Genomic DNA, 72,089 nt, shown 5'->3' with positions numbered 1-72,089 from the left:
CATTTGAGAAGGTATCTGAGTAGCTCGATACTGAAGGATACAGGTGAGAAGGCATCTGAGCAAAAGTACCCAAGTATGGGGTAGTTCCTTTGATAAAAATCAGTTTTATGGTTATTCACTGGGCTTTATAGCTCATGCTTTCCAAATGTTTTTCTTTTTCTTTCCAGGTAGCGAAAGGTGAGGAGTTCCAGAGTGCTGCTAAGGTCAAGGTCTACCACGTGCCATAGTTACACTTCCGGAAGGTTTTACAGTTGTTATTGTAAACTCTGTAGTTAAGTCTTGGAGTTGTATAAGTGTTATATTGTTGTAATAAAATGGGCCTACTTAATGAGTTGTAAGTTGAATTTGTTCATTGGTATCAGAGTTATTTCTGCAAAAGTTATTAGACAGTAAGTGTCAACCAAAGGGTTGATAACTGTTGCAGTCACGTCCTTTCCTAGACTAAGAGGGTGGTTTGGGATGGGGTGTGACAACTTGGTATCAGAGCATAAGTTTCTGGGACAATTTAGGAATTAGTTTATACCAGTTTAGTATCGAAGCAAAAGTTTATGGGAAAGTTGAAGGGTTAGCTGATACTAGTTTGGTATTAAAGTATATGTTCTTGAAAACCCGAGGGTTGAGTTTAGTAAAACCAAAGGGAAGTATGGCAGAGTAAAGGTTTAAGGAGAAACCTAAGAATTAGTCAAAGTGAGACTAAGAGGAATGGCGGAAGTGGCATGACCTAGCAGGCAACCGGAGCTGGAACTCACAATGCTACATGAAGATCTACCGAGGAAGGTAAGCGTGAATTTAAGTTATTCTCAGTTATTATTTGAGATAGAAATGTTTATGTTATTGATAGTTTGGTTCAACATCTAGCTTAGAGATGGCTATGTAAGGTATCGTTGGACAAACTAAGAAAGTTGATATTAGAGTAGCGCAGTGGAAGCGTGGTAATAGACGAGGTTACAACAATGGTTGTTGTGGAACCTTAAACCGGAGTTAGTTTGAGTAAATTTCGAGGATGAAATTTTCTTAAGGGGGTGAAACCTGGATTTTCATCATTCCTATTTAAGCAGGTGGTTAAGAAAATTAACTAAGTAAAAGTTAAATCCTTGAGTAGTTTGAGTTAAGTTTTAATTGATGAAAATTTGACTAAGTGTTGGACTAGGAAGTGCTATGCATTGGCCATAAGATCTTGGAAAGATTACTTAGGCAAAGAGAGAATTTAAAGTGGGAGTGACGAATGCCTTAGAGGTTAGACCAACGCATTAGACTCAATAGATGCATTGGAAGAAAGTTGAAGGGATGCGTTGGTGGTGGTATGCGTTGGTGAAGGAAGATGGTTGTGTGGGATGCGTTAGAAGGGACCAATGCATTGGAAGGGTTATGTTGATGCGTTGGAAGGGTTTTTGGTGGATGGCATGCGGCTGAAGGAAGGAAAATGGAAGGATGCGTTGAAGGGTGGTGGGCGGTTGAAGGATGGCAGCCGAGGGTGAGGCATTGGGATGGAACGAGGGCTGGAGAGTGGCATGCGTCGAGCAACCTCGGTCAAATGCCCAGCTATGCTCGAACAGCCTCGGCCAGATGCCCAACCAAGCGTCGATGTACCCAGCCCATGCATCAAGCACTGCCGAGCCTGCCGAGCGCTCATGCGTGTGCCAAGCGCCATGCATCGAGCGCTACCGAGCCTACCGAACGGCCATGTCCATGCGTCGATGCCTATGCAGCGAGCGCCCTATCGAACGGCTATGCCCATGCGTCGGTGGCCAACACCTAAGCCACACGCCCATGCTTCGAACAGCTAGTGCCTATGCCAAGCACCATGCACCCATGCTGAGCAAGCCTTACGGTGGTACCTAGTGAGCCATGCGTCGAGGATGAGTGGCCACCCTATGCGTTGGTGATGGCTGGCTCTTGCGATGGCTAAGTTGGATTATGATGATAGTGGGTTGGCTTGCTATGCGTTAATTATAGGTTATGCATTGAATATGGACTATGCGTTGAACATCCAAGAGTTGGACACATATAAAGAATGAGATCACATAGAAAACGTCATCAAAATATCTGTCTTCTTGGGAGGAAGCCTTAAGCCTTAAGAATTTGAGGTGGTTGCATCAGATTGGAAGCTTATGCGTTGGTGAAAGGAGAAGATGACACTTTGGGTTGTGTTGATGCAAGATTGCGTTGATGGTGTAAGGAAGAGACACTTGGTCATGCAGCCAAGTAGGAGGTGTCGGCCATGGTGCAATCTTGGATGCCTATAAATAGAGCCAAGGAATTCAGATGAGAACTCAAATTCTCTTCAAAGGACATAAAGAAGAGTGTGTGAGGACTAAGTGGGAGAAGACCATGCGTTGGTAGCAAGACCATGCGTTGGTCAATAAGTTCCAAGAGGGGAGATGTTGTCGGGCAGAAAAGACAGGAAGTAACATCAACTTTGAACGAGGATTTCTCCCATAATACTTGTGCGTTTGGAGTGATTCTAAATCCATACGAAAGCTAAAAGAGTCTAGTTTTCATGGTGGGGTGCCAGAGAAGAAGCTCCAAGGAATCGGGCTGGAAGTTGAGAAAAAGACAGAAGGGTCAGGCTATCGGGTAAGCTGGGCCAGTATTGATGTTTTGATGATTCCGGCCAAACCAAGAGGATTTATGAGTTAATATTTTAGGGTAAGATTCTTGAGACATTTTAGAGCATATGTGTAGAAGGAAGTATCTCTATATAAAGCCTATAATTATGAGTAATCTGAGCTTTAATTTGAATCTAGATTTTAGGGTCCAAAAGGGAGCCCGAGGTGACAAAGGAACTTCTAGAGAGAAAGATTCCTAAACGATCAAGGTGAGTGACTAAAATTTTTAAAATGTTTTAAGAAACCATGTGCTAGAGAAAGATCTTTCAGATAAAGATGTGTTTTCTAAGTTTTATTAAAGAAAGTCATTGTATGACTAGTTTTACTTGAAACTCGATACCGAAGGATATTTGAGAAGGTATCTGAGTAGCTCGATACTGAAGGATACAGGTGAGAAGGCATCTGAGCAAAAGTACCCAAGTATGGGGTAGTTCCTTTGATAAAAATCAGTTTTATGGTTATTCACTGGGCTTTATAGCTTATGCTTTCCAAATGATTTTCTTTTTCTTTCCAGGTAGCGAAAGGTGAGGAGTTCCAGGGTGCTGCTAAGGTCAAGGTCTACCACGTGCCATAGTTACACTTTCGGAGGGTTTTACAGTTGTTGTAAACTTTGTAGTTAAGTCTTGGAGTTGTATAAACGTTATGTTGTTGTAATAAAATGGGCATACTTAATGAGTTGTAAGTTGAATTTGTTCATTGGTATCAGAGTTATTTCCGCAAGAGTTATTAGGCAGTAAGTGTCAACCAAAGGGTTGATAACTGCTGCAATCACGCCCTTTCCTAGGCTAAGAGGGTGGTCTAGGGCGGGGTGTGACACCGACAACTGAACTCTCCTCACTACAGATATATTATGTGTCCATCTTAACCAATCAGCAGTGCGATAACCCTTCACAGGTCACTCGTAAGTATAGCTGGGTCAATAACCGTTATGCCCCTATAGTTACATCTGTCTCCTTAAGTACCACTGATTGAACATAAGTCATAGTCCTACTATGACTGAGTCTTCTCTTCCAAAGAGAAGTTGTGGCCACTATGTTCAAGCCCCGAAATCAGTCCTTAAGGGAGTAATCTCTCTACTTGTCCCTGCTTCAGGAAAGGAGTGAATTCCATATTGTGGATTGAGTTCCCAACTCCCAGATCAGTTAAGTCCCAAAAAAGGTAGGCTTGTTGTGTTTGTAATATGGTCACTCTCACCCATACTAATCAAAGGACCGCCATCAAAGGCAACAGTTCACAAAACACTCAGAATTAAAGTCGTGTCACCTATGTCCGTTTATGTGAGATGCAAGTCTCTAGTATCAACGGCGTTATATACAGAGTCTAGTCATCTCATGGTCCAGGTCTTATACAAACTCTTTGTATATGAAATCCCCGCTCCACGTCTCCACACGAATGGTCAGGATTAACCATCTGTAGTAGTTTACAACACTTGCAAACTTCTACAAAGCGGGTCATATCCGTAGTGTCACCAGGATCAGGTATCCCACCTTAATCCTTATACTACAGACCGATTTAGTTTATCACTTAAGGCATGATCCACTTGTATATCACATATACATGCTTAAGTTCACATAAGATAACCAAGGAGCTTTGTTTATTGAATATGAGTAAATGCTATAATTAAATAATACTTATTTTATTCATTGAACAATGTGTATCTCTACAAAACAACGAGACTCCGGGAGAATTAGGACACCAATCCCAACAAGATGAAGAAGATAAAACAATTTTCTTTTATTCCTTTTGCCCTAAAAAACAATAACTACCCACTAAGGTGGTTGGAGAGAAAAGAGAGAAGTCATTATTCAAAATAATAAAATAATATAAATAAATATGATAACTAACTTATCATATTATATTTATTAAACTATATGTTATATCAAATATGACATATAGCCTATAGTTTTAGTATTGTATAATATACAATATAAACTATAGTTTTTTTTCTCTATTTTATATCATTTAATATAAATCATATTTATATTAACTTTAACAACTATGAATCACATTCATAGAAAATATATTTGAATCTTATTCAAATATTTATTTCCTCCAATTAAACTATAATGTAACAAATACATTATAACAATTATATCATATATAATTGAAACAATTTAATTATATCGTATATAATTAAATCTCTCTTATTAATTTGAACAATTCAAATTAACCCAAAAACTGATTTTCAACTAAATCCTTTTGATCTACCAAAGGAACCTTATGGACCTGTAGCTTGAAACTTCAACGGTATTGAATAATTAATTAAACTCTTTAATTACATTATCCACCATTTGTTAACTTTCGGGCACTCCACGAAAGATCGACAGTTGCACTCTTCGCACTACAGATATAATTTTTTGTCCATTGGATATAACCAATCAATAATATGACGACCCTTCACAAATTGCTCGTAAGTACAGCTATGCCAAATTACCATTTTGCCCCTGTCGTTACATCTAACTCCTTAAGTACCACTGATCCCTTTAATGAACAATAGATCATAGTCCCACTATGACCAAACCCCTCTCGAGCCAAGAGAGGGTGTGGCGCCACATTGTTCAATACTCGAAATCAGCCTGTAAGGGAGTAATTTATCTACTTAGCATTGCTTCGAGGATGGAGTGAATTCCATATCGGGTAGTTGTATTCTCAACTCCCCAATCAGGCAAATCCACAAAATGGTAGGCTTGTTAAGTCGGCGATCTGGCCACTCTCACCTATACAAATCAAAGGACCACCCTTATAGGCAGGAGTTCACAACTCACTCAGGATTCAGATCATGTTACCTATAGTCATCCTGATGAAATGAAAGTCTCTATTATGAACGGTGTTATATAATAAGACTAAACATTTCGTGGTCCGGTCTTATACAAACTCCTTTGTATAGAATATCCCCGCTCACATGTCTAATACATGAATGATCAGGATCAGATCATTTGTAGCACTTTACAACAATTGTAACACCTACAAAATGGGCCATACTCGTAGTGTCACCAGGATAAGGTACCCAGCCTTATCCATATACTACAGACCATTTAGGTTATCACTTAAACATGATCCACTTGTATGTCTTCACATACATGTTTAAGTTACAACGATAACCTTGGATGTTAGTTTATTGGTTTGTGGTTAATGCAACTAAGTATCATATATTTTATAGACAAAGTGAATAAAAATATCATATATTATTAATCACATAAGAGTTTGATCATACAATGTTTACAAACTATAGGACCCTACGAGATTTAGGGCACCAACCCTAACAATATGAGCATGTGATAATATGTTTGAAGCATGTTATATGTATGAGCATGATTTAGAATTTTTACGAGGTATATTAGCAGAACGCTTGAGCTTGGGCCTAAATTATGAGATAAGTAACACTACCACTGAAATTCCATAGCGCTAAATGGAAATTAGATATATGTTGTACATGTTTTCATGAGATTTGTTTTTGGATCTATGAATGTATGTTGTGCGATTTACTATGAAATTATAAATGATTCATTATGTGAATGTTTTAAGGAGTCTAGTGCATGAAAGAGATGTAACTAGGGCCAGTTTATTTTTACGAGATTACACATGCTTGTCTAGACTGATCCGCATGATATTATTTATAAGATTTTATAGGACTCATGAATAGGTAAATGTTACATGTATTATGATCTTGGATACGATCTTTTTTCCTTTCCAACATTTAATTTATTTGAGTGCATGAAAGTGATGCATGTCTAGGGGCACAGATGTACTAGAACCTGTATGTATGAAAATGATGCATACCTAGAGGGGGCTGAGGTGTACGAAAGAGGTGCACACTCAATGAGTTATGTGTATACGAAAGAGGTGTGTACATAACCATGTGTACGAAAGAGGTGCACTTCCCTGCATTCATAGAGAAGACCTGGGGTGTATGAAAGTGATGCATTCCCATAGGGTTCAATGTATATGAAAAAGATATACATCAGACCCGATGTGTGTGAAGTGACGCACGTCTAAGGGAAAGGTAAAAGGGTAAGCCAAGTAATATAAATCTTCTGGTTCTACTAGTATAGAGTTTCGTTTCTTGAAGCATTTATTAGACATAAATGCTTAGTCTAACCTCGGTGGTGGGATTACTTACTGAGTATTTTATACTTATCCTTTTCGTGTTTATTTTTTAGGTAAGGGTAAGGACGCGCCGACGAATGACAAGTGGAATCTGTGATCGAGCCACTGGGACCAGTCTTATGCTTCCATGCATGTTTTCAAGATTTCTTTTCATGCTTTTGATTTTAGTCTTGATGTTTAGAACTCTTCCTTTTGGTATTCATTTCTAGACTTGCAATTTTCTAGATTGGTTTTCATGGTTATGGGTACCCTGTTACTTGGATTTTTATTATCTAGTTTTAATGAAATATTTTAATTGACTTTATTCATTTGGTATTTATTTCACTATGAAAAGGTGTCGTTTTAAATTTCATGCACGCATGTGTATAGTAATGGCCTAGTTTGAGTCCTAAGGAGTCGGGTCGTTACAGAGATCTTCACTCGATTGTCCCCATCCTTATTGATGATATTTGTCCATGTTTAAATTCTGACACAAAAAGGAAAACAAATCAAAAGGGAAAGAATACTCTAACTAGAAATTTAACTAACGAAATGTCAATGGCTTCCCCGGCAACGACACCATTTTGACAAGCCTGAAACTTACATTGTTAATAAGCTTCAAACTTGATCAAAAGAAAATTTATAAATACCGAACTACTCTTATCACTACAAAGACGTAGCAACAATGGTAAATCTGAGTCGATCCGTAGGGAAGCGTGATTTGTTTCGTTAAGTTAATTTTCTAACTAGAGCGGTAAATGGGGGATTTTGTGTGAAAGATATATGCATGAAATTAAAAATAAAAAGATAAATGTAATCTAGAATAAGAGTTTATCTAATTTCTAGAGCAAGAGAGAGTTTCCTATGCAATTTCTTTCATTAGGCATCAATTAATTACACTGAATCTGTCAACCCCTCAACCTATTAGAAAATCTAATAGCCTAATTAGCCAAATTCGATATTAAACCAAATTAGCCTTAATTCAATTTACAACTCTTCCTTCTTAGCGACATACAAGTTAAAATTGAATTGCATTATGAAATGGTTCAATTTTTTAGACATGCTACAAGCCGAAAAAGCCATATCTTATAGCATGATTTATTTGGAAAAGATTATATTAGGGCATGCATGTATTTGATAAAAAAAAGTCTAGACCCTAAACATGCGATACTAATACGTGCAACTTAATCCATCAATATTGCATAGACTATAACGATTTTGCATACAAGAACTCCAATAAATTAATTTATCAGATCAATTCAAAGAAACTCTATTAAAATTAAAACAAATCCACCCAAAAAGTTCACAACAATTTAGTTAAATTAATTAGAAAGCCTTCAAAAGAATAAACATAGGACTCTTGCTAAAAAAAAAAAAAATTAGATAGGAGTTACCTCTTGATTCATAGACAATTCCGAGATACACGTCTGATCCATCGATTACAACCCAAAACAAAAAGAAAAACTAACCTAAAGATACTAAATTCTGAAGGGAAAGGAAGAAGAACGAATGTTTACTTCGGTCTCCATCAATTCAGCCCCCAAAATTTAGCATAATTTGACCTAAAGACGAAGGGAGGTATTTATAGAAATCTTTGCAGTGTTGCAAGCTCGACAAAAAAAAGGCCACGAGCGTCAAGGAAACGTTGCAACGCTGGCATTGCTGCCAACTCGGAGCATTGCAACACTAGGAGTAGCGTTGCCCTAGTGTTGCCACGCTCCCATGCACACCAGGCTACTGCCTTTCAGTGTCAGGAGAGCGTCGGGGCTTCATATAAGGTGAGCGTTACGCGTTGAAGCAGGGGTATTTTGGTCTTTTTGTCTTCTTTAAAGCTTGGATACTCAAATCAACTCCAAATTAACCCCGTTCTTCACCAAATCGCCAATTCTACCTCTTGATTGCTCGATACCTACAAAATAGGAAAATAAACTCATAAAATCCAACAATGAGCCCGAATTAAGCTAGGAATAATAGCTCTTTTTGAGAGCTATCACTAAGATAAAATGTGGCAATGTTTCCCAAAATTGGTGCATTCTACCTTTGAGCGTCGGGTGCAGCGTGTGGCATAGCACCGCTGCAGCAGCGCTAGGGGCAATTTGGTCACTTTTCTTCTTTCTCTTCATGGTTAATGTTCTAGAGCTTTGTTTGGATTCATTTTTGTCTTGTTTCAGCTCCAATTGTCGATTCTACCCCTTAGTTACTCAATACCTAAAAAAAATAGCATAATAAGCACGTAAAATTCATGGCAAGCCCGAATTAAGCTAGTGAAAATAGCACTTTTGTGGTGCTATCAAGGTGTTTTTGGTCCGTAAGATTTTAATTAGCCATTTTAATCTTCCAGTTTTGAAAAATAAGTTTAAAAGTGAAGGAATCGAATTCCCAAGCACATGAACGCATGTACCAATGAAATTCGTTTTAAAAACTTGAATAACAGAGAAAATACATAGAACATATGCAGGATAAACATTAATTATACAACATGCTATTAGGAAAGAGAAAAACTTACCCTTGAAGACTTTCTTCTTAGAAATCCTTTCCACATCACGAACACTTTGTATCGTGAAATTCTCCCTCGAACTCGAAGCTACTTCCAAGAACATGAACAACCACAAACAATGGACACCACCAGTTGGAAATTTTGCTATTTTTCGACAATAATCGAGATGATGGGATCTCAATTTTGGAATTAAAATAAGTTCTCTATAAAAACTTTCAGAGGGGATTCTTTGATGTGTGAGAGAGAAAAATGCAGAGAGCTTCTTCATCAAATCTCTGCCCACGTTTTCTTAATGTGAGAGTGTGAAAGAATTGGTTGGAGGAGTTACAACTCCCTTCCACCTATTAGGGAGTTATTCTCATTTAATATATATATATATATAATCAAATTTAATATATATAATTAAATAAATATTAATTAATTAATTAATTATCATATATTTAATTTAATTTGAATCAATATTCAAATAATATCCTTTCACTTAACATGTAGTTTAATATGAGTCCCATTCATATTAACTTTAACATATAGTTTTAATATGAATCCCATTCATATTAAATTTAACTTATAGTTATAATATGAATATCATTCATATTATTTAATATTTGAATCTTATTCAAATGCATTATTTTATAATATAATAAAGTATAATTTTGAATCTCATTCAAAATTAACTTTATATCATAATGCATCTATATACACTATATTTCTTATACAATTAATTTCTTATATAATTTGAACAATTCAAATTAATAAAAAAAAAATTAGATAATTCATGTTTTATCCTTAGTGAGCTAGCAATAGGACCTAATGGACCTATAGATTAGAAGCTCCAATTGAATGAACCCAAAGTCCACAGCGGAAGCAGGGATCGTTCCTAATTCCCAATTCCCAATTTTCACAGAAGTGCAAATTTTACAGAACAAAAAAAATATGCATCAACATTAAATAATTTTACAACATGTAAGATGAAAATAATTAGGGTTAGAAAGTGCTTACCCTTAAAGAACCGTTCTTCACGTAATCCCTCTTCTTAACGAACAATCACGAACAAGAAATCACAATGGCAACCACCACAAGAATTTTCTTTGTATTCTCTGTAAGGGATGAGAATTACAGGAGGTGTAAGCTCTGTGTTCTTTTGGAAAGGGGGAGAGAGTTTGAGAGAAGAATTTTCTTCTGTGTATTCTCTTTCAAAATCACAGAGAGAACACTTTTTTTTTCTTCAGATAACAGGGGAAGAAGATGAATGTTACGTTACACAAAAAAAAAAAAAAAAAAACTTTCCCTAACACGATTCATCACGAGCTAATCTTTTAATTTTGTAATTTAAATATAAATTAAAATAAATTTAATTCAAATAATATATATATAACTTATTATATGTATATACAATTCAAAATTAATCCAAAATCAATTCTCAATAATCTCTATTGAGCTACAAATGGGACCTTATGGACTTATAGATTGAAGCTTAAATGGTACTTAATAATTAATTAAAATTTTTTAATTTAATTATTCAATATCCATTAACTACCGGTCACTCCACTAAAGACCGACAATTGCACTTTTCATACTACAAATATATTTGTGTCCATTGGATATAACCAATCAATAGTACAATGACCCTTCACAAATTGCTCCTAAGTATAGTTGGGCCAAAATTACCGTTTTGCTCCTGTAGTCACATCTAACCCCTTAAGTACCACTGATCCCTTTAAAGAACAATAAGCTATAGTTCAACTATGACCAAACCCCTCTTAGTCAAGAGAGGGTGTGACGCCACATTATTCAAGCCATGGAATCAGCCTTTAAGCGAGCAATTTATCTACTTACCCCGACATTAGGGAAGGAGTGAATTTTGTCTTATGTAGTTGTGTTCTCAGCTCCTTAATCAGACGAATCCCTAAAATGGTAGGCTTATTGAGTTGGCGATCTGGCCATTATCACCCATACAAATCAAAGGACTACCTTCATAGGCATGAGTTCACAATTCACTTAGAATTCAAGTCATGTCACCTATGGTCATCCTAGTGAAATGTAGGTCTCTATTATTAATGGTGTTATATAATGAGACTATTCATTTCGTGGTTTGATCTATACAAACTCCTTTGTATAGAATACCCTCGCTCACATGTCTCTATATGACTTATCAAGATCATATCATTTGTAGCACTTTACAATAATTGTAACATCTACAAAGCGGGCCGTATTCGTGGTGTCATCAGGATAAGGTACCCACCCTTATCCATCTACTACAAACTATTTAGGTTATCACTTAAATATGATCCACTTGTATGTCTCTACATACATGTTTAAGCTATAAAAGATAACCTTGGATGTTAGTTTATTGGTTTGTGGGTTAATGCTACTAAATGTCGAATAAAATATCTCATATTTTATTAAATAAATAAAATATTTGTACATTATAAATACAAACTACAGGACCCACAAGATTTAGGACATCAATTCTAACACCAATGATACAAGATTAATTAATTAAACTCTTTAATTAAATTAAGTAACATTCATCAACTGCAGGTCACTCCACTGAAGACCCACAATTGTACTCTTCGCACTGTGAATATATTTATGTCCACGGATATAACCAATCAACATTAAGTCGACCCTTCATGAATCGCTCGTAATTACAGTTGGGTCAAATTATTGTTTTACCTCTATAATTACATCTAACTCCTTAAGACCCACCGATCCTTTAATGAACAACCTGTTTATGGTCTACCATAAACAAAACCCTCTTGGACCAGTGAGAGGGAGGGACCTCATAGTTTAAGACCTAAAGTCGGCACTTAAGAGAGCAATTCGTCTATTTACCCTAAAACTGGGAAGGACAAAATTCCATTTTGTGTGGCTATGTTCTAGCTCTCTACTCAAACAAATTCCCAAAGACTTATTGAGTCGAGGAGACTCTCACCCATACAAATCAAATGACTGCCCTTATAAACAGGAGTTTATAACTCACTCAGGATTGAGATCGAGTTACCCGATCGTGTACAAACTCTTTGTATAGGATACCCCCCACTTGCATGTCTCCACATGAATGATTAGAATCAAATTGTTTTTAACACTTTACAACTCTTGTAACAATTACAAAGTGAGTCGTATCTGTAGTGTCACCAGGATGAGACATCCAACCTTATTTATATACTATAGACTATTTGGGTTATTACTTGAACATGATCCACCTATATGTCCATCACATACTATTCAAGTTTCATAAAATAACCTTGAATTTTTCTTTAATAGATAATTGCATAGATAAAATAATCACTATGCAGCTTTAGGGCATACATCTCATTCCCAACAAAAAGGGTCTTTATTACCATTTTATAATTAATTATAACCTTTTATATTATTTTAAATATTTTTTGAGAAATATTATTTTAAATACTTATATGACATTTTAAAAATTAAAAAATTAAGTATATTTTCTCTATCCCTCTCTACTCTCCTCCTTTCTTCACCACTTCTTCTCTCTTCTTGGTTTCTCATTAGCGAATCCATGACCAAACCGTTGGGGTTGATGCCCTAAATCTCGTAGGATCCTATAGTTTGTAAACATTGTATGAACAAACTTTTTATGTGATTAATAATATATGATATTTTATTCACTTTGTCTATAAAATATGTGATATTTTAGTTACATTTACCACAAACCAATAAACTAACATCCAAGATTATCATTGTAACTTAAACATGTATGTGGAGACATACATGTGGATCATGTTTAAGTGATAACCTAAATAGTCTGCAGTATATGGATAAATTTGGGTACCTTATCCTGGTGACACTACGAGTATGGCCCCCTTTGTAGGTGTTACAATTGTTGTAAAGTGCTACAAATGATCTGATCCTAATCATTCATATATCAGACATGCAAGCGGGGATATTCTATACAAACTCCTTTGTATAAGATTGGACCACAAAATGTTTAGTCTCATTATATAACACCGTTCATAATAGAGACTTACATTTCACTAGGATGACCATAGGTAACATGACTTGAATCCTAAATGAGTTGTGAACTCCTGCCTATGAAGGTGGTCCTTTGATTTGTATGGGTGAGAGTGGCCAGATCGCCGACTTAATAAGTTTACCATTTTAGGGATTCGTCTGATTGGGGAATAGGGAACACAGCTACACAAGATGTAATTTATTCCTTCCCTGAAGCAGTGGTAAGTAGATAAATTGCTCCCTTAAGGGCTGATTCCTGGACTTGAACAATGTGGCGCCACGAGAGGGGTTTAGTCGTAGTATAACTATGATCTATTGTTCATTAGAGGGATTAGTGGTACTTAAGGGGTTAGATGTAACTATGGGGACAAAACGGTAATTTGACCTAGCTGTTAGCAATTTGTGAAGGGTCATCGTACTGTTGATTGGTTATATCCAATGGACACAGAAATATATCTGTAATTAAAGAGTTTAATTAATTATTCATGTATCGGTGGAGCTTCAAGCTACAGGTCCATAAGGTCTCCTTGGTAGCTCAAAAGAATTTAGTTGAAAATCAATTTTTTGGTTAATTTGAATGGTTCAAATTAATAAGAGGGATTTAATTATATATGATATAATTAAATTATTTCAATTATATATGATATAATTAAATTATTTCAATTATATGTGATATGATTGTCATAATGTATTTGATACATTATAGTTTAATGGGATGAAATAAATATTTGAATGAGATTCAAATATATTCTATGAATTTGATTCATAGTTGTTAAATTTAATATAAATGAGATTTATATTAAATGCCATAAAATAGAGAAAATAAACTATAGTTTATATTGTATGTGATGCAATATTAAAACTATAAATTATATGTTATATTTGATATAATATATAATTTATTATAAATATAATATAATAGGTTAGTTATCATATTTATTTATATTATTTTATTATTATTTGAATAATAACTTCCCCATATTTTTCTCCAACCACTTTAATGGATGGTTATTGATTTGATGGCAAGAAGAATAAAAGAAAAGTGGTTTTCTCTTCTTGATTCGCTTTTGCAATTTGTTGAAAGATTGAGAAGTGTTCTGTATTCTTGATTTATAGAGAACTTTCTCAATCCTCTTCTACCTCCACCTTAAACTTATCCATTTCAACCAAAATAGTCAGAGCTTACCACTCATAGGTTCTCACCTCGAGAATACCAAGGACTCTTTATGGTCGTGTCCGGTTTTTGGTTTGAGAAAATCTTGAAGAAGGTCTTCAGAAGTTTCTGGTTCGTGACTGTTCGAAGGAGGTTTCGTGAAGAAAAAAGTCTTCAAAGGTAATGCATCTTGAACTTTTTTTTTTTTTTGTAAAAGTATGTCGCAATTTATTTTGAATGCATATCTATTATATATTTACTGTAAATTTTATTTTCAATAATTAATGGAATTTGGACTATTTGCTGAAGGTTAAGGTTCTCTTACCATAAGAGTTTCTTCCCAAACTCGGTGTTGGCCTTCAGTCGAGAATTTCCCAATCAAAGTCGAGAGTAAACAATGTCCAAAATCCATAATATCCAGAAGTTAAAGTCGCCCGAAAGGGGGATATTTCCTACGAGGCATTAAAACAAACAATTGGTGGGCAAGCGAGACGATACTGCATAATCCAATCAGTTCTAGAGCCATGTGGCGACTATTCTCTATCGAATACCAGAGTTTTCCTCAACCCAACCACTTGATTTCCTTTAGAATCCACAATTGGCTTACTGATTTTCGGTGACTTTCCAATAACTCTAAGTTGTTGTTCTCTTTGATCTATTCCTATTAGAGTACTTAGCCTTCCTCGTGCTGAAGAAATATGCATTTGTGACCACTGAATTGAAGGGCGAGAACGTGCTCTTGGTGCAGCAATATGACGTTCAAGGATTTTCCGATGGAGTCGGCAAGAAGAAAACTAGGGAGAGAGGAGGGATGGTGAGGGAGAGGATGAGAGAGGTGGAAGAAAGAGGAGAGAGAAAATATATTTTATTTTTTAATTTTAAAATGTCATATATGTATTTAAAATAATATAAAAAAGTATAATTAATTATAAAATGGTAATAAAGACCTTTTAAACCTATTTCTCAAAACTAGGGACTAAAATAATTAAATTGAAACACTAGAGAACAAATGCACTAATTTGTAAAAATTCAGAGATAAAAAGGTAGTTTACCTAATGAGTTATTTAAAGGTAAAAAAAAAAAAAAATGTAGAGAAGGGAAAGTGATAACATTCAAACTAACGGTAGAATCAAGTAAGAAACATAGATGTTAATTAACTGGCAAGATTTATTACCATTTTAGGGAAAAATTCCTGCATTACTATGAAATTATAAATATGACGACAATACTAGAACTTTCCCTCCTGTTTTAGATGACCAGTAACAAATATATACTAATACTACCCACTGAAATGTTCGAGTGTTCAAAGTTTTTCAATAGTAATTAACTGTATATAAAAGTTTTATAGATATAGAAAATAAATATTATTGAAACTTAGTTTTTGTTATCATAAATTGTTTTAAGAAATTATGTGTCTCGTGTCTCTAATTTTCTCTCTACAAATTTTTCCTTCATTTTTCCTTTTCAAACTTCTTTCTTTAAAACTTTTTAGACCATTCTAACTCATTTTCCCGTCCTTTAATTTTATCTCACTAAAACCTTTTTCCATATGTGATTAGATGCAATAGTTCACTTTGTAACTATCTTCTCCTAAACAAACACACTCCATCAATATCAATTATACCTATTGGATTTAAAAACTATCCACATTCGGACATTCATGTCCTATCAAAAAATAACAAATAACTCGAAAGACACATACATTCAAATGGTCGTGCCTCATCAATAGAAGGGCAAAATAGACATTTAAGAAAATATAGAGATAAAATAAATATGTAAAAATTTTCCTTTATAGCCCATTTTATATATGGTATAAGTATAATATATAATATGTATGTATATATCTATGTATAGATATAGATGAGGATTTGGTAGGATCCTTACGAAAATGACCAAATAGAAGGATAGTTCAATTGATATTTGAGTGTATTAAAAATTACGAGGTTTGTGATTCGAATCCTAAATTACAAAAAGGGATGGGTGAGGGTGTACGATAAATCCAGTGGGACGCGAAGCATAGGGCAACCGCAGCAGCAATATGCGCGAGGCGTCGATCTACGCCCTTTGCCTCTGAGTCTCTGATTCTCTTCTCTTCCATTTTCGCCTCTCTCTCTCTCTCCTGTCTCCGTTTCTCTCTCAGGCAAGCTTTCTTTTCCTTTCATTGATTTCTTTCTTTTCTTTTCTTTTTCTTTTTTTCTTTCTGCTTGCTACTTTGAACATACCGTGACCATAAGAACAACGAAGTGTTTTTTGTTTTTTTCATCTACTTGTTTATTTTTTTTTTTGCTGGGATTTCTGAGTCGAGGAAGTAGTCTAGGGTTTCTTGACCTTTGGGTCTCCTCTTTTTGCTTCTTTTGGTTGGTCATTGGTTGAATTGCGAACTCTTTCTGGTACTCTGATTTGGGGTTTTCTTAAATTTTCTTGTTTTGGGCTTCTGGTTTGTGATTGGTCAATTTCTCTTTTATTTGGGTTTAAGCGTGCATTGTGGCTGGATATTCACTGTTCTTCTTGATTTAATTTAATCTCGGATAACTTTTTACCTTGGAAAACTGGATTTTTTCGTCTCTCATTGCAGTTCAAGCTCAAATTCTTTGCGTTTATTTAGAATGGACGAGTCGCTCTTGTAAACCTCTGGAAATGTTAACTTGGGTTTCGTTTTTTTTTTCCTTTCTTTTTTGCTTTTTGCTGAAAGCAGTTTAGGATGACTGAACCATCAAAAGTTATTCACGTCCGAAATGTTGGCCATGAAATATCGGAGGTCAATTCTCTCTCTCCCTCTCTCTCTCAAGTTCAAAATCAATTGATAACTTTGAAATTTAATATAATCTCTGCAAATGTATATTGGTGGATGTTGCCATGCCACATTCCATGTTTGATGTCTGACGGCTGTTTATTTGCATAGCTAGATAATGGCTGGTTCATGCTTCACTTAAGGCTAAGCTACCTTGTAAATATGATTAACTCAAGTCAAAGTTCTATGTTAAGAGCGTTTTTATTTATTGCAATATAATGGCTTGTAGAATTTAGGAGCACTGTATATTTTATTAGAAGCATTTAAGCTGCAAGTGCAATTTCATTTATGTTGTGGTGCAACCAAGCATCAAATGAGATAAATCTCCAAGAACTCTCAACCAGAGTCGTTACTAATGTTTCCAAAGTATAACCATGCAAGAGATTGACCCTCTATTTATAGATGATTCAAGCCTACTGAACCAAGTAAACTAACTAACACGATCAGCAATTTCAAAGAAAATTATCAAACTCCCCTTAGTGTTTTAAAAAGCCCCTCTCAGCGGGTGCCTCAGTGCTTATGGTGTGCACCTCAACATCTCAAGACTAACTTTCTACCCTCTTTTTTAGTTTTCCTAACGTTTAGGGAAGAAACACATGAATATTTTAAAAATATATTCATTTTCCCCCTAAATTCTTAAATAGAAGTTATATTTTCTTAAATTCCATTTTGCTTAGTATTTCGGTCTCTATTGAAGGGTGGCTTTCTATTGTGATATTGCAGTTCAACTTTTATCTGTACTATTAATGAATAATGAGTTAATATGTGTATATTTGCACATCTCCCATAATCTCCTGATTTTCTTTTTAAAAAAAAATCTCTGTACACTTTTTACCTTCTTGCAGAACGATTTGCTTCAGTTATTCCAGCCATTTGGTGTCATAACTAAGCTTGTGATGCTTCGTGCTAAAAATCAGGTTTGACTTCACTCTGATTCAGTGACATGTCTAAAGTTGTCTTATATTTGAGCTGAAGTGGAATATTCATTGTTTTGTCATTGTGTCATGAATTCAGGCACTTATGCAGATGCAAGATGTTCCATCAGCAGTTAATGCTTTGCAGTTCTTCGCAAATCTTCAACCAAGCATTAGGTATTATTATGCTGTTAAAATTTATCCTTGCAAATTTGATTAGTCTTCTCTTTTGTTAGTATTATCATAACTTGCAGTTGTATTAGTTAACACGAGCATAGCTCAATTGGTACAATGCTTGTACTATTAACTTGAAGACAGAGGTTTGATTTCCCCACCCACATGTTGTAAAAAAAAAAAAAAAAAAATCTTGTAGAGGTATTAGCATCAACAGTGGAGGGTGGATCAGTTTAATAGTTAGAATGCCAAAATATGTGGGTCTTAATGTAATTTTGTAATTGGGATTGTCCAAGTAAGTGTGCGATCTTAGCTAGTACTTAAGAAGGAGGACAATGGTAAAGAGAGGAGTTGCTTGGATCTCACCTTAGAGGAGAGTTTGGGATCTCTTGAATCTCTTTGATCACTCCCTTAACTCTATATTTTTGCCGCTCCAGTAAACGACTAAAATTCTAGGTAGTGTTTTCGTTATCTATTTATTTATTTTCAGATTAGTGTTCACTCAAGTTTATTGGGTTTCAGTGTAATTTTGCCCCTTTTTGGTTGTGTTATGATACATTGGTACTCTTTTAATAAATTTTCATTTCAGCAATGAAAAATTCTATTTCCTTAAATAGGGGAGTGGACAAGATTAGATACACTCCTGGAAAAGATAGTAGGAGCACAAGAATCAATTGGGAGGAGTTGAATCGGTTGTTTAAAGAAGGAAGGGTATAAGGTCAACTAACAAAAAGAGGGATTAGTCAAATGGTTGTGGCATTTTATTAGGAATTAGAAGCTGTGTGGCATAAGGTGATTGGGAGTAAGTTTGGTTTGTGCCCTTTCAAATGGATCCTGAATGGGGCCAGTGGCACTTCCAAGTCTTTGTGGAGAGGGATTGCAGGGGAGTTCCCCCTTTTGGCTTACTTTATTCGTTGTCGAGTCAGGGATGGATGAATACTCTTTTATGAGAAGATTGGTGGTTGGTGATGGGTCCCCTTTGTTTTTATTTTCCTCGTTTATATCCATTATCTTCCTTGAAAAATACCTCGGTGGTGGTTGTTTTGGCTCAGTCTGCTCCAACTTTTGGGTTCCGTTGTTTTCCATCTATTAGAGAAATGAACAATATTGTTGGTCTTCTTTCTTTGTTGGGGGAGTCTCAATGTTTTGCGGGAAGAAGGGATGTTAACTATCGATGAAGCCTTAGGCTTTTCTTGCCATTTTCTTTTCCCTTGTCTCGTCAGTCCTTTTCCCTTGAGATATTTAGGGGGCGTTTGGGGCAAGGACTATCGTAAGACTATAATAACCACTTCTTGTTATAGTAAATATTATTTCAAAACTCCTAATTAGTTACAGTCAACACTATTTCAAAATCCCCATTTACTATATAGTATCTACTATTTGTTGAAGTTTTTACTATTTTACATTCATCATTTTTTTTTAATTCTTTGCTACAGGGTTTACTATTTCCGTCTCAAACTAAAATAGTTTACACCTTAAACACATACTATTATAACCCAAGCTATAATAATCTACACCCCAAACACAAACTATTAAAACCCAACTATAATAACCAACTCTTTACCCAAATGCCCCCTTAGTTTTTGCCCTGATGTGGAGGATGGGAATTTCTAAGAAGGTATTTTTTGTCTGGCACGTTCTCCATGATAGGTTGACACCTTGGACAGGGTATCACGGAAGATGCCTAATTTGTTGGGGTCGTGGTGTTGTATTTTGTATATAAGGGTTGTTGAGGACCTTGATCATATCCTTTGGAGTTGCGACTATGCTTATGCTGTGTGGACTTGTTTTTCCTTTTGAGGAGTGTGGTTTTTAGTTGGCTAGACAGCGCGATTGCAGAAGATGATCGAGGAGTTCCTTACTCATCCTTCCTTGAGGAAGAAAGGAAAGTTTCTTTGGCAAGAAAGGGTGTGTGCGATTTTGTGGGGTCTTTGGGGAGAGAGGAACAATAGAATCTTTAGAGGGGAGGAGCTTAACGCTTTTGATTTTAGGTCCCTTGCTAGATTTCATTTGCTGTGTGAGTTTTGGCTACAAAGCTGTTTTTGTAACTATTCACTTAGTTTTTTCATGTTTGATTGGAGACCTTTCTTGTAGGTTATCTCCCCTCTTTTTTTGTGGGCTTTCTTTTTTGTATGCACCTGTATTATTTCATTTTTGTAATTATTCACTTAGTTTTTTCATGTTTGATTGGAGACCTTTCTTGTAGGTTATCTCCACTCTTTTTTGTGGGCTTTCTTTTTTGTATGCACTTGTATTATTTCATTTTTGCTCCATGAAAGCTTGGTTATTCATAAGAAAAATATCGGGGTACTTATAATTTCATTTGCATCCATACCCAAAATTAATCTGAATTGCACTGTGCATGTGGACTCTAATTACCATTACCCATGGGCAAGAAAACGAGCTGTGGCCTATGGAGTAGATTTATTCGTAGGGGATCCCATAAAAGGTACGGGAATTTTCTAAGGTGTAATACTATCATCATCAGATCTCACATTGGTCAAGGGCTTCTCGTTGCCCTTTTGGAGCTTAGATGTAGTAGTGGGAGTGTAATGATTCTCAACCTTGGGAGCCATTAAGGTGGATTGATGGAAGTTGGAGATGGAGTTTCGTATTGATGAATAGTCAATTTAGTGTTATTTTAACTTTTGGTTATTCACAACAGGTGAAAAGTTACAAGCCTCATGAGAGGGGTGAAAGGATGGAAATAGCACAAACAAACATGATAGTGCACCACATCTATCCCACGGTATTGGTAGTGCTGGTGGCAAATGTAAAGACGTATCAGTTTTCCCTATTTCATATGGAATGCCTGGGTCACTTAGACTTAGTTCGAGAGGGGTAGCCGTGGATCCTTCAAAGTAGCTGCTATGGAATGATGCTCTCATTTGAGGAACATTAAGGTTCTGATAGTTTTTTGGCCTCACTGCTATTGTGAGTTTGTTGCCAATATTGGTATCATTGCATTTCCTTTGGCTTAGCAGTTTATAAACAGAATTCAATTTGAATGAGGTTGCAGTTGTTTCTCAATTGTCATGTCTTGATAATGCCAATATTTTTCCGCACACTACCTCAGCTCACATCTGATATGATTCTGCATCAATGTGCTGAAGTGCTGGGGCCGTGGATTGTCTCTATGGACACAAAACCCTATTTTGATTTGTTGGGAAGATGTTTCATCTAACACACAACTCGGGAGCATGCTTCGACTAACATGCAATTTGGGAACATGTGTCCTAACTTTCACCTTTATGACATGATAGCTCTTCAGGGGGAGAATTCACATTCTCTGATTTTGAAAGTACACAGTAGGAAGAGAGAGGCACCATGTGGTGCATGTGCATCTGTTATAAGTAGTTAGGATAGTGACATGTGGGGCTTATTCTAAGAGCAATTGAGTAAGAAAGCAATCTCAGCTAAGTATTAAGGGGGACTGCAGGAGAGAGGGGGTGTTCTTTCGGTAGTTGCTTAGATATTGAGATAATAGAATTAGGGATCTCTTCAATCATCCCATGGCAATTCCTATTTTTCCCTCTGGTAAATAAAGTGAATTCTATCATTTTTTCCCTCCAAATTTAGTTTAGATGTGAAGCATTTGATGTTTGAATTCTTTTCTGCCCTTTCTTCAGGGGGAGGAATGTTTACGTCCAGTTTTCATCACATCAAGAGCTAACTACCGCAGATCAGAATGCTCAAGGACGAGGAGATGAGGTTTGTAACTATTTATCTGACTTTAAAGAAGGATACTGCTTAGTTATCATGATGGAAACTCTGGAATGACTGAGGCAGGAATGGACCTCGATAAATATGCAATATAATGAGTTAGAGGACAGTATTTATGTTGAACACCTAGTACTCGTAAGACCATATATAGTTTTTCAGATTTGTGGAAGCATGATAAATTTTTATTTTTCTTTCAGGGTGATCCTAGCCCTTGGTAATTTCATACCATAAATAAAATGAACTTTGAATGTTTCTCATAAAAAAAGACAATTTTATTTTCAGCCTTCTATCATGCAGGAATCTCTCTTGCTTCCATCAGTATGGTATTCTAAATATATTTTAGGACAATGCCTTTTGCCTTCAATTCCCTTCCTTTTTGGGTGTTTGTAGTTTTATGTATGTTACCTTAGATTCAGTGAGGATTTTATTTTGATGAATTGAGTTCGGACTTACAACAAGAATTCCCTATTCTTGATCTGAAATGCTTGAGATTTTAATGAAATATTCCTGGTAGGCCTGGTATATTGTTTTATTTTATGGTTATTCATAAAACTTATGTGCATATCTTAGAATAAATGTCAAAGTTTTTCTTGAAGACATACTTCTACATTTGATTCTCTGACCGTAGGCATCTATTCCATTTTATTCTTTTAAATTCTGAATATAAGTTATTTACTATAAAAATGATGTAAAATGATTTAAATGGAACCTAATCAAGTATGGTGATACGGTAAGTGTGGTCCTAATGTCATATTCATGCAGTATTACTTTTTCCTCCCCATGTCAAATAATTGGTGACAGCTTCACATGTCAGGCTTGTTAATGAGCCCGCATATGAAATTAGTGGAATAAAGGAAATAGTTGATTAAGTTCATTTTAATCAAACAGAAAAACTTTTGGTATTAGGGGTATGTGTTTGCTATACTACTCCCAACAGCTAGCTCTGCGTCTTAGCCAGATTGCTGATACTCTATAATTTTAGAAGAACATGTATAATATTTTTGGATTTCTTTTTCTTCTCAATTTGTTTCCTTCTCTCTCATCCTTCTTCATGTGAATACTCTTGGTCACTCTCTGGAGCAGCCAAATCGAATACTCTTAGTCACAATCCATCACATGCTGTATCCCATTACAGTGGAAGTGCTGCATCAAGTATTTTTCCCACATGGATTTGTGGAGAAGATCGTGACGTTTCAGAAGTCAGCTGGTTAGATTAAGTTCTCTCTCCTTCCCCCTTTCTCATAGCATCACTTTACGCATGGATATGTTGAAATTCTATTCTATTGGAATGTTCGTTCTTTCCTTTTTTTCCCCTTCTCGAGTTGTCGAGAGTGAGCTTTTTTTTTTTGCACCGGTAGCATTGGGTCCTCAAATCAAAATTAAGCCCTTAATCTAGAACTTGTTGCTAAATACGTTGCTGCTTTCTACTTGAAGTGATTTTGCCTTTTAGTGAGTCTTCATACTTGTGCATGAATATCTTAATTGCATTTTTGTAGGTTTTCAGGCTCTCATTCAGTATCAAACTCGCCAATGTGCTGTTTCTGCTAGGACTGCACTACAGGTAATACTCTCTTTTCTGTTGGACCTGTCAGTTTGAACTTCATCCTTTCCTTAAGAGGTTTTCATCCTGGTTTATTTACCTAAAAGATAGGACACCTCTGCTATTCTTGTAGGGACGTAATATATATGATGGTTGCTGTCAGCTAGACATTCAGTTCTCCAAGTAGGTTCTATAACTAATCACGATATGCTTGTAACTTTTTCCATCTTTGCTTGATAATTATAGATTTGGGTTTCATTGTGCAGTCTTGACGAGTTACAGGTGAACTACAATAATGAACGTTCAAGGTTTGTAGTAAATTTGAATCCTCAATTAGTTTTCTTTCTTTTGTATCTTGGATTGTATTAGTATAGACATTTTTTCTCGATGTTGTTCCAGGGATTTCACCAATCCTAGCCTGCCTTCTGAACCAAAAGGCCGGTCATCTCAAGTATGTACCATCACATAGTAAATTCTTATAATGTTTGCCCCTCTCCTTCCTAAAATCTTAATTTCCTTATCTGGATGTGCAACAGCCTGGATATGGTGATACGGGAGGCATGTATGCACTTCAAGCATCTGGAGCGAGACCAGGTGCTATAGTTTTATATCATATAATGGATATATATATATATATATATATTACCGATTTTTTCCCAGAAAGACAACATACTTATGTATATTTTTCTCTTTTTCTTTGGTTCCAGTTGCATTCCCACAGGTGCGTATTGTTCTTGTCAAACTATGGTTGAGATGATAGAAGAGTATAAGCATCTATTAGCATTTGTCGATTATCAGGGGTTTTTCCTTTCCTTTTAGAATACTATATTAATCCTACACTATAATGATCATACCTCCCATGAGATCCTTTAGCTTTGATATCTGGGATATTATTCTTAAGATGAATATGGTCGACCACACCAGGAAGTTCTTTGAGCGTTATAGTTGATGTCTGTAATGTGTCTTTTTTACTTGATTCTTAGATGGCCAATGCAGCTGCTGTTGCTGCAGCATTCGGAGGAGGTTTGCCACCTGGTGTTAGTGGGACAAACGACAGGTGTACAGTCCTTGTGTCCAATCTGAACCCAGATGTGAGTCACAATTTTTTATTCTCTGTTAGACTCCTGCACAAGCTTTTATTATCATGGTTGACGTCACCTTTTTTTTGTGTGTGGTTACAGAGAATAGATGAAGACAAGCTTTTTAACCTTTTCTCCATTTACGGTAACATTGTAAGAATTAAGCTTCTCCGGAATAAACCTGATCACGCACTTGTGCAGATGGGAGACGGTTTTCAGGCAGAATTAGCTGTGCACTTTTTGAAGGTTTGGTGTTATTACATCTCTCTCCTGCATGGGGGTTTATTTTCTACCGACGTATGAGGTTTTATTTTTATATTTTAACAAATAAAATTATGACAATGTTTAAATTATTATGTTCATGAGGCCGTCAGCTAAATTGCAAGCAAGAAGCAGAAATATTGAGAAATAGATTACATTATAGGAATTTGAATATGTGAACACCAATTTTGGTTTCTGGATAAGAAACCCAAAAGCTGAAAGCATGCAAAAGTATTGGTATATTGGTTTCTATGGCTTATTTTCATGATTATTAGAGTAGTAAGTATCAAATGTCACTTTTGACGGAAGATTTTTGTTCAAAACAAGGAGCTTTTGAAACAGAAAAGGGGGAGTAACAAAATAAAAATTAACAAGGGGATATAAATGAATCCCAATGAAGTAAAAAATTGTTAGTAAGTATAATTTATAAATAGCAAACAAGGAAGACAAAGAACACTAGAGGAAGCTTTAGTCTTGGCTAAATCAAAATCTCCCTTCAAGCTAAGCGCTGAGATTTTCTGGCTCTACTTCTCAGTATTTTCCAGCTACTTGTTTGGAATGTCGTGCTTCGTCTATTGAAGCTTTAATTTTGTTCAAGGGCTTTCGGTTTCTTGGGTGACAAATGCCTCACAGTACTTTTGAACTTTATGTAGGGAGCAATATTGTTTGGCAAGAGATTGGAGGTCAACTTCTCAAAGCATCCCAACATTACGCAAGGGGCTGACACTCATGAATATGCTAACTCAAATCTTAATCGTTTTAACCGAAATGCTGCAAAAAACTACCGCTACTGCTGCTCCCCAACAAAGATGATTCACATATCATCTCTATCCCAGGAAGTAACTGAAGAAGAAATAGTGAGTCTCCTCGAGGAGCATGGGCCGATTGTCAACACCAAGCTCTTTGAGATGAATGGGAAAAAGCAGGCACTCATCATGTTTGACACTGAGGAGCAGGCGACTGAAGCTCTTGTTTGCAAGCATGCTAGTTCGCTTAGTGGGTCGATCATTCGCATTTCGTTTTCCCAGTTGCAGACTATATGAAGTTAACACGGCATTAAACAAGTAAGAAGTGATGGATTCTTAATGCTTAATTGGGGTTGAGGATTCATAATTTACGAGGATTTTAAAAATGGAGATGGATGATGGTGCATAATGTCTTAATTCTTGTAACAGTTAATTTGTCTTTGGATTTTTCGTGGATTGTACTTCTGCTTTGTTGTTGTCTCAATTCTTCTCGTCTCATCTCATCTCTTCTCTTCTTGTGCTTATCGAAATCATTCTTAAGACTTGTCGACGGAGCTAGATCTTCATTTTATGTTGTCAGTTTTGAAGAATAGGAAGAAAGAGGGATTGCTAACCTGCCTTTTTTCAGTTGAGGATCTCCTTGTTAGGTGCTAATGTATATGTCTGTCTTGTAATTTCTGGCAAATCAGGCCATTGGCTCTTGTAATTTCAGTTCATAGTACTCTTAAATCTCTTCTACCTAATTTATTGATGAACACTTTTGTCTTTGACAATTTTGTCCAATTCTCTCCTTAGCCTTGACAGACTGATGAAGAAATTGCTGTTAAATGTATGTGTTCTCCCTCCCTCGCCATCTCTCTCTCTCCCTCAGTATTCTCTCTCTCCATCTGCTCTCTCTTTCTCTCTCTTCCTGCTTTCTTATCTTCCTCTCTCTCTACCTCCCACCTTCTTACTCCCTCTCTATCCCACTTTCCCTTCGTGGCTCTCTCTCTTCCTGTACGTGATGTGCTAATATGTTAAGAGTCGAACTATTTAGCCTGTATTTACTTAACTTTTAATGTGTTTCAGTAACTCATGTTGTCTAATCTAGTCCGTCGCATTTGGAATGACTTTTAAATGCTTTGAAACTATTTTTAAACGCTTGAATCTAAGGACATGAAATATCTATTATAAAAACATTGATTTGATAGGATATGATGTAGATGATGGAAGTAGAACAGTAGAATCAGATGTTTTATCTCTTTGTTTTCTTGGAAACAATCTGTTCTTTTTTTATTTTGTTGTTTCTATAGATTGCCATTTTCTTTTATGGTTTACTTTTGCTGGTCATTTGTTGTCAAATTAACCTGTTTGTTCAGTCAATAAACAATGTTCCACAGTCTGTCACGTCATCATTAAATTATTGACATTTTAGGCACTTAATAAGTCACTTTTTTTAATTATTTAAGGGAGTGTTGGCAGCGTTTGGATTGTTGAATTAGGTTGGTAATTATTGTTTATGGAGTTGGAATGTTTTGTTTGATGTATTGAGTTGAGTTGAGTTAGGAAGGTTGTGTTTGAGGTGTTGAGGTGAGTAATTCTGTTAAGATATGTGACGATTATTTTAACCTAAAAAAAGTATAAACTTCTATTGTCAATTTTTGTTTGTTTGACTTTTTGTTCAACCATTCAATTACACATTTTTCTAAATTTTCAATATTCAATAGAGATAACTTAAAAATTTCAATACTCAATGTAGAAAAGTATGATAGTTGATGAGAGAGTAAAGAGATAAATCGAGAGCCTAACTTAAAGATAATTGAGCTACTTAATGGATTTTGTTCATAAATTAATCACAAAATTATGACCAGCTAATCAATAGTGTTCGATGCAAATAAAAATTTCATAGTTTTAATTAATTATATATATAAACACAGTTAAATTCTAAACTAACTAACAAGTTGGACACAATAGTGTTACATACTGATTAGCCACACTAAGATTAGGGATCAATTAAGATGTGCAATCAAATTAGCTAGATTCAACTTAGTGGCTTTTATTTCCTAAGACTGATCGTGTAATGTGATAAACATAGGAATAGGACATGAACCAACACAAGCAATAAGACACTTTTGCTACTCAAATTAAAATGCAATTGTTACAATTACCGATAATCAAAACATGCATAGTATATATGGGTGATCTAGGTTATAAATGACTAATTTGTTACATTAATCGACGCATTGTAGACATTCAAACAAGGAATAAAAAATAATAAGGAATATTTAGCCAAAAAGACCATTTTGTAAACTTAATTTCATAAATGTCTACAAACTTAAACATTTTCATATTTATGTAATATTTAGCCAAAAAGACCATTTTGTAAACTTAATTTCATATGTCTATCTACAAACTTAAACATTTTCATATTTATGTTTTACAAAATTGATTAATTCCTATCCTCCTATCTCTGAACAAGTAATATACCATATATTACTTATATTTGCTATATATAGGGTTCGAGGATATACATATACATAGGCAATATATAATATTTTTGTCAGATATGTGATATTTTATTTCGTAAAGTATCATATACTTTGTATTATTTAATATACATATATTTCACTATATAGGTAGCACCAAACGTGTCAATTGTATATTCCAGACATTTGAAGGAGAGATTCACTTACATGGATTACAAATAGATTATGTTGCAGGATGAAATATCCTTATTTGAGTTCCAATAATCTTGTAATTGATCAGTTAGGGAGTTCATGCAATTTGATCTCCATTAGATGTATGCTTGCATAGGATTAAAGAATTTTGTCAAGCGTGGAGGCTGATGACATTACTATGTGAAATGGTTGAGTAACACAATGTCAAAATCTTAGGTTTGTTTTTTCTTTCTTCGATTGTCCACTTGAAGAACCCAAGATTCGTACGTGACACATACATATCATATTTCTAGTAAACCATTATTTTCGATATTCAACAAATATACACAAACAACATATCTTTGAAATGGTAATTAATATCTTCATCTATTGAAATATGCTTAGATTGGTGCAACTAGAAGTTCATGACAAAATATATACTAAAAATAGTATCAATCTTCAAATCAACACAATTATTTAACATTGACCAAAGCGAAAGAAACCAAGAAGCCTCCATTTATGATAGGTGAGGATGTTAAGGCTAATGGGTCTATTCATTAAGTAATTTATTAGGGTATCAAAATGAAACATAGATTCCAACATAAGCGTAGCTCAACTGGAATAAAGTTTGTACTATCTACTGAGGTTAGAAGCTTGATTTCCCCACCTACAATTGTAAGAAAAACTGATGTTCTTTCGTTCCAAGTAAATAATTTATTCACTTTACATACTTTCATGTTTAAGTATGGACAAATCATATATTGATACAGAATGGGCTGTGAAGATGTCCTAAAGTAACTAGTTATGTTATGTGCAAGGTAAGACTAGTTAGTGAAATGCTACATATCAAGTGGTATAACCTTTCAAATGGAAGCCATTCTATTCAACGGGATCATATCATTTTGATGTGGAAATCTTTCCCTTTCAACAGGAGAAATCACCTGTGGCATCGTCATTCCTACTGAAACTATGATTTCTGCATTATGCAAATAAAAGCCTGAGTAAAATATTGCCATATGTATATGAAAAATGGAGAGAGCGATACGCAAATTATAGCCCAATAAAGATCACAAGCAAATAATAATCGAATTGAATATTATTCAATTCCTTGAGTTTTACAGGAACTTCCATTGGCATGTTGAAGTTCAAGGAAAACCATATCTTCTCAATAAAGGATGATGCCATCATGTACGTATCGTATTATATTATTTACAATCAAACAATAGCAACAACGCCTACTCCTACTGAATCTGAACCCATTTTCTCCATTTTCAACCAATATCATATTTTTATGATTGATATAACCTTGGAACACTCTGCACACTACTAAGTAATGAGATTGCTTGAATCCTTCTACTTTAGAACACTCATGACTAAACTACCATAATATTTTTCTCCCCCTTCAATGTCCGTTACTCCCGACCAATTCATGAAAAGTAATCTCTACTGATATTACCCTTAACTAGTTATTTACTAAACTCTTATTCGATAACCATTTTATTTTTAATTTTTTTAGTTTTGAAAAGTAAGCTTAGAAATTGTACCACTTGTGTTCTTTTTTTGTTTTGTTCTCTAGTTTTTTAAAATGTTTTCAAAACCTACACCAAGCCAAAATTTCAGGACTAAAAATTGATGAGGGAAGGATTAGTGTAATTTTGGATGAATTAAAATGTTAATCCTTTATACACCCATTTGTAATAATCTCTTAAATATACGGCTTTTCTTATGTATTCTCATTCGAATAAAGATTCATAAACTTGATTTATGGAGTACTATCTCCTTTGATCACTTAGGCTATACATACAAAATGTAAGCTCCATTTGATACATATTGGGTTTTTGAAATTATGCCTCACAGCTTCTTTACAATGATTTTCATCTTTTACAACAAAGCAATTGAATATCCGGGCAAGAAAGTTGACGATGGGAGAAGGAGAATATGGGGGGAAAGGGGGTTTGAACATTTTGGGGCTTAAGTGAGAAGCTGTTTCAGGTTTCTTGATGAATATGAAGCTAAGAGGAATAAGGTCAAGAATAGCATCGTCCCACAATAAATAGTTTGACATCTCAATAGATCCAACTCCATTTTAATTCTTGAGAAATTAAATAAGCATGAGTGCTAAAATTAAGACCAAATAAAAGTCCTAATTATTTGCTCTAAAAGCACATATAAATAAAGCCATGAACATGAGAAAGAACATTTCATTAAGTTTTATCAAAAGAAAACACTGACCTATGGCTTCCCGGATAGATAAATTTGGACGTATGATGTCTTCAGATTTTATAAGAAAAACGTCACCAATGTACAGATGATTCGTGGGAACATAAACACTGCATAACTCTTCATATCCGTTCATCTGTCATTTATCATTAAAAATTCATTCAAGGCATAACTGAGACATGCACATTTATCCTAAGCAAAATTTATAGATCAAGCCTTTTGATGTCGTACATTTGTTGACAGGTCAAGGGTAACAGTTTCTATGGCCCATTTGATAAATATTTCACTAATTATTTTCTGTTTTAAAAGTTGATCTTAGAAACACAACCATAACAGCCAGCTCCACCTTATGAATCGTGTTTCTTTGTTTTGTTGTCTACTTTTTAAACATGTTTTAAAAATTAGGCCAACTTTGAAAACAAAAAAAAAAGTGTAGTTTTTGAAAAATATGTTAATGATTTAATGATTGTTACATTTTGCTAAGAATTCTAGTTATAATCGAATGTACAAAATTACCAAATAAATGGTGAGAAATCAAGCATATAACTTTTAATAGCATCAACCTAAAATGAAACCATTATCAAAGGAATTTTAGTTAAAATCATAGAACTGCAATTCCTACGATGAACTGGAACAAACCATCATGAAATTAACTGAATGGACACAGAATACCTGAAGGACAACTGACGAGGTAATAAAACCAATTGCATATTCACCAATTCTTGGATGTCGTATTATGGCTACTTCCTTAAATGCTGTGGTACTTTGGTCTGTGCAGAAGGAATAAAAGATAGAAAGATATCTGTTAACTAGTCATACCTCATAAATCATAATGCAGTCATTTTTACCCAATTCTATTAAAAATTTAAAGCTGGGCAACAATTAGTAAAAAAAAAAATCATGAAAACAATAAATTTTACATTTATAGTAGATTTTGATAAAGCATATTAATTTGCCAAGGCTTTGCACTAGCAAGAAAACTTCAAGTAGCTTCTAAAGGAAAATTATACCAATAAGAATTAACCTATCAAACAAGTGACCATAAGCACCTGACCTTACTATAACAAGGCCCTATAACAGTCTGTGTTCTCTATGATAGCAATAGGTATAAAAAATGAACAAGTTATAGTTGCATCATTTTCAAATATTGTATCGGAAAAATGTCAATAAATTGATTGAACATGAACTAAAAATATAACAGATCCTCCGTTTATCATTAACTTAAAACAAGATTTACGCAATTAAAATTGATCTATAAAACAAAAACAAAAGTTTCAAAGATAGATCAACAAACAAAAGCACACGAGATACCTGGAGAAATAGCTGCACTAATTTGTTTCGAAGCTGAATAAATGTGCTTTACAAAGGGCATCTTTTTTATGAACCATTCTCCTAGCCAGAAAACAGTGGCACCCATCCACGATGAAGCAAATAAACCAACCAAAAATATAAATATCAACGATGAAACAAATCCAAGACCTGCAACAGAATTCATATATTTGATATGCATATCGGAATTGTAAGAAAATGATGAAGTTAGTGATCTACAAATGAAAAGAAGGGATAAGTCAAAAGCTATATTTCAACTAAACAAAAAAATGTGATGAAGCTTAGAATCAGACTGAAAAAATCAGTAAATGACTAATTTACAATAACAATTCAGCAAGTAAAGAGTACAAAGAGAAAGGCAGGTGGCGAAGCTTGGTCTCCAATAAAAGAAAAAGGACTAGTCTAAGTAAACCTAGCCAATTAGGTGAAAGTGTGAATCTCCTTGGGCAAACCATATCAATCTAAAGAGTCAAACCCATCAAACCACAAAATATATACACACACAACTCACATCCAGTATTTTCAAGCTCCTTAGACTGTCTAGAAAAAAAAAATCAAGCTCCTTGTGCTCCCATTCTATGCTTCATTCTTTTAACGTCCATGAGGGTCCAGATGAAGTATTTACACACCTCAACTTCATTTAATCTTAACTGTGAATTAATATTCTTGATTCGACCTCACAATAACTATGACAACAATCTCATATCACAACACAATCATCTATCACCTTTATGCATCTTTGTAACCAACATATTGCAAAGTGAAGCTATTTATGAGAGAGGTTTTCTTCTTCCATGATTGGTAAGAAAAACTCAAATTCATACAAGAAATTTCTCAATTAAATGTGCAAGGACTAAGCAACCAACCTAAACCTATATGGCAAGGAAAAAGTAAAAAATATACAAGAAATAATCTTAGCAATGCCTAATTTACAATTGAATCGATTAATCTTGATTTCCTACTTGAAGTGTGTATTGGAACAAAGAGTCGGTAATCGTAAAAAGTTCACAAAAATATTTTCCAAAGCAACCAAACTTGATCAACAAAAATGAAACTGGACCATAAGAAACATACCAAATATGTTTATCCCAAGCCTGGCATATAACGGGCTAAAGAAGCTATCGACAAACTGGACAAACCACCATGTGATGAAGAATGTAATGGCAACAGGAAACAGAACCACACTGCAATTCCATCATTTATCAAAATCTTGTATAGTTGGAATTGAAGACCTAGAAATTGATTTAAATGGTTGCAGATAAGCAGTATGAAACATTCTTTTAATGCTGATTACCATCCAGTCATGAACTTCTTTGAGACCCAACTCTGAAGAACAGCATAGCAAGCCTGAAAAAAGACCAATAATTGACATGGTTGAAAAACACATTTATTTTAAAGATAATCCACAAATAGTTTACTTCGGCTAAAAAAAAAAGAAGAGAGATATTGGGTGGATATTAGGAAAAGAGATAGGAGCTGAAGGTTGTGAGCAAACCTCCCAGTACTCTCTAGCACCAAGAAATGCCTGAAACACAGAGGCCAGTTTTGCGTTTCACCTTTTCTCAGTGGACTTTTGTTATTAGAGTGTAACTTCAAATACACGTACACCATATTGTTTAAGAGTTTGAAGGAGGCTTGGATGTTGAGGCCACATATTCTCAGATCAAAACAAGCATCAGACGCATTCCAAAAGAAAATCTTCAAGAAAGTCACCATAGAACTTTGGAATACATTGAAGATACGTAATATATCGATAAGGGAATACTACACCACAAGTTTCTAACATAAAAGTATTAGATAACATGAGGTTCCATCTTAAAACGAATTGGCAATTAGAGGAGTTCCTATATATCTTATTAAGAATGTGAGTTCTCTCCCATTTCCAATATGGGATCCTCAACATGCCCCCTCAAGATAGTACCTCTTTGGGTTCACCATTCTTCATTTGATCCCAATATATATATATATATATAAAATATAATATAATTTTTTTAAAAAATTTTTGGACTGAAATTTGAGTTTAACTTGTCTCTGATACCATATTAGATAGCACGAAGTTTTATTGCCAAATCAATTGGCAATGAGAGGAGTAACCTATCTATCTTATTAAGATGGTAAGATCTCTTTACTTTTCCAATGTTAGATCCTCAACATTCATCAGGGAGATATGAATAAGTGGGACATTATTAATAAATTTACTGAAAGCTTCATAGAAGAAACTTTCACTAGGCCTTAAAGAAAATAGCAATTAGGAAAACTTTCCAAAAGGATTTTTAGATTACCATTTTCTTCCAACCTTTTCTATAGCACATGATTCCTGAAGCTTACCTTCTCCAAAGTACTTAACAAGAAACTTATTGTTCCTGAAGATATCATCATACTTAAAAAAACAAAAAAATCCCTAAGCATCCATCGCCAATCAGAGACTGACTCCTCTTCCTTCTCTATTGATCCTTCAACTAAAAGTACCCTTTACAGCTCGAATGAACCCTAGATGGCTTCAATAATGAAGTAAGCTAAACAGAAAAGATTATAATCAATAGAAAAGGATTTGGGAAACGATAAAGACGAGAAGAAAAGCTCGAAAAAGGAGTGGAGTACCTTGCGAGTGGACGAATTGGGGGAAGATGGAGGGGACTTGGGAGTATCATCGTCGGTATCAGATTCGATCATCGGAGCCGAAGAAGATTCTCTGTTATCGACCATTGAAGGAAGAGTGAGGTCGAGAGTCTTGGCTTCTTCCCGATGGTCGTTTTGTTGAATTCTTTGTTTGGATTTGCGAATGCGTCTTCGGTTGTTTGCGTCGATAACTGCCCACCGCCGTTTTCTTTCCTTTGTGGTCAAACAAGGGGCAATTACACGTGTAATAATTTGACCTTTTCCACCAATAAAACCATTTTTGTTCATCAACTTTTATCAAATTAATCATTTAATCCTTAAATTTTAATGAGTAACGATGTAGTCTATGTATTTTTCATTTTTCATTTATTTATTCATGAACTTTAGTATGCATTGATGTCAAGATTTGGAGAAGAAAAAATACAATCTTCACGTGACAGAAATGATAAATTTATACTTTGAGGAAGAGAGGATTTGCAAAACAAAGAAAAAAAAAGCTTTAATGGCAAAGTTAGAATGACGAACTATAGCATGGAGAAAAAGTCAAAAGTTTAAATTACCTTATATGAAGTTTTCATCAAATATTTTCATTTAGAAAATTATTTGAGTCCCAATTGGGTTCCCATTACAATTTTCTCATTTTTGAAATTAAGTCTCATATTGAGGTTTTTTAGCTAGTTTCATAAAATCTTGTCATGGGCTCAACTTCGTTAAGCTAGAGTTGAGGAGCATTGATTTTCTCTTTCAATTTCTTCTCATTGATGACAATTTTCTAGTAATCTGCATGTTGTTAAAATGCATTAACCTTATTGTTATGGGGAAAATGGTATGTAAGAACTGACTACACTAGCAAGCTGATTACTGAAGGAAATCGATTTCCCACACAGTGGAAGAAAATGATCGCCGGTGTCTTTGAAATGTGTTTTTCAATCACTTAAATAAACAGAGAGGATGGGAACTATAGACAAACATTTACTTTTAATGCTTCTAACGAAAATTAAGAGAGGAAAGGAAAACCGAGACAAGTGTGGCAATCACTAGACCACATGAGAAAAAAGTTTGCCTCAACAGATCTGAGTTGAGGATGCGTCCATATCAGTCTGACACTAGTGAACTGATGGGGCTAGTGAGGTGAGGAGAAGAGATGAAAGGAAAGTGTTTGTTGAGATCTTGATGCAACCACTGGAAAGTTTGGACGATGAAGGCATTGTAAACCAACCAAGCAAGGCGATGGCTGGGCAAAGAGAAGATGAAATAAAGACGAGCAAGGCGGCCATCCTTAGAAAAGATCTAGATGAGGAAGAGAGTGAAGAGAAAACACCACTGAGACAAGAGAGTGAAGAGAAAACACCACAAGACGAAGGCGTACACTGTTAAAGTGGTAGTTGAAGAGAAGTACGTCTCCTCACATCTTCTGTGGAGCGGTTAGTGGCTCAGGTAGTCGAAAAATCAAAGAAGATGAAGGAATGCTTGCAGGATCTGAAAAAGGAAGCTGAAACCTAACTCAAGTACCAACTCAATCCCTAGGTAGCAGGTGTTCCGTAAATAGTCAACTTAAGTACCTCCAGCCTTAGACATGATCTTGCCGGACGAGTTTTCTTGTAACCTCAGTTTTACAAGTTATCAACCTATTTTAACTATTAAAATAGGTTGTGTTTGTTGACCCTATGTGAACATGTAGTTTACTTTGTTGTAGATTTTAAAAATCTATTTTATAACACTTATAACTTAGACAATATCTATAACATACATCAAACATTTCATAAATTAACATAACATCTTATACTAATTCTCATGAAATCCTATACATGCATACTATATATTATAACACTTATAACATACTTTCAATGCATGAAATAAACTTATCCTATCGTGGAATTTTAAACCTATATGGCATACTTTATGCAAAAATAAATTTAATTTAATTAAAATTGTTGAGATTGGTGTCCTAATTCTCCTGGTGGTCTTGTATTTTGTAAACTTTTTGTACACACATTGTTATTAATAAAATAAATGTTATTTTATATGCATTAACTCAAATCCAATAAACTAAGATCTGTGGTTATTTCATGTAACTTAAGCAAGTATGTGAGACATACAAGCGGATCATGTCTTAAGTAATAACCTAAATGGTCTGTAGTATAAGAACAAAGAAGGGATACGACCCGCTTTGTAGATGTTACAAGTATTGTAAAGTGCTACAAATGGTCTGATTCTGACCATTCACGTGGAGACATGCGAGTGGAGGTATCCTATACAAAGAGTTTGTATAAGACCGGACCACGAGATAATTAGTCTCTTTATATAACTGTTGAGGTTGATGCCCTAAAGTCTCGTATCCTGTAGTTTGTAAACAGTTTGTACGAATGCTTGTGATGTATAATATATGATATTTTACTCCACTTTTTGATTTTGCTCATCTGAATGTTTTATTTGCTTTACCACAAACCAATAAACTAAAATCCATGGTTATCTTTATGTAACTTAAGCATGTATGTGGTGGCATACGAGTGGATCATGTCTTAAGTGATAACCAAAATGGTCTGTAGTATATGGATGTAGGAGGGAAACCTTATTCTGGTAACACTACGGATGCGGCTCGCTTTGTGGAATAGTTACAAGTGTTATGACTTGTCACAGATGTTCTGATCTTGATCATTCGTGTAAGGGACATGCGAGCGGGTGCGTCCTATACAAAGAGTTTGTATAAGACTTGACCACGAAGTGTTAACGCCTTGTTATATAACACCGTTCATGATAGAGACTTACTTCACTAGGATGACTATAGGTAACATGACCTCAATTCTGAGTGAGTTGAGAATTTCTGCCATTGAGGGCGGTTCTTTGATTTGCATGGGTGTGAGTGGCCAGGCCGCCAACTCAAATCTACCACTTTGGGGATTCATCTGATTTGAGAGTTGGGTACTCAACTATACAAGATAGAATTCACTCATTCCCCGAAGCAGGGGTAAGTAGATAAATAGTTCCCTTAAGGGCTGATTCCAGGGCTTGAACTATGTGGTGCCACACACTTTCTCATGGCTTAAACACATAGTTGAACTATGTTGTATTATTCATTAGAAGGCAATGGAGGACGTTGACCGGGATGAATGGGTTTTACACATAGTTGAACTATGTTGCTATCTGGGTTTCACGAAAATCCTTGCTATGGTAGCAGATGGCGACGTTGAGGATCCTTTGTCTTATCAGAAGGCAATGGAGGATGTTTACTGGCATGAATGAGTCAAAGCCATGAATCTTGAGATGGAGTCGATGTACTTCAACTTAGTATGGGATCTTGTAGATCAGCCTGATGGGGTAAGACCTATAGGTTGTAAATGGATCTACAAGCGCAAACGAGGTGTTGATGGGAAGGTACAAACTTTCAAGGCTCGACTTGTGGCAAAGGGTTATACCTAGGTAGAGGGAGTCGACTATGAGGAGACTTTCTCTCCTGTTGCCATGTTAAAGTCAATCCGCATCCTCCTGTCCATTGCAACTTATTATAATTATGAGATCTGGAAAATGGACGTCAAGACAGCCTTTTTGAATGGCAATCTTGAGGAGACCATTTATATGGTGGTGCAACCTGAGGGATTTATCGCCCAAGGTCAAGAGCAAAAAGTTTGCAAGCTGAATCGGTCCATTTATGGGTTGAAATAGGCGTCTAAATCTTGGAACATACGATTTGATACTGCGATTAAGTCGTATGGATTTGACCAGAACGTTGATGAACCTTATGTCTACAAGAAGATCATCAACGCTTCAGAAGTTTTCTTAGTGTTGTATGTAGACGATATACTACTCATTGGGAATGATATAGGTCTACTGACTGCAGTTAAGAACTGGCTAGCAACCCAATTCCAAATAAAAGATTTGGGAGAGGCTCAGTTTGTTTTGAGTATACAGATATTTCGGGATCGTAAGAACAAAGTTGTAGCACTATCTCAGGCATCATACATTGACAAGATGTTGTTCAAGTACTCCATGTAGGACTCTAAGAGGAGCCTACTGCCATTCAGGCATGAAGTCACTTTGTCAAAGGATATGTGTCTTAAGACGCCTCAAGAGGTTGAGGAGATGAGACGGGTCCCATATGCATCTACCGTTGCCAGTTTGATGTACGTGATACACTGTACTAGACCAGATATCTGCTACGCTGTGGGCATAGTCAGTAGGTATCAGTCTAACCTAGGCCAGGGTCACTAGACAACAGTGAAGAACATTCTCAAGTATCTTCAGAGAATGAGGGACTATATGCTCGTGTATGGATCTAGGGATTTGATCTTTACTGGATACACGGATTCTGACTTTTAGACTGATAAGGACTCTCGCAAGTCCACTTCAGGGTCAGTCTTTACTCTTAACGGAGGAGCTGTAGTATGGCGAAGCACTAAGCATGGGTGAATTGTCGACTCCACTATGGAGGCAGAGTACGTAGCGGCTTGCAAAGTTGCTAAGGAGGCCGTTTGGCTTCAGAAGCTCTTGATGGAATTGGAAGTTGTTCCAGATATGTCTAGACCAATCACCCTCTATTGTGACAATAGTAGGGATGTGGTGAACTCCTAGAAGCCTAGGAGTCACAGGCGAGGTAAACACATAAAGCAAAAGTGTCATTTGATCCGCGAGATAATGCATTAAAGGGATGTGATCGTCACGATGATCGCTTCAGAGCACAATGTTGCTGACCTGTTTACGAAGGCTCTCATGGCTATAGTGTTTGAGGGTCACCTTAAGAGCATGGGTCTACAGGATCGCCCGCGGCTCGACTAGGGCAAGTGGGAGATTTTCTTGTACTGGGCTTTTATGCCCTAGTTTATTGTTTTGTACTTGTTTATGTACACCCCACTCCGCTTTAGGAAAAGTGTGAGATTGTTGGGGTTAATGCCCTAAAGTCTCGTGTCCTATAGTTTATAAACAGTTTGTACAAACGCTTGTGATGTAGAATATATGATATTTTACTTCACTTCTTGATTTTGCTCATCTGAATGTTTTATTTTCTTTACCACAAACCAATAAACTAAAATCCCTGGTTATCTTTATGTAACTTAAGCATGTATGTGGTGACATACGAGTGGATCATGTCTTTTAGTGATAACCAAAATGGTTTGTAATATATAGATATAGGAGGGAAACATTATCCTGGTAATGCTACGGATGCGGCTCACTTTGTAGAATAGTTACAAGTGTTGTGACTTGTCACAGATGGTCTGATCCTAATCATTCATGTAGGGGACATGCGAGCGGGGGCGTCCTATACAAAGAGTTTGTATAAGACCTGACCACGAAGTGTTAACGTCTCGTTATATAACACCGTTCATGACAAAGACTTCACTTCACTAGAACGACTATAGGTAACATGACCTCAATCCCGAGTGAGTTGAGAATTCCTGCCATTGAGGGTAGTCCTTTGATTTGCATGGGTGTGAGTGGCCAGGCCGCTGACTCAAACCTACCACTTTGGGGATTCGTTTGATTTGGGAGTTTGGAACTCAGCTATACAAGATTGAATTCACTTCTTCCCCAAAGTAGGGGTAAGTAGATAGATAGCTCCCTTAAGGGCTGATTTCAGGGCTTGAACAATGTGGCGCCACACACCTTCTCATGGCCTGAGAGGTGTTCACACATAGTTGAACTATGTTGTATTATTCATTAGAGGGATCAATGGTACTTAAGGAGTGAGACGTAACTACAGGGGCAAAATGGTAAATTGGCCCAGCTTTACGAACATCTGTGAAGGGTCATCGTACTCATGATTGGTTATATCTGATGGACACAACAATATATTTGTGGTAAGAAGAGTTCAGTTGTTGGTATTTAGTGGAATGTCTGGAAGTTAACAGATGGTGGATCTCGTGGCTAAAGAGTTTAGTCAGTTATTCACGTATCGTTGGAGCTTCGAGCCATAGGTCTATAAGGTCCCCTTAGTAGCTTGGATAAAAGTTGAGAATTAGTTTTTGGGTCAGTTTGAAATGTTCAAATTAACAAGTGGGAGTTCGATTATATATGATATAACTGAACTGGTTAATTATATATGATATGATTGACTAAATATATGAGATACATTATTTTGGAGGAAATTGGATATAAATATGATTTATATCAAGTAGAGGAGAAAACACTGTAGTTGATATATGATATCAAACTATAGGTTAAGAATATAATATGATTATATTCATTATTTAATTAATTAGGCGGTTATGAGATAATTAGTCGAGTTTTTCTCCGAATTCGTGTGAAAGTGGGAAGTTTGATTCAGTTCTTGTAACTAAAGAATAAAATGAAATTTTTTTTCATTTTGAAAAAGATCCGAAAATTCGCTCAGATGTAATTACTAGACGATCGTATAGTGTTGAGAGCCTTTACGATAGCGCCTGCCTTCCTAAACGATCGCACACCCGCGTCTCTAAATGATCGCCTACCTTTGCTAGACGATCTCTTAGTTCACTGAGCCTAACTAAACGATCGCTTACCTTTTAATAGACGATTGCTTAGTGTTTATTACACGATCATGTACCCCGCTCTAAACGATCAAGCACATTCGACTATACGATAGTCTTTCCTTTTCTCCCACTTGCTTGTTCGTAGTATGCGATCACTTTTCCTCCTCCCCTCTACCAATTTAATAAAAGTCCACCCTTTAGATTCTCACTCTGAGAATACTGAGGACTTCGAATGGTGGTGTCGTCCCTGGTTGCTTGTTGTTCGTGCGCTGTTGATCGTGTAGATGACCGTGGTGTTGCTAGGCGACTGCTTGCTAGACGAGAAGGAACAAGAGAAGTTTGTTCACGTTGGATCGAGTTCTATTGAAGAAAGTCTTCAACTGGTACGTTCTCTCGGTTTTTTGTATTTATTTTTAAAGCATGCCAATAATTAGTGTTTACAATGCATATCTGTTTGTTAGAATGTATGTGTGGTAATTCTGTCACAATGAAATTGGAAAGATCCTCTTTCGCTCATAAGTACTCTTTTTTAAGAGTTCCTTCAATAACGTCGTTGATAAATGAGACTTACATCTCGCTAGGATGACCATAGGTGACATGACCTTAATCCTGAGTGAGTTGGAAACTCCTGCTCACGAGGGCAGTCCTTTGATTAGTATGGATGAGAGTGGCCAGATTTCCAACTCAACAAGCCTATCTTTTTGGGGATTCGTCTGATTGAGAAGATGAGAACTCAGCTACACAAGACAGAATTCACTCCTTCCCCAAAGCAGGGGTAAGTAGATATATTGCTCCCTTAAAAGCTGATTCCGAGTCTTGAACATAGTAGGCTATGACTTATTGTTCATTAGAGGAATCAATGGTACTTAAGGAGTTAGATGTAACTACAGGGGCAAAACGATAAATTGGCCCAGCTATACTTACGAGCGATTTGTGAAGGGTCATCACACTATTGATTGGTTATGTGGACACAAAAATATATCTATAGTGCAAAGAGTGCAGCGGTCGGTCTTTAGTGGAGTGACCAACAGTTAACAGATGGTGGATCTCGTGATTAAAAAGTTTAGTTAGTTATTCACGTACCGTTGGAGCTTCAAGCTAAAGGTCCATAAGATCCTATTGTTAACTCAATGGGTTCAAGTTGAGAATCAGATTTTGGGTTAGTTTGAAGTGTTCAAATTAACAAGAGGAAATTCAATTATATATAATATAATGGATATGATGTATTAGATACATTACTTGGAGGAATTAATGTAAAAATGATTTATATTAAATATCATAAAATAGAAAAAGAACTATGGTTTATATGTTTCATATGATGAAATATTAAAACTATAGGTTATAAATATAATATGATAAGTTGGTTATTATATTTATTTATAACATATTAATTATATAATAATTAATTATTCTTTTTCTCTAATAACCAAATTGAGTGGGAGGTTATTGGAAGTTTTATGGTAATTATGAGATAAAAAGGAAAATTATTTTCCAAACTTAGATGATGATTCATTCGGAATTAGTCTCACGAAAAAGGTTATCAAGTAAAAAGTGTTTTTACTAAGCGATAGCATTGAGAGCATACACGATCGAGCTACGATTTGACTATACGATAGTTACTCGCTTAATTATTGCTACACGATCGAGTAGCAAAGTCTATATGATAGGCTTCATCTTCTAAACGATCCAGTACATCGTCTATACGATAGACAGTATTCATCTCCCACTTACACGATCGTCTACCTCATGTTTTCCTCAATCCAAGATCATACAGAACCCACAACTCATGGATTCTCACACAGAGAATACCAAGGTAACTATTGTAGTGGTGTTCTTGTTTAGTTCGAAGATCGAGTTGGACTCAATTGGGTTCGAGGTACATTCAGTTGTTTATGCTATTGGTTGTTCTGTTCGTGGTGTTCGTGTTCATGTCGACTGAATGATTTGCTGAACGATCGAGGGATATTTGAAGAAGGGTTCTTCAAAGGTATACATACTTTATCCCTTGCTTGTTCCTATTAAGAAACATGCTGTAATTTCTAATTATGCATAATCTGTTTGTTTCTATTTAGATTGTAATTGTTTGTGTTTATTCTGAATGGGATTTGGAACGATCCACTTCCGCTGCTCAAAGGATCTCTATTAAGATTTCCTTAAAAAACATACATTGATAATGCATAATTAATTAAACACACTAAATGATAGAGTATACATACATGCAATGAAAGAAATCAGAATCAATAAGCACTCTAATTACACTTAATTTAAGTTGAAAAGCATGTAAGAAAACTAATTTCAAGGAGGGTTTCATGAACACAATACCTTTGTAGATATCAGCAACTCTAGCTCCTCTCCTTGAATTGGATCTCCAAATGCATAGTAGACCACCAAGAGGATCTTCTCTACTATCCTCTAACTCGGATTGTGTGGTGAAAGCACTGAATTGAGATCAATTAGGTTGAGAAGGAAGAAGATTTGGGAAAGATTTTCAGGATTTCAGAAAATCCAATTACATTAACTTCAATTCTCTGTAATTGAAGTATTTATGAAAATTAATCATGCAAACACTAACCATCAAGCTGATTGACACTTCAATCAACACTAGGTGAGTGGGATAGGTGTTGATACATGGATCAATCCACTTAATTAAGGTGAAAGATTGGATTTTTCCACTAGCAAACTATTTTTGCTAATTTCCAATTTCCATGTTCAATTTATCTAATTTTCACCAAAATTAGTTTTAATTCAAAATTCAAATATGAATTTGAATTGAAATTGAAAAATGTTTTATTTATTTAAATAAATAATTAAATTTTTTTAATGAATTAATTAAATAATAATTTAATATCAAATATTAAATTAATCAAACACCTAATTAATACACAAATCCTATTCATGTTATTCAATATTTAAATATTCTAATCTCTCCGGCCTCATTTAATTTCAACAATGAATAAAACTAATCAAACCCTAATTTGAATTTGAAACCCTAATTTTGATTTTGAACGTTTCAAAACTGATCGATTCACTAATCCAAGATATAATTTTACGAGCTAGTAGAGGGACCTTATGGACCTACAGATCATGAACTCCAACGATTTGAGATTAATTGGCTAAACTCTATAGACCGAATTAATCAATATTTGTTAACTACTAAGACACACAACTATAGCTTGATAACTGCACTCTCTTCATTGTAGATATATTTCTATCAATTTTAACCATAATCAGTAAGTTGATCCTTCACAAGTCGTTCGTATTTATAGCTAGATCAAAATTACCGTTTTACCCCTATAAATACATCTTGCTTCTTAAGCTTTCACTGATCCTCTATTGAACAATTGGTTTATAGTCCAACTAATAAACCATGTCCCTCTCGACCATGAGAGAGTGGGGCCCATTGTTCAAAACCAGAAATCAATACTTAAGGGAACAACCTATCTGCTAACCCTAAATCGAGTAGGAGGGAATTCTATCTTGCAAGACTATGTCCCCCTATCTATCCAGTCTTATCCCCAAAATGGGAAGCTTAGTGAGTAGTACTGTTGAACTACTCTCATGCAGATCAAAGGATAATCCCGAATAAATAAGAGTTCATATTTAGCTTAGGATTAAGATCGAGTTACCTTAGGTTATCGAATTTAAAATAGTCAGTTTTAACAGTAAACAGTCATTATAAAAAAAAGTGACTATTTTGAGGTCTGATCTTATGCAAACATCCTTTGCATAGGATGCCTCCATTCGCATGTCTCCACATGAATGATTTTGGAATCACATCATTTGTATTAGTATACAAAGTGGGCCATATCCAATAGTGTCACCAGGATGAGGTACCAAATCTCATCCATATACTTATAGACCTTTTTAGCTATATACTAAAACTTGATCCACTTTTATGACTCCACATAAAGTTTAAAGTATTCATATTATAGCCATGGATTCGTTTATTAGATTTTTATAACAGAATGCAATATCAATAACATTTTACTGAATGAACAACTCAATAATACTTTTATTGATAAATAAAATATGTTTCTAGTATTTATGAACTGCGAGTTTTAGGATATTTCTAATACTAAAGTAGACTGATTTTGGCATCCCAGGCTATCAAACAACTAAATTATCACAATAATAATTGAAAAATCGGAACAAACACTTCAAACCGTCCTAAACTAGATGAAAATAGCTTGAACCGAACCTCCAAGGTTTCAAATAGGACAAAACCAACTGAAATAGGATGAACCAGATCGAATCGGTCCTGTTGGACCGTTCCACACATTTATGGAAAAATGAAACACAACGTTGGAGCGTTGCCTCGGGTTATAGCTCCCTGTTTCAGTTTTACTCCAAATTTCTTCAAATTACAACCTAATTTTAATTGTAATGACTCTAGCAAAATTATAGACTCTTCTTTACACATTAAAACCCATATACAAGCGGGCAATTACAATTATTTCAACAAATTGAAGCTCAATTCGATCCAACCATAACATTCATCTCATAAAATTTCACCCATTAAGCTTAAATTAATGCAAATTGAGGCTTAAAACATGCTCTGGTACCAATTGAATGAGTAAAGAACATGCAAGCGGAAGCAACTAGGATCAAAAGAACTCTAATTACATCAATTTTATGGATTAAGCATACTTGTTCAAAATTGTAAAACAGAGTTTTGAAGAACAAACCTTGATGTAGCTCAAAATTGAAACAATCCACTGGTTGTTTTTTCATCACAAACAATTTGTGAACCACCGCTAGAGTCCTCTCTACTATTCTCCAGCCTTAGAACGGATTGTGGGATCCAATATTGTGATGAATTTTAAGGAAAAAAAAGAGTTTGAGAGAATTTTGGAGCTATGGTTTTGAGAGGGAAAAAACAGCTTCAAAAGCCAGCCTTTTCAACCCCAATCTCTGCAATTCTTTCTTCAATTTAAAGAAGAAATCATGAAAAATCAGAATCATCTCAAAGTGACACCAAATTGATCACTAATTAGTGAGAATTAAGGTATTTTAAAGAGGTTCAAGTGGGAAGAACGCATTACCTCTACAATTAAACTAATTTTGAATTTATAAAATTCAAATTTTAAATGAATTTTCTTAAAGTTAATTCAAATAATTAATTTTAAATGAAATTAATTTTAAAACCAATTTTAAATAAAATTAATTATAATAATTAATTAATAATTTAATTAATAACATCAATTTAATATCAAATATTAACTTAATAATTAACACCAATCCTGATCATGAATCCCTATTCATGTGTAAAATATTTAAGTCATATTTAAATATTTCCATCTCTCCATATTGTTTAATTTATAATTGAACACTAAGATGTTAAATATATCGAATGTAATTAACTCTTACTTTCGAAAAAGAATTTAAACTTGTTAAATTTTCTCATCACACTATTCCAAGGTTTAGTCTCATATGAGCTAGCAGGGGAACTTAATGGACCTATAGATCATGAGCTCCAATAGTATGAGATTAACTGGCTAAAATCTTTAATCTAGTAAACCAATATTCGTTAATTACCAGGACACTCCATTATAGCCCAATAGCTGCACTCTCCTCACTGTAGATATATTTCTGTCCACTCGATATAACCATGATTAGTAAGTCGATCCTTCATAGGTTGGAAGTAATTATAGTTGGGTCAAAATTACCGTTTTACTCCTGTAAATACATCTTGTTCCTTAAGTCTCACTGATCCTCTAGTGAACAATTGGTTTGTGGTCCAACCACCAAATCGAGTCCCTCTCGGGTCAATGAGAGGGTGAGGCCCCTTGTTCAAGACTCATAGTCAGCACTTAAGAGAACAACCTATCTACTATCCCTAGAATCAGGTAGGTGTGAATTCCATCTTGTAGGACTATGTTCTCATCTATTTACCCATTCTTATCCTTAAAATGGTAAGCCTATTGAGTCGACAAACTTGGGCCACTCTTACCCATGCAGATTAAAGGATAATCCCGAATAAATAGGAGTTCATAGTTAGCTTAGGATTAAGATCGAGTTACCTAGGTCATCGTATTGAAACCGTCAGTCTTAACAGTAAATGGCGTTATAAAGTAAAAGTGACTATTTCTCGGTTCGGTCTTATGCAAACTTATTGCATAGGATACCTCCACTCGCATATCTTCACATGAACGATTCAAAATTACATCGTTTGTATAAAATACAAACTAAGCCACATCCATAGTGTCCCCAGGCTAAGGTACCTAACCTTATCCCTATAATATAGATCGTTTTGGCTATTACTCGAACTTGATCCACTTTTATGCCTCCACATATAGTTTAGATATTCATGCTATAACCAATTGTTCTTAATTTATTGGATTTAGAGTTTTTAAATGCAATTCACATATTCAATATCATTTTTATTGAATAAACCTCAATAACAAATTTATTGTAAAATAGAATTCGTTTATTGTTTACAAACCACGAGTTTTAGGACGTAAGAACCAACAAACTATTGGGATTGATGTACTAATTCTCCTGGAGTCTCGTAGTTTGTAAACTGTACACATTGTTATGAAAAAAATAAGAGTTATTTTATTTGACATTTACTCATATCCAACAAACAAAGCTCCATAATTATTGTATGTAAAATTAAGCATGTATATGAGATATAAAAATGGATCATGCCTTAAGTGATAACCTAAAAAGGCCTGTAGTATAAGGATTAAGGAGAGATACCTGATCCTGGTGACACTATGGATACGACCCGCTTTGTATAGATTTACAAGTATTGTGAACTACTACAGATGGTAGATCCTGACCATTCATGTGAAGACATGCGAGTGGAGGTGTCGTATACAAAGAGTTTGTATAAGACCGGACCGTGAGATGATTCGTCTCTTTATATAACGTCGTTGATACTTGAGACTTACATCTCACCTAAACGATCATAGGTAACATGACCTTAATCCTGAGTGTTTTGGGAACTTCTGCCTTTGAGAGTAGTCCTTTGATTAGTATGGGTGAGACTGGCCAGATTACAAACTAAACATGCCTACCTTTTTGAGGATTTGTCTAATTTGGGAGCTGGGAACTCAGTTACACAAGATGAAATTCACTCTTTCCCCGAAGTAGGGGTAAGTAGATAGATTGCTCCCTTAAGGGCTGATTCCGGGTCTTGAACATAGTGGCCGCAACTTCTCTTTGGAAGAGAGAACTCAGTCATAGTAGGACTATGACTTATGTTCATTAGAGGGATCAATGGTACTTAAGGAGTTAGATGTAACTACAGGGGCATAATGGTTATTGGTCTAGCTGTACTTACGAGCGATCTGTGAAGGGTTATCACACTGTTGATTGGTTGATATGGACACAAAATATATCTGTAGTAAGGAGAGTGCAACTATCAGTCTTTAGTGGAGTGCCTGGCAGTTAACGGATGGTGGATCCCGTGACTAAAGAGTTTAGTAAGTTATTCATGTACTGTCGGAGCTTCAAGCTACAAGTCTATAAGGTCCTCTTGGTAGCTCAATGGATTCAAGTTGAGAATCAGTTCATGGTGTTGATTTGAAATGTTCAAATTGACAAGAGAAAATTCAATTATATATGATATGATCGGTGTGATGTATGAAATACATCAAGTGGAGGATTAATATAAATGAGATTTACATTAAGTACTATGAAATAGAAAAAGAGCTATGGTTTATATGTTTCATGAGATGAAATATTGAAACTATAAGTTATAAATATAATATGGTAAGTTGGTTTTATGGTAACCAATTGAGTGGGAGGTTATAAATATAATATTAATTATTGGATAATTATATCTTTTTCTCTAATAACCAATTGAGTGAGAGGTTATTGGTGGTTTTATGGTAACCGTGAGATAAAAGAAAAAAGGTTTTCCTAAATTTAGAAGATTTTTCAAGAGTTGCTATTCTCGGAACGAAACTCATGGATCGTTGTCAAGTGAATTGGATTCACTAAACGATAGCTGAAAGAGAGACTAAACGATCGAAGTGACACTATACGATAGTTCACTCAGCTGGTCGTAGCTAAATGATCACAGGCCTTTTGCTATACGATAGCTTGCCTTCTGCTAAACGATTGAGCATTTGTCTATACGATAGACTCTTGTCATCTCCCACTTGCTCAATTGTCTACACGATTGTTATTCCTCCGATCTCTTCCTCTACCCAAGTCCACACAGAGTCCACACTTCTGGATTCTCACACTGAGAATACCAAGGTAGCACTTGTGGTGGTATCTTCACTCAACTCGATTGAGTTCGAGGTTTTGGAGGCCGTTCATTGGGTTCGTGATCTTGGAGATCGTTGAGTTCGTGTTTGTTGATTGATCATGCTGCGTTGCGGTCATTGTGTTCGAGTGTTCGTGTGTTGCGGTCTTGGAGACTGAACGAGCGTTCATGATCGAGGGAGTTTGAAGCACGAGTCTTCAAAGGTATGTATTTGTTATCCCTTGATCTTATGGTTAAGCATGCTGTAATTTTGTATTGTGCATGACCTGTAAGTTTTAGTTTCGTGATTGTATTTGTTATTGTTTAATTTCGAATGGAATTTGGAATGATCATTCCGCTGCTCATGGAAATCCTCATGTTTGATTTCCTTCACAAACTCCTAGTTGGACTAAAACTCCAGTGGGGTAATTTACATATAATGTTGAGCATGAGAGAAAATCATAAATACAATAAACTATGGCATCACATACTCATGGCTTCTCCCACTTGCTCTAGATTTACATAACTCGTAGTCTTAGACTCACTAGATGACCCTCAAACATTTTAGTTGATAGGATACACTAGCAATCAACGAAAGCAAACATAATTAATAAGCACTCTAATTACATTTAATTTGAGTTCTAAAGCATGCTTTTACAGAAAATCACAAGAGGGTTTCAAATAAACATACCTTTGATGAATTTTTCCAATTCCAAGCTGCTCTTCATACAAATTCAGCTCCAAATTGACAGTGACAGCAAAAGATCTTCTCTACTATTCTTAGCCTTGAATTTGAGTGGTGGAACTCGAATTTGAGTGAATTTGTGAAGGTTTACTTTTGGGTTATTTAGAGAAAGAAGAAGAACATGCATACACTTTTTTAGCAGCCTCTGATCTTTTTCATCTCTGTAAATGGAGGAGTTTTATCCACCTCTATCATGCAAGCACTTAACAAACATCTTCATGCCAGCTCCAAGTTGCTATTCCAAGTGGGAATTGTGTGTGTTTAATGTGGAAACACCTCCTACTTCAAAGAAATGGGGTGTTTCCACTTTGAAAAATCAAAATCAAAATTTTCATATTTTCAAAACCTTAATTTTAATTTTTTAATCAATTGCAAATTAATTAAAACCAATTTGATTAATTCACAATTAATCAAATTCAAAATTTCAAAAACTAATTTCTCGAATTAAATTGAAATTGGAAATTAATTTGATTTTTGATTAATTAAATAATATCAAATATTAAATTAATCACACATTTAATTTTAAACATAAATCCTATTCATATAATTTATATTTAAATCAATATTTAAATATTATAAATCAATTTCGTTTAATTTTAACAAATTAAACGTTAATTATATCAAATATAATAATATAAACCCTAGTTTGAGTTAGAACTTATTCAAATTCAAACCCTAAATTCAATTTGAGCATTTTCAAATTGAAATTCACTTTGAACAATTCAAATTGATATTATTCCAAATTCACTCAATTTATTAATTCAAGGTGTTCATGTTTTACGAGCTAGTAGAGGGACCTTATGGATTTACAGATCATGAACTCCAACGATTTAAGATTAATGGGCTAACACTCTTTAGACTAAATTAATCAGTATTCGCTAACTATCAAGTCACACCACTATAGCTCAATAGTTGTACTCTCATCACAGTAGATATATTTATATCCACATGATTTAACTATAATCAGTAAGTCGACCCTACGTCTTGCTCCTTAAGTTCCACTATTCCTCTAATGAACAATGAAGTATTAGACTTTTAGTATGCTAAGAGAAGACGTGTAATTATGTTTAAGTGTACTTGGTTCGATACAGACCCTAGAAAGACCAACAGAGTACACATGGATTTGGGGTATATATCAATTAATACAACTCATCATTGATTTTTTAACGAGCCTTTTGTATTTGCCAGTCAAGCCAAATAAGTGTTTTACATCAATGATCCTAAATATGGTAATAATTGAAAAGTGGTGCAAGTAGTCGAAAACAAGCGTGTGTAGGACATGACAGAAGTAGAAGAACGTGAGAATGACCAATATGAGTTGTTAGAAGTGTTGAATAGTATTACGTGTACAATCGATGAATCAATGAATGATATCAGTTTATGTAGAGTTGATGTTGATCCTACAGTCGTAGAAGAACGAATAATTCAGCGAGTTGATGATGATTTCATAAATGACGAGGAAGAGGATGTAAAATCATTTTCTAATAAGAGTTTGAGTTTTGATGAACACCGTAATGATACAGAATAAGCATGTAAATATGTATTTTCTCAATGAGCATGTAGGTCACACATTTGTTTCTTTTTCATTTCATAACTTACATATTGTTGTATAACACATATATTATTGTTTAGACATGAACAATGGTAGGTCATACTGATGAGGAGGCAATACTGGAGTACTTACAGCTATCGGCTCATCATCCTCTGTGGGAGAAAATACAGGTAATTTTAGATCCACATTTTTATATAAACTAATGTTTCATTAAACTAACAACATATAATTTCTTCAGAGTCTGGTTGTACGACTACCAGAGCTGGACGTGGATACTCTTGAAATGTTGATCTGGATAAATATGTTCAACAATTTGGGAGAATTCCTATCGAGATCAACCCTGAATGGGAGAAACCAACTTGCAACAATGCAACGAGGTTTAACAATGCTATTGGTACCAACATTCAGGAATCTTTTTCCGTTCATTATGGATCATGGAGAAAGTACCAATAAAAACATGAGAGCTTGTTAAGGGTCGATTATTGGAAAGATGGTCAATTTATATTTTATAAATTATCTATGCATCGACTTCCATACTAATTAGTTTTTCTTTTTTTTCTTAATTCAGAATCATTTTATGTTAGACTTGACCAGTAAACTGGTCAATAATTTCATCGATGAACAGATGAAAAATTCGTTCAAAGAGTATAGGGGGAATTACACAGACACTACAAGAAATAGGAAAGTCCTGAAGAGGCACGAGCACACCCACCTTATCGTCTTAAAAACGACATAGAGGATTGACACTTTCTATGCAACAAGTTTGAATCCAACGACTGGAAAGTAATAATTTTTATGTTTTTTTTTTTGTTTTTGTTTTTGTTTACTTATATTTCAATGACTCATTTCATCTTAATTTCTCATTTTCTTAGAAAGTGACAAAGACGAATCAAAGGAATAGGTCAACCTTAAAGTACACTCATACAGTTAGTTCTAAGACTTTCATACACATAAGAGAATCCACGGTAAGCTAGTTAAAAAACACTCATACAGCTGGTTAAAGTACACTCATCTTAATATCTCATTTTCTTGTGAATTATTTTACAGAAAGGACCTGACAGTCAAATAATGGACCTAGTGGACTTATTTAAGCAAACACACTGTAGAAGTGATAACACATTTGTTAATCAGGCTGTGAATGATGCATATGTAAGTTTTTATTCCTCAATATAACTTTATTCATATACAATTATCATACAATAAATAGTCTTAAGTATTGATGTAGAGTCAAATGGTTGAGCTGAGAGAATCCTCCACCCAAGAAGGGCCTGAATGAATACCGAAGGAAGAAATATGCAATTAGGTGTTGGGCGTAGTGGGCCTTGGTAGGACACCGAAGGATAAAAAAGTGAAAAAATCTAGGGGATCATCGTCCAATGCATCTTCATCAAAAATTATAAAGGAGTAACAACAAGAGATAGAAACCTTAAAGGCTAGATTGGCTAGATTGGACGAACAGGACGCCAAAAGACAATCTGAGATGAAGGATATGAAAGCTATGCTCTTATAGCTCATGAAAGATAGATCAAACTAGGTATGAGCTCTTCGACTTTCATAGTAAACTTAATTATAAGATTGTGTATGTTGTTATCCTGCAGTTATGGTTACAACATAAACGTATAGTTATGTAAAGTATAGTTAATGTTCTGAAGTTGAGTTTGAATTTCATTTTATGCTAAATTAGATGATTGTGTATGTTGTTATCTTGCAGTTATGGTAACAACATAAATGTGTAGATATGTCTTTTAGTTGGTTTGTATATTACGATTGAGAATATTTTGTTGGGGGAGGGGGGGAGGGGTGTTTCAGTTGAGTGTATAAGTTAGTTTGATTGTGTAAGTTAGTTTGTTTCAGTTGATTGTGTAAGTTAGTTTGTTTATTAGGATTGAGAATAATTTTTGGGGGTGGGGGGAGGGGGGGGGTGTGTTTCAGTTGATTGTGTAAGTTAGTTTATATAAGTTAGTTTGTTTGATTGTGTAAGTTAGTTTGTTTCAGTTGATTGTGAAAGTTAGTTTGTTTGATTGTGTAAGTTAGTTTGTTTCAGTTGATTGTGTAAGTTAATTAGTTTGATTGTGTAAGTTAGTTTGTTTGAGTTAGTTAGTTTGTTTCAGTTGATTGCATATTTATATTTAAATACAAGTATGTTTAAGTTTAAGTTATGATTGAGTTGGTTTGTTGGTTTGTTGGGTTTATGATTGAGGTAAGTTGGTTTTTAGGTTTGCTTATGATTGAGGTAAGTTGGTTTCTTGGTTTGTTTATGATTTAGGTAAGTTGGTTTGTTTATGATTGAGTTCAATTAATTAATGTTCTTAGTTGGTTTCTTGGTTTTCTTGGTTTGTCTATGATTGAGGTAAGTTGGTTTGTCTATGATTAAGGTAAGTTGGTTTGTTTAGTTGAGATTGGTATATAGTATATTGAGCATTAAACTTATTTAAATTTGTATTTTGTAGGTATCTGGAGATTTTTATTGAAGATGCATCTCTCAGCAAGCGTATCTCAGCAAGCGTATTTAGGTTGTAGATTTTTGTTAATGTTATTTTGGATTTAGGAATTGTGTATCTCCCAATATGTACTTTGTTATCATGTAATATTTTTTTCAATTAAGAACTTGTGGATGTTATAGAAAATCTTGGATTAAGGTTGTAGATTCAAACGTGATTTCTATATATTATTAATCTATTATGGAAATTTACTTCATTTTGGAAAATCTTATTTTAGTTTGATTGATATATGTAAGATTCAAACAGGTATGGCATTTGGAAAAAAAAATGATCTAAAAAAAGGAAATAAATAAATATATTTAAATCTGTTTATTTATGTAAAAAAATCCTGGCGATCTCCCAACAGTAGAGGGGTCAGAAAAAGAACTCCCGATGGCGACTAGACACCGTCTGGCTTTAAAGATATCCCGACAGTGGTTGGAGACTGTCAGGTTAAGGATATCGCCCGACAGTTCTCAGCCATCGGGCGATAGATATATCCCGATGGTCCACGTCACCGTCGGGCGAAAAGTAAAATACCCGACGGTATCCTCACCATCGAGATAAATTACCTCATCCAAATGGTTCAAAAATCGTCAGGGGTTGTGCTTTTTTTCCGACAAATTTCTTTAGTGTCGGGGGGAGGAGGCCCCATCCTTCTCCATTGAGAAAATTATTTTCCCCTACGACAGGGCTTCCAAATCGTCGGGAAAGGTTTTCCCGACGAAGTTTCCTTGACGGTTCAACCGACGACGTTTAAACTGTCAGAAAAGGTTATCCCAACGGTGTTCTTAGTTTCTGCCGACGACCCCCAGCATCGGGATAAATCCAAATTCTTGTAGTGATAGCCAGAGGTTTGTTAGTTTATTGGATTTAGGTTTTTAACAAGTGCAATTTACACATTCAATAACAACTTTATTGAATAAACCTCAATATCATCTTTATTGCAAATAGAATATGTTTAATATTTACAAATTGCGAGTTTTAAGACATACATCCCAACAGAACAGCGTCGCAACGCTGTTGAACACCGTCGCAATGCCTCTTGACAGAAGCAAAAATCAACTTCAATTGTCTATTGCACATGCTCCAAATCTTCTCCAAATATAGCCTAATTTCAACTCTAATGACTCTAGCATACTTGCAAACCCTTCTTTATGCATTAAGGCCCATAAATAAGGAGTCAATTACAACAATTGCAACATAAATGAAGGTAAATCTACATGTCAAAACTGTAAAATATCCATTTTAGCAACCATTGCATTCATCTCATGGAAAACACCGATCAGACTAAATTTAACGTAATTGAGTGCTTAAATCATGCTCTAATACCAATTGTAGGTATTAATAATTAACATGCACAAGCAATTAGGATTTTTAGCACTCTAAATACATTAATTTTAGAGATCAAGCATGCATGATCATAATAGGAGAATTAGGGTTTAGAAATACAATCTTTTGTAGAACTAAACAAATCTCCAAATCTTTGCACAATTTTTAAATACGAACTCTTCGTGGACCACCATAAAAGCATTCCCCGCTATTCTCCGACCTTGGAATGAGTTGTGGGACCCAAAATAAGAATAAATTTAAGAAAATTTTATGAGTTTGGAGAGCTTATGGTGTGAAAGCTAGAGAGAACCACTTCTCTTAAGAATTCTAAAATTGCATGAAACTTTAAGCAAATAATCATTCTTCTATATATAGAAGAATTATATGAAAACTAGGTAAACCATATATTGACACCAATTAGGTGACTAAGCTAATAGGGTTGAAAATGGGATTTAATGGAAAATGTGGGATAAACCCACTTTCCAATTAAATACATTTTTAAATTGAATTTCTAAAAATTAATTGTTAAAATGTATTTTTTAATTTTAAATAAAATTAATTCGATTAATTCATTTTCAGTAAAAATAATTTTAAATAAAAATAATTCTTATAATTAATTTGAAATAAAATTAATTTTAAAAGATTAATTAATAAAAATTAATTTAATATCAAATATTAAATTAGTAAAATATCAATCCCATCCCTATATGTAATTAATATTTAAATCATTTAAATATTTATAACTGTCCAATTTGTTTAATTCGATAATTAAATATCTAATTAATACCTTATTCCATAAATCAAATTTGAACAATTCAAATTCTCTCATTATACTGTTCCAAGGTTTAGTCCAATGTGAGCTAGTAGGGGAACTTTATGGACCTATAGATCATGAGCTCCAACGACCCGAGATTAACTGACTAATCTTATAATCAAATTAACCAACATTCGTTAACTACCGGGACACTTCACTAAAGCCTAATAGCTGCACTCTCCTCACTGTAGATATATTTCTGTCCACTTGATTTTACCATGATTAGTAATTTGATTCTTCACAGGTTGTCGTATTTACAATTGGGTCAATACTACCGTTTTATCCCTGTAATTACATCTTGTTCCTTAAGTCCCACTAATCCTCTAATCAACAATTGGTTCATAGTCTAACCACTAACCCGAGTCCTTCTCAGGCTGTTCAAGATATGGATTCAAACTTAAGAGAATAACCTATCTACTAACTCTAGAAGCAGGTAAGAGTGAATTTTGTCTTGTAGGACTATGTCCCAAACTATCTACTAACCCTAGAAGCAGGTAGGAGTGAATTCTGTCTTGCAGGACTATGTCTCAAACTATCTATCTGGTCTTGCCCCTAAAATGGGAGGCTTGTTGAGTTAGCAACGTTGGGTCACTCTCATCTATGCAGATTAAAGGATAATCCGGAACAAACAAGTGTTCATATTTAACTCAGGATAAAGATCGAGTTACCTACGTCATCGAATTAAAATAGTCAGTCTGAACAGTAAACGACGTTATAGAGTAAAAGTGACTATTTCGTGGTCTGGTCTTATGGATACTCATTGCATAGGATGCTCCCACTCGTATGTCTCCACATGAACGATTAAGGATCACATCATTTATAACACTTTACTACTATTGTAACAATTACAAAGTGAGCCGCATCCATAATGTTTCTAGGATAAGGTACCCAGTTTTATCCTTATATTTATAGACTGTTTTGGTTGTTACTCGAACTTGATCCACTTTTATATTTTCACATAAAGTTCAAGTATTCATGCTATAGCCAAGAGTTCTTTGTTTATTGGATTTAGGTTTAAAAGGTGTAATTCATATATTCAATAATAACTTTATTGAATAAACCTCAACAACATCTTTATTGCAAAATAAAATATGTATAATGTTTACAAACCAAAAGTTTCAAGACATACAACCCAACACAATATTCATTAATTTAGGCACCGCACCAATAACTACTTTAGTTGATGACTATCCTCTCTGCAAGAAAAATGACGAGAGAGAACAACTAAACATGACAAAACAAGCCCCATCACAAACTATTTGTTTAAAACTGCTAGCCGTTAGTGAGTTTCCTCTACAATGTACACAATAAATAAGGGAGCAAACTTGAAGCATATATCAATCAATATGATGATACAACTAATAACAAGGACATTCAATATTCAAAACCAATAGACAGTAAGCAGGTCATATTTCAAATAAAATTGCATCTTATCTTGCAAAAATAATAATAACAATAATAATGAAATAAGGCAATCAATTAATTTTTTAATAAAGTAAAAAAAATAAAAATAAATGAGAGGCCTTTAATGTTCGTTTTAAACCGACATTGTAGTCCATCTTCAATGTCGGTTTAAAACCGACATTAAAGATATGTTTTTTAAAAACCGACATTATACATCCGATTTCACTTTTTTCAATCGACATTAAAGCCTAAAATTCTTGGAATATTCAATCCTGTAACCCATAAAACAATAACACATATAATCCATAGAAATTCAAAATGAAGTAAAAAAAAAAAAGTCAATATCTATGAACTCCAAAAACATAACTCAAAGAAAAATATCTACAGAAGACATGTTTCTAAGAAGAACAGTCACCAGTAGATAGATTCAATACTTAACAACAAAGCGAGGTAGTAAACAAGAGAAATATCTATATATATATCTATATATATATATATATATATATATATATATATAATTGTTTCACCAATGGCATGTTGATGAATCTATTGAGTTACCTCCTATGCATACTTGTGAGTTTTAGGTGTATTAAGTCTATTTCAGGTGACGGATGTTTTTATTTTATCTTAGAAGATAAATTATACTATTTTGTTTGACTTGGATACTAAGTTTTCAAGGTTGAGTTCCAACAAACTGCAAACATTTAAAAAAGACTTTCATCATTTTCATAAGAACCAAGTCTACAAAAATAAAAATCAATGCCAACAAATATTTGAAGAGATTCTCGTCTTTTGTTTCAGTAAAATTTGAATTCTAACAGTAAAATTTGTAAGAAACTATCTTTACGTCTAATTTAGATCTACCTAACATAGAAGGAGATTTAGAAAATAACAGAGTTATGAGAAAAGTTTGTAAAGTGTTCTTATTTTTTATTCTTCAAGAAATTCTTCTCTTCTCGTGGATGTAGGCTTTTTCTCAATTGAACCACGTAATTTATGTGGCCCAAATTAACTATAATTCTCTAGTTTTGCAGAACCAATTTATTCAGCATAAATGAGCTACTTCACTTCAAGACTCAGGGAAGATAATATCCTTAAGCTTCAAATCTTCAATCGTTTACTTGCATGTGAGCTCAATTGTGTAGACAATGCTCAGAGGAACTAGACGATAGTTCAATAGTATAGACGATATCAAGAAGCACTAGACGATCGTTGAGATGATACTAAGAAGCACTAGACGATCGTATAGACAATACTAAGAGGAACTAGACGATCGTGTAGACGATACTAAGAGGAACTAGACGATCGTTGAAGAAGAAAGAACACAAGAAGTTAAGTGATTTGACCAAGGGCCTACGTCCACGGTGCAAAAAGGGAGGGTATCTTTTATTGCTTCTTTTTTGAATTTTCTTTTACAAAATGAATGCACTCCCTCTCACTCTCTCATTCTTTCCCCTTTTATACAGGATTTTATTTTCAACTGAAGAAGCTCAAAATGAACTGGTGGTTATAACAAACAAAACAGAAAGGAGTAACAAAGACAAACTGACTACTACTTCTCTTTTTATCTCGGTTCTTTTTGTTACAATCTATGCGTGTGATTTCTCTTCATCTTCCATCTTTGCATATTTTTCCTTGTGATGAATCATCATTAAAGAGCTTCAAAGTTGAGAGAGAAAAGGAGGGAAAGAGAGGTAATTTTTCTTTGCAAATTGCAAAATTAGATTGAAATGATCTGAAGAAGGAACTTACCCATGTGTTGCTCAACATCCACTATATGGCTGCACCATATCCATATCAGGTAACATCTCTTTGGATTAGAAATAATCTTTGGGCCTTATGCTTTTCTGTCAAAAGGGCCCAACATTTTCTATTGAAAGTTTATTCTTATGCATACAGAAAATAATAAAATTAAAAACTACTATAAATTAGTTTCATATACAGAAATCAATAAGTTGTTTGTTGTAAATATTAAGGCCATGTTTTAATATACAGGTTCTAGTTTTCTTTTTATTCACACCCAGATGCATAAATAATTCACCAAAAAGAATATGCAGCATAATAAGTATTATTGTTATTTTAAATTCATGAGCCTTGTACAATACTACAAAATTTGATATAGGATACGATCATATAACTATGGTTTCTTGGATAGACTATAGGTTTGCGACCATGATATTTTATGGCTAACGTTAACCATGGTCCATATAGTCATAGACCATGGTTGACGTTAATTGTGGTCTATAGTATAGACCATGACTTACATTAATCGTGGTCATTATTGATAAAGTTAACTAATAAACCACACAAAAAATAGTTTTGGTCTATCACTACAGACTATAATTGACATCATTGTGTTATAAACCAATAGTTCATCCAAATTATATCAATCAAAATGAAATCTTCAACACACAAATAAGTTCAACTTTAATCAACAAAGTTCAATCAAATTATATATATAAGTGAAATGTAAGAATACAATAAGTAAAAAAACACTAAACCTATTGAGCAAACTAAAACAATTATAGATCATTTTCTACATAAAAGTATTCAATTTTGAAGAAATTATTCTCACTCATGATGTACTTTAGCAATCTCAACTTGAGCACGTGTCTTTCTTTTTCAGCTTGATAAATTGAATGAAAAAGAAAAAAAGATAAATGTTAGAATATAGAACTTTAAATTCTCATAATTACTCTCATCTTCTCAACCACGATAATGGAATTTAAGAGTAGAGTGCTCACATTAAACTTTAATTTAACTTTTTGAAATGTCTTCAAGTTAACATTTCTAAATAAATTTTCAATTTAGAGTAAAAACTTATATGAACTATCAACATACACCATACCACTGGATTTTAAGATTAAAAATTGAAGCCTTAAAAGTGATACGGTGAATTGTTATTGTATGTTGCAAATGTGACAACTAATTATTTTAGTCCTTAGAAGAACTAAAAGTTACAATATCTAACTCTAACTAGAAGATAAATAAACATCATAACAAGTTATTATATTATGATAATGAATTGACAAAATCTTTGAAATAAAAAAAAAGTTACAATATTCTAATTTTAACTAAAAGAAAAATTAACATCATAACAAGTTATTGTATTAGGATAGAGAAGAAATTTTACTGTCTTTAGAGACAAAAATGAGGTTCTCCTATAATGAGACAACAAAACAACTAAATTCAGAAATATGTTTAAGATATTTAATTAATTTTCAATTTGTGCTTATTAAAAAAGATACTTAAAAAAATAACTAAGAATGTATACTATTAGTGACATGTTTCAACAACAACAGAAAAATGTTGAACAATTAGACCCAACAACTAGAAATTAATAATCAATTTAATAATTATGAGAGGAAGAAAAAAAATATAAATGAAGAAATATTGAGACAAACCTGAGCAAAGTTGATTGATGTTGAATGACTATTATGTTACTTGATAGAGAAATTGGAGAATTGAGAGATTGCTATGCAGCTATCACAAACAATATTGATCAACATTAAACTCCAAAAGACTAAAAAGATTTACTAGATGACATTCTAACTAGATGAATTTCTAATTCAATAGAGTAGTAGCCAAAGATAGTGGTTTCAAATTTCATGGGATGGTTTTAAGCAACATATAAAAACATCTATTTTTAGTATAAAAAATGGTTGAACAATGGATAATACCAAAGCCACCATGTATTTTTTTTATATTTTTTTTAACAACTAATGTGATATTTTTTAAGAGAAAAATTTCAACTATTTGAAAATATGAGATCACTATTTTAACCAATAATTTAATTTTAGTCTCATATAAATTTATCATTTAGAGAACATTTTATTTTTATGGTGCAAATGTTGATTTCCAACTGCAGTATTTTTTAAATATAGTTTTAAGATATATATTCAACTACGGTATTAACAAATTATTTTAAAGTAAAACAATACAAACAATACAATCTAACCATAGATTACAATTCATATTTGTCGTGGTAGAAAGTTAATATTAGAATTTCTATAGTTGTTGATAGTATAGTCTCTAATTAGTTTTTAGACCACAATTTTTATTGACCGTGGTGTAAAACTAACTTTTACACCACAATTTTTATTGCTTGTAGTATATAGTTAGCTTTTACACCATGGTTTTTATTGACCATAGTGTAAAATTAATTTTTACAACATGATTTTTGTGTTTGTAGTGTACAAAAAGTTTTTAAACCATGATTTTTATTAATTATGATGTATTGTTATTTTCACACTATGATTTCTATTGAATGTGATGTAAAGTTAATTATTACACCGTAGTTTTTATTAGCCGTGGTATAAAGTTAATTTTTACACTATAGTTTTTTTTTTTTTTTTTTTTTTTTTAACGGTAGTGCAAAGGTAATTTTTATACAATAGTTTTTCTTGACTATGGTGCAAATTTAATCATTACACCATAGTTTTTGATCATGGTGCAAAGTTACATTTTACACCATGATTTTTTTATCGTGGTGCAAAATTATTTTTTACACCATGGCTTTTACTGACCATGGTGCAAAGTTAACTTTTATACCGTGGTTTTTATTGACGGTGGTGCAAATTTAATTTTTACATCATGGTTTTTAATTTATATGGTCTCTAAATAGGTGTATTCATTTTAGAACATGGTTAGTTCAATCCCTATAACATTAAACCATTATTTTTTTTAATTTTAAAAAAACCATAGTCTTATATCTAAATAAAAGTGTAGTGTATATTAAATTTTGTAGTAGTGGTAGTACTGTCCTAATGTGATTCCTGATGCACCTGGAAACCTAAACCTTTTGCAATCGACATATTCTGAATATGTATGTGTTGGCTTACACATAAGTTAATTTAGATGAACATTAAAAAAAATATGACACCTATTAGAAAGTAATCGAGTGAAAGTTCTCTTAAGGTATACAAATGAAGCACAAACACAGAAACAGCACAAAAATAAGACAAAAAATGGAGATTAAACCCAAGAAAAAGAAAGGATTATTAATTAAAGAAGAGTGAACGATGAAAACAACATAAATTAGGAGATTTAATATGAACCTTGCAAATGAGGAGAAGTCAAATGGTTGTAGAGAGGAAAAAGACCCAACTTAGAAGAATAAAATATTGTACTAATTACCTTGCTATTACTTTTGTCAACGGGTTTGAGTTAAATACATCCGAGTTTACTTTTTCGTGATTTGAAGTCTCAAATGCCCTTTTTCAAGTTTGTAGGATGTGGGAAATGTTGGGAATGATCCACACATACCAAAGTCCACGGCCCATAAGAGAGTCACATGGAAGTTTCCACCTTCTATTTGTCCTACATTAAAGAATTAGAGAGTGACTAGAGGATATGAATAAGAGAGCATCTCTAATAATTTACAAAAGTGGAAAGAGTGGGAGTGCACACTGTTGTTGCTATTTGGGCAGGCTTAGGCAACTGCGCGAAAAAATAAATAGTTTATTCCTTTTTTTATTTAAACCGTTGAACCTTTAATTATTTTTTTTAATTAATTTTGTTTAGGGTTAATTGTGTGCCTTTTTTTTTTCAAATATCAAATAAATTTTTCATTAAGGGGATGTTTGGTGTACAGAGTTGAGTTAAATTGAGTTGGTAATTATTATATCGGGAGTTAGATTATACGTGTTTGAGGTGCAGAGTTGGGTTGAGTTGAATTGGAATAATTATATCTGTGGTGTTGTTTTCTAAACAAATTGATATTGGATTTTTTTCTTCTTAATTTCCAATTGTACACCCATTGAAATAAAATTTTTAACGCTAAAAAATGATTAATTTTTTCCCATTTTGAAAACAAAAAATTCATGCAAAGTAAACATATACTAAATACAAATTTGGAATGCAAGTTTCAACACTCAATTATACATATTTTTTTTTCCATTCCTCAACACCAAATGTATGTGAAAGAAATAAAAGAAAATTTCATACCTACTTGGCCCTCAATCATGAATATCGAAGAAACGAAAAAATTGAACATCTTTTTCTTTTTCATTATTGAAAAATGTAACATATTTTTACCACACAATTTGAACACTCAATTGCATAATTATTTTATTCACATCCCCAAATACATATAATATTTCAATAATATGAACATTTTATATACCCTCAAACCTTCCATTTATATTTTTTTTGATGACTTAGAAGTTGAACATTCTTTTTGTTTCTTCGGTTCTTAAAAATTAAACATGATTAGAAGAAAACAGAAAATAGTCACACCTAAATATTCTAGCACTCTAGTACTATCTAATTTATGTTTTTGATACTATGCATGTTGACTTCAGCATTTGATGTACATATGATATCTACGTTCCATAATATAAGCACATTTACAATGTGCCCTAACGTATACAAAAGTTATATTGTATTTTACGTGACAAAATAATATTAAGTGACAATCAATATGCCGATCTCTAAAAGGATGGAAACAGAAAATAGGGGTTTGAGTTCAAATAGTAAGTGGTTAGTCTACATGATCCGACCTAGTAGATGGAGGCAGTACCTCTTCCAAGCTTCTTCTAGTACTGCGAGGAAATAGTTTGTCTTTTGAATGTACATGACAAAGAGGTCAATAAGGGCGACTTGATCATCCTTAGTCAATTCCTCAATGTTGTATATGGCATTGACTACTTCTTTTCGATGTCCAAACCTCAGCTCATACATCTCTTTCTGCCACAATGTAAGTCTACCCATGTGTGATTACTCTATAACAATGGTCGATCTCATAATGTTGATCATTCCAGCTTGGAGTGATGTTCTCTTCCTCTTGCTGCCTTGAGATGGCTCGACAGATACACACGCTCTACATATAGATAGCTCTACCGGATCTTCATCCATTCCATCTTATACGAAGGTAGCCTCTGTTTGTTGAATCTCAGGTGTGTTGAAGTCCTATGAATCTAGCAAAATCTCATCCTCAAACTCTCTGAATGCATTTGTTGCAATCACATGGGGGGCCTAAATTGATTATAATGCTGCTTTATCCTTCCCAACTACAGTGGAAATGTGAAACCCGGATTTCCATTTTCCCTACTTAACAGGAAATAAAAGGGATTAACTAAGTATAAGTTAAATCCTATGTTAAAGAGTAGGAAAATTCTAAGTGTTTAAATAGATTGTTTAGTAGCTTTGAAATAGCCGTTACTAGTGAAATTTTGGTTAAGTATGAATAAAAAAAGAACTATGCGTTGGAAGCCAAGAAAAAAATAGCTAAGTATTAGACAATGCATTGGCCTTGTGCTAAGCGTTGGTGTTGTACCATGCATTGGCCATGAACATTTGAGAGGTTATTTGGGCGTTGAAAGAGGCTAAAGTGTGGCCGAGAGGAAAGACTATGTGAGGACAAACATGCGATAGCTAGTATCTTGAGAGGTTAGCAAAGCATGCGTTAGCCAATGTTTTGAGAGGTTAGCAAAGCATGCGGTAACCTCAAGTTGCGCGAACATGAGCGCTGGGCGTTGGAGGTGCGCATGCGAGATGATCGTGTAGTAATGAACAGGTGCTGGACGATTGTGTAGCAAATGAGCAGCACTACACGATTGGGTATGCGATCGTCTAATAAATGAGCGGCGCTACACGATGAGGTAGGCGATCATGTAGGCGGGCATCAGACGCTCATATAGAAAATGCGTGAAGCCAAGCGATGCGGTAGGCGATCGTGTAGCGGATGCACGATACTAGACGAGGAAAAGGATCACGCTAAACGATAGCGCTACGCGCTGGACGATAGCGTTAAACGATGGGGCATTGGAACTACACGATCGACATCAGCGTTAGACGATAACGCTGGGTGATGGCATTACACTATGGGCGATGATGCGCTAGATGATAGCCATGATGTGCTACACGATGGGCATCAATGCTACACGATGAGCAAGAACTGTGCGGTAGGCTGTGCTATGCGATAGGCGTAGGTGCTATGCGACGGCCTTGCTAAACGATGAGCTAGGCGATGGGACAAGCCATGGTGAACGCATGGTGGAATGTCTTTGCGTTGCTAAGGCTGGCGGTACATAAAGCTTGTGAGGTTAGTTGCGTTGGTCTTGAACAAGAGACTAAGGATGTTGACACGCAATTAAGACATACATGCGATGGTCATGAGGGATGCGTTAGCAAGAGGCTAGGTGATGGCAAGTTATACCATGAGACGTTGAGTTGAGACTTAGCTTGACTCAAGTGTTGACATGCGTTGGACATCCGAGGGCATGTGGGCGCATAAGACAAGACTAATACTATGCGTTGGTGTTGAACCATGGTGTGAACTATGCGACCTGCTATATGCGTTGGACATCTGAGGCATGTGGGCGCATAGAACAAGGCTAATACTATGTGTTGGGGTTCAACACATGGTGTGAACTATGTGACCTGCTATATGCGTTGGACATTCAAGGCATGTGGGCGCATAGGACAAGACTAATAGTATGCGTTGGAAGAGTGTTGGTTATAATCCTAGTTGAAGCATAGGGCAAAGGTAAGCTATGCAAAAGAGAAGGATATGTGGTCAAGGTGAGCCTTGCGAGCATCTAGCATATGTGGCCAAATTGTGTCAGTTGGATGCACAAGGTAAGGTTGCGTTAATTAGAAATGGCACAATCGAGGTTAGTAGGTCGCATGTGGGGAAAGGTGTTAGGTGGAAATGGCTTGAAGGGTGTTATGTTGAGGTTTAAAAAGACACCGCAAGGGCGCAAAGATGGGATAGACGCATGCGCCAAGGGGTGGTGTCCGGACATAGGTATGTTACGACAATTGGATGGATGCATATGAGGTTAGATGAACACATTTATGGTTAGATGAACGCATTTGTGGTTAGATGGACACATATGCGGTTGGATGGACACATTCGTGGTTAGATGGACGCATATACGGTTGGATGGACGCATTTGTGGTTAGATGGATGCATTTGTGGTTAGATGGATGCATATGCAGTTGGGTGGATGCATTTATGGTTGGATAGACGCAATTGTGGTTGGATGGACGCATTTGCCAAGATGGCTTGCGATCATAAGAGTGTGGAATACACCGATGGTGATGTTAAATCATCCAGACATGTGGCTTGTTGGGGAGAAATCTTGGGCCTTAAGCAAATAAGGTGAATGCACAGGAAGACATGCAAATTTAAGCATTATATGTTGGCTAAAGAAGAGGAAGACACCTTAGGTTGCGATGGCATGAAGGTTGCATTGATAGTGTGGTAAAAAGACACTTGGACATGTGGCCAAGTAGGAGATGTCGGCCTTGAAGAGATTTTGGACGCCTATAAATAGGGCTAAGGATTTCTCTTCAGATGATAACTCGATTTCTCTTCAAAGGACATTAGGAAGTGTATGAAGGCTAATTGTGAGGAATCTATGCATTGATGAAGGAGCGCATGCGTTGGTAGCGAGACCATGCGTTGGTCAAGAGGTTCCAAGAGGGGAAGATGCTGTCAGACAGGAAGGTCTGGAAGTAGCATCAACTTGGGACGAGGATATCTCCCAGAATACTCGTGCGTTTGGAGTGATTCTAAAACCACCTGAAATCTCTGAGAGTCTAGTTTTTAGGGTAGGACTGCAAGCTCCAAGTAATCGGGCTGGAGAATGAGGAAACGATAGAAGGGTCGAGCTGTCGTGTAAGCCTGGGCCAGCCTTGGTGTTTTAATGATTCCAGACAAACCACAAGGAGTTTTGAGCTACGATTTTAGGGTAAGCTTCCTGAGACACTTTAGAATATGTTTGCAGAAGAAAGTATCTTAAAATAAGGTCTGGAACTATGAGTAATCTGAACTTTAAATTGAATCTGGATCTTAGGGTTCAAAAGGGAGTCCGAGGTGATCAAGGAACTTATAGAGAGAAAGGTTCCTAAACGATCAAGGTGAGTGACTAAATATTTGACTAAATATTTACAATTTTTTAAGAAACCATGTTCTAAAGAAAGATCTTTCAGATAAAGACACGTTTTCTATGCTTTTTAAAGAAAGTCATTGTATGACTATTTTTGCTTGAAACTCGATATCGAAGGACATTTGAGAAGGTATCCGAGCAGTTTGATACTGAAGGAAATTTTAATAAGGTATCTGAGCAAAAGTACCTAAGGCATGACGATACTTCTTTTACATAAGAATCAGTTTTCTTGTCACTCACTAGACTAGTAAGCTCACCCCGTTTTCAAATGTTTTCCTTTCCCCACGTAGCGAAAGGTGAGGAGTTCCAGGGTGCTGTTAAGGTCAAGGTCTGCCACAAACCACAGTTACACTTCCGGAGGGTTTTAAGAATGGTTGTTGTAAACTTTGTAATTAAGTCTTGGAGTTGTATGAATATTACATTGTTGTAATATAAAAATGAGTCTACTTAATCAGTTGTTGTGAGTTCCAGGGTGCTGTTAAGGTCAAGGTCTGCCACAAACCACAGTTACACTTCCGGAGGGTTTTAAGAATGGTTGTTGTAAACTTTGTAATTAAGTCTTGGAGTTGTATGAATATTACATTGTTGTAATATAAAAATGAGTCTACTTAATCAGTTGTTGTTATCTTTTTGACTTAAAGTTTATTGAGTGTAGTAAAGAGGTTCAGTTGGACAGTAGGTATCATGAAAAGGATGGTATCTACGGTCCCTCATGCCTCTCCTCGGGCTTAGGAGTGCAAGCACGAGGCGGGGTGTGACAGAAAAGGTCATTGTAATAAGGGAATGGCTTGTTCCACAGTCCCTTTGCATTGGGATGACTCTACATTGCTACATATAAGACATATTAGTATTTATTTAATTACACGTACCAGTACATTATTTTTGTTTTTTTGGAAGCTTACCCAAACCCATACATCAAATATCTCCTTGTCCATCTGCACGCATTTGAATGCCTCTTTGCACCCCAAATCCTGTTTGATTTTACAACTCTGATACTACATTGTATTGCTTCTTCAGACTCCTAACTTTGCACTCAATGGTTTTCTGGTTTAGTGCACACTCGGACACTTTCTCCACCATAATTCGTTCCAAGTGTTGTAGATATCCTGGTTGGAATCTCCAACTGGACTCTACTAGGTATAATAGGGCTTCCACAAACTTAGTATCCTCCACTTTTGACCAAACATGTTTTGATCGCTTACTATCACTTGCCATTAAGTTGTATGCATATTATGTTGAAATACGTATATATAAAAAAAAAAAAAAAAATTAAACATAGGCACAAATTTAAGAAATAATCATGAAAATCTATGTTTAAATAAAACATGTTCACAACATTCTTTCAATGTTCCATAATTCAATTCCATTATATACTTAAAAAAAAGTAAAAAGTCAACATAAAATAATTAAGATCCCTGCCATTGACAAAACATTTGAACTGCCAAGTCATCCCTAAATTGGGTCCATTCTTCCGAGGATTCAATAAATTCAATATGATCGCCCTTCAAACCAGTAGATACAGTATTCTCCTCAACGGGCACATCAAGCTCCACCTATTCCCATCTCCATTGTGATCAAGTTGTGAATAAGGCAATATGCAGTTATTGTTCGTCATTGGATTTGTATAGGGTAGAATGATTTGCCCCTAAGAATAACCCATCGGCCCCTTCAACAACCCGAATGCTCGCTTGATAATGTTCATTACTGAGGAATGCTTCATATTGAAAAATTCTCTCGAAGTGGTTGGTGCGTTTCCTGCTCCATGCCAATATATGAGATGGTATCATTCTCCTTTATATGGAACCAGGAATCCTTCAGCGTTGGGGTATCCAACGTCACACAAGTAATAGTATCCTGTACATCTTTTGAAATGTCATGCATATGTATTGTGACATTTATGCATGATTAAATCTAAATAATGTACATGTTCCATTTTAATACCCTTTGAAACCCTTAGTTAGTAAGGTCGTGAAACTACATCCCTGATAACCATTGAGTCAATCGCAAACCTTTCTCACCTTGGTAGAACGAATACAATCTCTCTGTTTTGATAAAAAAAACTGCAAGAACATTTGTGGCAATATTTCCCTTCCTCATCCTATATCGAGGTCGATCGACAACATTGATATTCACTTTGTTGTATGTGTCATCTAACACTCCTAGACAATTCTGTTTGAATTCAAGTGATTAGAACAAATTTTAAAAATATTTGTGAATACGACTACTTTGGATGTATTCATATCATAAATACTGAGTAATGTTTGTACCTGAAATCATTTCCATCATCCATTGGTGCATGTACTTTTGATCAGTTCTGGTTTTTTCAATAAAACATTGTGAACCTGTAGTACTGCTCTAAGAATTGCGTTGAAGTATCTCGAAATTGTCTTGCCAAACCTCGAAAGTGTCTAAGTACCACTCGATTCTTGATATCATGTGTAAGAATGTGTAGGAATATCGTCACGGGCATCTTTTCCACGTCCACACATCTGGTTGGTTCCAAACAACCCATTGACCTTATCGTATTATACAAAATCGTAAAAGTACGTCTATTCATTTGTTTGCACGACATTCTAAGTCACTCTCATATAGAGGCAGAAGAAAGTCAAACCAACAATGAATGTAGAACATATCTAGAAGGAAGATCCAAACACATAAAAGATATATTTTTCTTTTTTTTTTGAAAAAAGGTAAATCTAAATGAAAAACAATGATTTTCACCAACAAAGGTATGAACACAAAAGGAAAAAAAGAACACAGAGGTAAAAAAGAACAAAATTAAACATGCTATGAATGTATAACAAATATAGAAGGCACATCAGAATACAATTTTTTTTTTAAAAAAATATAGATCTAAATGGAGAAAAAATAAGCGTATGCGAAAGAAAAAAATTGGATCTACAAAAAAACCACCACTAATCTACAAGATCTACATGAATGAACAAAAAAAAAAAAAAAAAAAAAACTAAATCACCACAACCCTATAGAAGAAAATGTAACTCAACAAAAAAGAGATAGAAAAGAGGGAATCTAAGAATAAGAAAAGAGAAAAGAAGAAATTTGAGGGGAAAAACAGAGAAGATGAACCAGAAGGTGAAAGGGATGAGAAAAGTTGAGGAGAAGTGAGAAGAGTAACATGAAGAGACGCGTCAGAGAGAGAAGTGTTAGACTTGTATAATTGAGGGGAGAAAAAAATGCATGGAGATGTAGGTAAGAATTAGAGTAAAGGAGATGAAAAGTCGGTGGGTTTAAAAACCTTGTTTTTCATCTATTTCTTCCCGATTTTGAGCAATATTTTTTTCTCTCTCAATTTGATTCCAACCCTTCATCTAACGAGTGCACGTTTGAAGGTGGGTGTTGTGTTAACCTTAGGGAGCAGCTGGAAAAAATGATTCACACCCTAGGTCATGTCGATTTTCTTTCAAGGTAGTGGTATTCTACGATATAAACTAGTTTCAGGTCTGACGTAAAACAATTTGAAGGCAAATCATGCCAATGCAGACAAAATTTGGAAAGGTGCTTCCTGATCTGTCTAAATTGGAGCCACTCGATGGAGCCAATTACCACTATTGGTCCCAGAAGCTACTGATTTTTTTCGAGCAATTAGAGATGGATTACGTTCTAATCGTGGAGTGCGTGGTAGATCCAAATCTGATGCTTATACCATTGCTAATCTGGCAACCTCCAAGTATGTTTTTGCTGATTTAGTTCCTACCATGGACACTGAAAATTCGAGAAGGATAATAAAACAGTTCGCGACCGTTTGCTCAATCACATGACAAATTCGTTGTTTGACTTGTTCGTTGTCCGGAAATCTGCATCTGAAATTTAGATACTCTGAAATTTAATATGGAGGCGACGATGTTGGCAAAAAGAAATCGTGGTGGCTAATGTTGGGGTTGATGCTCTAAATCTCGTGGGATCTGTAGTTGGTAAATTTTGTATACAAATTATTTATTTAATAAAATAAGATGTAACTTTATTTGACATTTAGTGTGCATTAACCCAGTCTAATAAACTAAGATCCAAGGTTATTTTATGTAACTTAAACATGTATGTGGTTGACATACAGATATATCATGTTTAAGTCATAACCTAAATGGTCTGTAGTATATGGATAAGGTTTGGTACCTTATCCTGGTGATACTAAGGATACGACCCACTTTGTAATTTTTACAAGACTTATAAAGTGTTACAAACGATCTGATCGTTCATGTGGAGACATGTGAGTAAAGGTATCCTATATGAAGTATTTGTATAAGACTGGACTATGAAATGATTAGTCTCTATTTATAGCGCTGTTACTTGAAGAGATTAACATTTCACTAGGATGACCATAGGTGACTTAACTTTAATCCTGAGTGAGTTATAAACTTCTATCTATGGGGACGATCCTTTGATCTTTATGGGTGAGAGTGACTAGCTTCACAGATTCAATAAGCCTAGCATTTTGGGATATTCCGATTATGGAGCTGGAAACACTACACAAGATGGAATTGACTCCTTCTTGTCTTAAGAGAAAGTAGATGGATTGCTCCCTTAAGGGCTGATTGCGGGTCTTGAACAATGAGACGCCTCACCTTTTCATTAGCCAGAGAGGGGTCTAGTTTATAGTTGGACTATGACTAATTGTTCATTAGAGGGATTAGTGGTAATTAACAAGTTAGATGTAACTACAGTTGTTAAATCATAATTTGACCCAGTTCTAGTTGCAATTCGTGAAGGGTCGACTTACTGTTGATTGGTTATATCTGTGGACACAGAAATATATCTCCAGTGTGAAAAGTGCAGCTATTGGTTTTTAGTAGAGTGATCGATAGTTAATGAATATTAGTTAGTTTAGCTAAAGAGTTTAATTAATTAATCTCATATCA

General features: G+C 34.8%; 2 protein-coding genes across 3 annotated transcripts; one reads left to right on the top strand and one right to left on the bottom strand.

Moving 5' to 3' along the window:
- Nucleotides 1-16,324: 16,324 nt before the first annotated feature.
- Nucleotides 16,325-26,321, top strand: PTB3 (polypyrimidine tract-binding protein 3). Its single transcript, XM_039030114.2, has 15 exons — nucleotides 16,325-16,460; nucleotides 17,016-17,078; nucleotides 17,957-18,028; nucleotides 18,126-18,202; nucleotides 21,829-21,910; nucleotides 23,006-23,129; nucleotides 23,419-23,483; nucleotides 23,596-23,645; nucleotides 23,729-23,770; nucleotides 23,862-23,913; nucleotides 23,999-24,056; nucleotides 24,170-24,183; nucleotides 24,446-24,553; nucleotides 24,644-24,787; nucleotides 25,456-26,321. The coding sequence occupies exons 2-15, from the start codon at nucleotides 17,022-17,024 to the stop codon at nucleotides 25,843-25,845; spliced, it is 1,335 nt and encodes a 444-aa protein (XP_038886042.1). The 5' UTR covers nucleotides 16,325-16,460; nucleotides 17,016-17,021; the 3' UTR covers nucleotides 25,846-26,321.
- Nucleotides 26,322-28,857: 2,536 nt separating this feature from the next.
- On the bottom strand, nucleotides 28,858-34,595 carry LOC120076326 (protein LIKE COV 2-like). 2 transcript variants are annotated; one of them, XM_039030116.2, is made up of 8 exons: nucleotides 34,335-34,463; nucleotides 33,229-34,249; nucleotides 33,028-33,080; nucleotides 32,808-32,917; nucleotides 31,716-31,883; nucleotides 31,077-31,174; nucleotides 30,417-30,540; nucleotides 28,858-29,160 (listed from the first exon to the last, which is right to left on the bottom strand). In XM_039030116.2, exons 3-8 carry the CDS (start codon nucleotides 33,036-33,038, stop codon nucleotides 29,048-29,050), a joined length of 624 nt encoding a protein of 207 aa, XP_038886044.1. In that variant the 5' UTR covers nucleotides 33,039-33,080; nucleotides 33,229-34,249; nucleotides 34,335-34,463; the 3' UTR covers nucleotides 28,858-29,047. The 2 variants fall into 2 exon arrangements, with proteins under 2 accessions (XP_038886044.1, XP_038886043.1); XM_039030115.2 differs by lacking the exon at nucleotides 33,229-34,249 and having other exon boundaries at nucleotides 34,335-34,595.
- Nucleotides 34,596-72,089: the final 37,494 nt, after the last annotated feature.

Source organism: Benincasa hispida, chromosome 4 (assembly GCF_027475165.1).
Source record: "Benincasa hispida cultivar pf3 chromosome 4, pf3_genome.v1.1, whole genome shotgun sequence".
Lineage (NCBI taxonomy): Eukaryota > Viridiplantae > Streptophyta > Magnoliopsida > Cucurbitales > Cucurbitaceae > Benincasa > Benincasa hispida.
This window is presented reverse-complemented; position numbering and strand designations above follow the sequence as displayed.

What these genes read in the sequence shown, in the direction of transcription:
- PTB3 (XM_039030114.2), top strand. Translation starts at nt 17,022, where the DNA reads ATGACTGAACCATCAAAAGTTATTCACGTCCGAAATGTTGGCCATGAA. An exon ending in TACAATAATGAACGTTCAAG is followed by an intron (nt 23,771 to 23,861) that starts GTTTGTAGTAAA and finishes ATGTTGTTCCAG; the next exon opens with GGATTTCACCAATCCTAGCC. An exon ending in CAAAAGGCCGGTCATCTCAA is followed by an intron (nt 23,914 to 23,998) that starts GTATGTACCATC and finishes GATGTGCAACAG; the next exon opens with CCTGGATATGGTGATACGGG.
- LOC120076326 (XM_039030115.2), bottom strand. Translation starts at nt 34,439, where the DNA reads ATGGTCGATAACAGAGAATCTTCTTCGGCTCCGATGATCGAATCTGAT. An exon ending in TAGTGCAGCTATTTCTCCAG is followed by an intron (nt 31,175 to 31,715) that starts GTATCTCGTGTG and finishes CCTTCTGCACAG; the next exon opens with ACCAAAGTACCACAGCATTT. An exon ending in ATCTATCCGGGAAGCCATAG is followed by an intron (nt 29,161 to 30,416) that starts GTCAGTGTTTTC and finishes TGCATAATGCAG; the next exon opens with AAATCATAGTTTCAGTAGGA.